A 50,482-nucleotide genomic window follows, 5' to 3' on the forward strand; every position below is an offset into this window, starting at 1 on the left:
GCCTACACACGCGCGCACGCACACGCACCCCTACTATGACCATAATAATCGTTCAGTACACTAAAAAACAAAACAAAACAAAACAAAAATAACTCATTTTAGAGTATATGTGAATTAAATCGAACATTCACGTCTTTTTTGTTCTTTTCTTTTTTTATGATTCCTGCATGCACGGTGCAATTTTGCACCGCCCCCTTTCCCTTGTACGCGCTTTCCTTCGGTCTCGCTTTTATTCGTGCAGTAACTATCTCGCTCCTTATTTCGTCATTGCACCTCCACGCACACAATAAAAAAAGCGGGCTCCTCTCCCGATTGTGGTTTTACTCAGGATGCCTCTTCTCAAGCTTCTGCTGTCGCTCAAGGACGACTTCATCCTCTTCGCGACTCCGCTCCTTCTGCTGCCTTTGCCGCTCGTTATCGGCACGTCGGTAAGTTTTTAGAAATGATTATCATTCATTATTGTTTATTCCCTTAATGGATGTTAAAATGTCGCAAAAGTGCGCAATTTTTCTATTTGACTCCACTCGAGTTTGACTTGCACCTGTTGCGCATGCATACACCAAATATACGAGAACGTGACTTGGTGTGTGGTTTTAACATGAGTGGGGGTCTTTTAGCGTGGGAATCCCTCCATGTCTCCGATGTGACAACGGTGACACACGTGATAAGACTTTTGTAATCACTTGTGCGCTTATGAACAAAGTGTGCTGCCATAACAGATAACAGATAACTGATATAGCTCATCATCAACAAAAATAAGTCAACCAAGGTCCTGATAAACACTCATCAGCACCCTTTGAACAGTCATATCTTCTGTGATGTAAGAGCCATTATTAATGTTGAGATGTGATTTTTACAGGAAGCAGCATGTGCCTATGTGATCATCCTCATGGCGGTGTACTGGTGCACCGAGGTTCTCCCGCTGGCGGTGACCGCCCTACTCCCGGTGCTCCTCTTCCCGCTCTTTGGCATTATGGAGTCCAAGAGTGTGAGTGAAAAGTGTTTGGTTTTCACACTTGGGCGTACGAGATGAGTCGGGAAAGTTCGGACTGTGTCACAAAAGTTATATTTCAAACCTAAACGACGAGTTTCCCCTCCAGTGATGGCCGGACGATAAGCATGAATCCAAAGAGATACTGAGGTATTAGCTTTGTGTAGTGTGTGAGAAGAGGCAAGAGTTGTGGCTCACAACGCTCTGAGCATCTGACAGTTCCTGGCCGAGCTTGCTCCAGTCTATTGTCTGTCTTGCTGGAACAGCCCTTCTTACCATTAGTGGCTATGTGTAATTTGTTTGTTTCTTTTAACCGCTTTCCCATGCGCAAGAGGGTCAACAAAGGAACCAGTTTTAAAACGAGGTTGGTTGCGATGCACGACCCGCATGCAAAGAATCCTACAGAGAGTGCATAAAACATGGCAGAAATGGATGGGAATGTGAGACTCCAAACTACTTTGAAGGGAAAAGCTTGTAGTTTGTTGTTTGAATTTCAAATATATCAAGGAGATGCAGACCAGAAAGAAAATGGAGCACTGCAGCAAAGTGGAATATGGTGTACAAGGTGTGTGAATCAAATCACATGACTTGAACTTAAGTCGATAAAGTCACTGATTTTATTATTTGTGCCTTGGTTGGTAACATGTAGCAAGACTTTGACTTGAACTCCGTGACTTGACAAGTCATTCTGTTACATGTGAACACCTTTTTTTTTAAAGTGAGCCTTTCGTTTTTTGTGTTGTGGTGGTCACTGTAGTATGCCACTGACAAGGCGGCTCTTTGAGCTAAAAGATGAAAACAACGATTCAACGATGATTGTTTTGATGAAAGCCGACAGCATCACGCAAGGTTTGAAATTCGAAGAAATTAAGACATTGATGACATTTACTTTTGTCAGTCAGTCCTTGAATGTGAAGCTAAGCTAGCTATGTTAGCACGTAGCTTGACCCTCATGGCCATATATTAACTAAACTTGATGTCTGTTAATGTATTTAATTGACAATTAATAGTGATAGATAGACACCATGGAGAGTGTACTCTTGAAACCATACCATTATTAAAACTTGTTATTTATACACACTTTGTACTTTTCTGGTTTTAATGGGTCCGCCATACTTGATGTGGCAGAGCCCCCATAAACAAATGGATGTCAACTTGACTGAACTTCATAAAGTCTCAACTGAAGTATAATGCTTCTAAGTCACCCATTTACACACACTAATAAACTTGTGAAATATGTAGTTTTTAAATATGAGGATGCATGTTTACTCCCACATTCAGCATATTTCAATATTTGATCACAGTAACAGCGTGACAGAGCATGACACTCATACAAATAATAGTTTAAAAAAATAACATTCTTATTACAAAAAAGGTAAGTGTATACATTTGTAAATATATACATTATAGTTTTACAGATTTTTGTGTTATCTTATGACTTGACTTACGACTTGCTTTGAACCAAATAATGACATGAATTGTTTGACATTTTTGTTATTTACTCCCATCTCTTAGAAGCACATTAATACTACAAGCCATTTTAACAATATATATTTTTTTCTTTTGTGAAATAAAGTCACAATTATTTTTTTGTAACTTTACAAGAGTAAAGCTATTTTCTCATGAAAGGTTTTCAGTTTTTTTTCGGAGGGGGGGGGGGGGGGTCATGTTTTGGAGATAGAATATTTTTTTATAAACAAAAATATGCTTTAATTTCATGAGAAGAAATGATACATGCAGCATTTGTTTTTACAAGTCATATTTTTTCATTTTAGGGAAAAAAAAAGTCTTTAAAAATTGATTTTTTTAAAGAAAAGTTTGATCCTTTTCACGAAAAATACTAATATATATATATATATATATATATATATATATATATATATATATATTAGCAGTCAGATTTTTATCAACAAAGTTTGATTCTTTCAAGACATTTCATATTATTTTTTGAGGAAAAGGTTTGTTTAAAACAAAAGAAGTGTCAAAGAAAAATAAAGAGACAAATCAGCAGTATATTATCAATTTGAAAAAATATTATTAAAAAAAAGCGTTTTTTTTTTAAAAAAAATGTAGTTTTCAGCATTAAAATGTTAACTTAAAAAAAAAAAAAGTAATCGTAATCTTATTGATCTATGGCCTTTTTTTTCTTCTTTTTTTTTTAATTCGAATGTCTTCTGTTGTGTTGGGCAGCTCTAAAACTGCAAGATTGATTCAATTTCATTCATTATGATACATTTCGCACACGCATGTGGCCATGGATTTTCTTTGGACTGTAAATTATTTCTACATCATGACTGGCATTGATGATAACATCAATACTGTGGTGCTTCTCTTTCAGGTGTGCATGCAGTACCTGAAGGACACCAACATGTTGTTTGTGGGCGGCCTGATGGTGGCTGTGGCCGTGGAGCACTGGAACCTCCACAAGCGCATCGCCCTGAGGGTGCTCCTGCTTTTCGGCGTGCATCCGGCACTGTGAGTTGCATTGGGCCAATGAGCTTTTTTGATTCCTGCTTGATGGTTTATTCATGAAGTTTTCTTCTCCCAACTACCTTTCTGGAAAAATCATAATTTTTCCTCTTTTTTTCTCTTATTTTTTTTACCTGTTCATACAATATTATGAAACTACAGTATGAATTGTTGCTCCTGTGTTCAACTGTTCGTTATTGCATGAAATAAATGAAATGATGATGATGATGATTCATGAAGAGTCCTCAAAAATGGGGGTCGTGGGTCACGTGGGTCAAGGGAGAAATTTTTCCGCCATAATCCTAACAGCAACTAGATCCAACCACCATGTGTCATGCATGCCATAAGAATGAAAAAGTAAAAAAGGTTGAAAAAAATGTTCTCTAATTGTTGTAAAATTATATACAAAAAAAATTGTCATGTTTTTCCAGTCGTAATATTGTGAATTTGTGTGAAAATTAATGTTTATTAGGTGAAGAAAGTCATAGTTTAATAAATGTTTCCCCCAAAATAATTCAAAATACAGCCATTAGCTAAACCCATGCAACAAAAGTGAGTACACCTCTAAGTGAAAATGTTCACATTGGGCACAGTTTGTGATTCCCCACTCCCCAGTGTCATGTGACTCGTTAGTGTTTCAAGGTCTCAGTTGTGAATAGGTGTTTTTGTTCCTTTTTGACAACTGCATACACAAAAGAGAATTGTTGAACCAACTTAAGTCTAAAAACAGAATTGTTGACCAACTTAATTGAATTGTTTCAAGTGGTAATGCACAATTGAATTAAGTTCATCCAAATTTGATATATTAATGAACTCAAGTGAGCGACCCTCAATTAGCAAAAACAAGGTAACATCTGTACTCGACCCTTGTTTAACAACAACTGCTCTAAACATCCAGTTGATATTTTGACCTTTGTCGGCAGGCTGATGCTGGGTTTCATGGGCGTGACGGCTTTCTTGTCGATGTGGATCAGCAACACGGCCACCGCAGCCATGATGGTGCCCATCGTCCAAGCCGTCCTGGAGGAGCTCAACAACAGCAATACACAGACGACCGCCATTCCGAGCTTGGACGAGGACCAGGGGTCAGAGGGGGACAGCAAGCAGGAGAAACAAACAGAGGTGACAGGTGAGAGGATGCTGGACTCTTCGGGACCCTGTTTTTCGCTTGCTCCGCTCAGACTCTGGTCTCCTGTTTAAAGGCCCCGTGGTTGTGACTTTCCTGGACACCACCGATGAGGCAGCCCGACAAAAGGAGGCAGCGGAAAGACAGAAGATGTGCAAAGGGATGACCCTTTGCGTCTGCTACTCTGCCAGCATCGGCGGCACCGCCACGCTGACCGGGACCGGTCCAAACCTGGTGCTGAACGGACAAATGAGCCAGTGGGTTTTGGGTTTGATGGGTGGATGGCAGTGGCGGGCTGTGCATTTTGTACCAGGGCCTTCAGTGGACCTTAACCCTCCTAATACCACTACTATCATTAAACCTAACGTTGTTGTCCTTCAGACTGTTCCCTGAAAATGGCGACGTGATCAATTTTGCCTCCTGGTTCGGATTCGCCTTCCCCAACATGATCCTCATGCTGGTGCTGGCGTGGCTGTGGCTACAGTTTGTCTTCATTGGATTCAAGTGAGTGAATGGACGCAGAGAAAGTACACATCGGGGGACGGGGACTGAACGTTGAGGTGCTGTCGTTTCCAGCTTCAAGAAGACGTGGGGCTGCGGCACTAAAAAGACGGAGAAAGATGTGGCTGCCTATGAAGTGATCAAAGGGCAGTATCGCCGGCTGGGGCCCATATCCTTTGGCGAATTCAGCGTCCTGGGTCTCTTCATCCTGCTTGTGGTCCTCTGGTTCTCCAGGGACCCTGGATTTATGCACGGCTGGGCCACGAACGTCTTCAACTCCAAAGCAGAGTATAAAACTTTTCCTCCCCTAATTACACTTTTTGGGCTCCATTTCCATTGATAGCTCACCTGCGCTGTGGCACAAATGCCGGCGGATCTTGATTTCTGTGTCAAGTCAAGTCAAGTCAAGTCAAGTCCACTCATCTTTGCACAAGCCTTTGTATGGAGTACCAAAACTGTCAAATAAAAAATAAATTAGTTACAAAATAAAATAAAAATAAATAGATTAATAAAACAAAAACAAAAATAAAATAAATAAATACAAGTGAAAATAAAAACAGATATAAAAATATAATTCAAAAATGAAATACAACAAATAAGTAAAAATGGAAATAAAAACTATCTATCTATCTATCTATCTATCTATCTATCTATCTATCTATCTATCTATCTATCTATCTATCTATCTATCTATCTATCTATCTATCTATCTATCTATCTATCTATCTATCTATCTATCTATCTATCTATCTATCTATCGATCTATCACTATGCGGCACAGCCTTCTCTCTCGCAGATCTGCTGGCCTTCAGCCATCTGTGAAATTACATACATGGGGTTGAACCCTCCTCTGTGTAGTTACGCCACGTGCTTGGTAGGATTTACACCCCTCGTGAAAATCCACAACACCAAACACAAATTGAGCAAAAAGTATTTATACTAAGGTTGATGCATAGGTCCATTGTACCTTCTGCCATCTTACCAATCACAGCTCACCTGTTTTCTGAATCTGAGCTGTGATTGGTTGCTACCTGAGACCTGAACAACTGTGATGTCATTTTCACTTGACAGCAAGTGACAACATGGCCACCTTCTGATATCGATAAAAACGGCTGGATTTTGTTGCTTAACTTATATTCCACTAGTGCAATATTAAGAGAACTAATAGATATAAAATTGTCTTGGGGTTGACTTCCCCTTTAACTGAAATTGGACAAATTTACCTTGGCCAGACTGGCGTTGTGCTTACAAACCATTGGCCTAGTGAGCATAGCACATCCTTCTGCTCATTCTGTCTTGAAGTCCACCTCATAAAGCAAAATCAACTTCCACTTAGGTACGTCACAGACGCCACCGTGGCTATCTTCATCGCCATCCTCCTCTTTGTCCTGCCGTCCAAACCTCCACGTTTGTGCTCATGCAGGACGCAAAGTTTTGACACAGGTTGGTCCATCAAAAAGTTGTCGCTGTGTAATGACACAACACTGACACTTCATTCACTCTGTAGCACCCCACCAGACATCCAGCTCAACTCCACGTCTGCTCACCTGGAAGGTGGCCCAGAAGAAGTTACCGTGGGGAATCGTGCTGCTCCTTGGAGGAGGCTTTGCTCTGGCCAAAGGGAGTGAGGTAGGCGGGGGGGATAGGATGACACGCAATTACAAGCACCTCAGAAAAGTCTGAAGAGCGGCATTAGCATTAGCATGGTTGCTAATGCTAACATTTGTAGACTAGCAATCAGTCAGTCCATCAGTAGGCCTCTCCGTCTGCCTACCCATCTATCTACTATCTGTCTGTCGCTGTTTATTGATTGCACAGCCATTGGCCTGTCTGTCCATCTATCTACCAAGCATCCTCTCTCTCAGTTGGTTACTCTGCCCATCTGTATATCTATAGCGTATATGGTTAATTGGTTGCTATGTCTGATCAGCAACCATTTTCATTTCCACCTCTCTGTTAGCACAGTGTGTGGTATACATGTCACATATTGGTTTTCTGTGATGTTATAATCTTTCAAAGGTTTATTGAAATATTGGGACTATTTTTATTTATTTATTTATTAACCCAAAATGTGCAAAATACTTCGCCTTTCTGATTAATATTGCATTTGTGGAATATTAGTTATGCAGCAAAATCCAGCCGTTTTTATCCATTTCAAGGGCGCGGCCATTTTGCCACTTGCTGTCGACTGAAGATGACATCACAGCTTAGGGCTCAGGCAACGGCCAATCACAGTGTAACTGTTTTCTGACGCTGAGCTGTGATTGGTTGTTACCTGAAACCTGAGCAAATGTGATGTCATTTTCACTCGACAGCAACTGGCAAAATGGCCGCCTTATGATATTGCTAAAAACTGATGGATTTTGCTACTTAACTCATATTCCACTCACGCAATTTTAACCAAATACTGTATTAGACTAGTGGGCCTGCATAGAACAGAATTTGGGGGGTGGCTTGACACTCTAAAGACAATGCATGATATGTTTACCTCCAAATGGAAAAAATATCACATTTTCTCATGTTAACTGTGGTTTAGTTGAGTCCAGTACAAAAGTAGTAAAAGAAAAACATTGAAATAGTGACTATCCAAAATGTATGTATGGTCATAGAGTATTTACATTTCCTACAATGTTTGACACCATGAATCTAGAATTCAGTGGCGACCTCAGTTTAACCCCCCAAATGTGTATCTTCTTTTCAGGTTTCGGGACTGTCCAGGTGGATGGGAAATCAAATGAGCCCCTTGCAAAGCATCCCACCCTGGGCAATCGCCATTATTTTGTGTCTCCTGATTGCAACCTTTACAGAGTGCACCAGCAATGTGGCGACTGCGACACTCTTCCTGCCCGTCTTAGCATCGATGGTAAGCAATAGGAAAAAAAAAAAGACTTGTTAAAAGACAACTGCAAGGTGAAGTGCTTCTTTTCTAGCTGATTTACCCCCAATGCGAGTCGAGCATTCAAACCCCTCCTAGTGGCAGTCTGCTCATTCTCCGCCTGTTTTGTTACCCATCGAGTTGCTCATTCAAGCTGAATGTGTTTAGTCCCATTCCGCAGGGGCCCCTCCTCCCATTCGTAGCCTGCCAACACTCCAATTCAGTTCCTGGGCCTTCAATGCGGCTCACCCCGCCACGGGCTGAAGAATGGCATTACTGTGCGCCTTGCTTGAGAACTGCGAGTTAGCGCCAGTGAGCCGGGTTGCGAAAGATGGTACCAGGCAAGGGTGCTTACATAGATTTTTATTCAGTCTGAAGACAAGTAAAAGAAAAGACAATCTCCTCAGTTACATGCGTCTGAAAGTAAATGGTGGGAGGGAAAGTTATCGCTTGTGACTCCCTCTTACGAGAACAGTTTGCACAGGCTTTAAAAAGTATAAATTGACAAGGATTCTCACGAGATGGAGGACTCAATGCAAATATACAGCGTTTGAATAAGCTAGACATCTCAATCTTATGAGTCAAGGTGTGATTATTACACATGACATTTGATCAACTTGTGGAGCTTACAGTTTCATATTTTATGGTGAGCAATCAAACTTCACCCGCATGCTTCTCCCAATTCCAGTGGGGAAACTCTTTTTTTTTCAATTTTGCAGTGACCATCTGTGTAATACACAAATTTGGTATCAATCTAGTCATCATAGAAACATCTACCATATTTCCTGTTGCTATCTTAAATTGGCTTCGGGGGCAGAATAACACAAAATTAGGGCTGTTAACTCTGGAGATTAATTCTTCTTAACTCGTTTGGTGGCTTATAAACTACTCACGTGTACAGCCAAACTTGGAGGAGTCACTGGTAGGAAGATGGATAAATATGGACTTGCTTGAAGCTGGTGGAAAATTCTAAAGTAGCTAATATGCACACTTTGCAAAGTCAAATTAAAGTAGCACATTAGTTGTGTGTCTTTGGCCTATCATCTGAGAGCAAAATCCCCTGCTTAAGTTACCGTCACGGGGCCTCATAAACAAGTGTTGCTGGAGTGTGTTGCTCATGGGCAGAACTAAACCTGGAAGCAAGAAGTTTGGAGAATTGTTCCTATGAGAAGGATTTAAAGTAAGATACCTGATTTTGTTTAGTTCATTTTAATCAACAGTTGTATTTTACATGCAGGAAAGGTGTTTTAATCAAGGATAAAAAAAAAAAAAAGTCAGACAGTCTATAAACCTAAATATACTTTCTATTTGATCATTTTACATTTACATATTTACATTTTACATACATACATTTTACATTTTTCATATTTACATATTTACATTTTACATTTACATGCTCAAGTAAATATCTGCTACAAGCCTTGTAAGAAATAGTATGAAAAATGTGATGAATTGAGATTAATTATGGAATATATGACTACAATTCAAAATATGCGGGTCAAATTTAATCACAAGGAAAAAAATTCTCAGGCAAGCTAGGCTTTAAGGACCCAAAATTGCAGACTTTCTGTGTTCTTTTAGGCGTATCTTTTTGAGACAGTTTTGTGCGTATACCAGATTTTATGCAGGCAACAAACTGGCGTACAGAGCTGAATTAAAAAAAAATAAAAACAAACTCAAAGTGATTATTTATTTGGCTCAAGAATACAAAGTAATTATGAAACAAAAAAATTTTAGAGGGCCCTGAGACATGTACTGTAATAATGTCAAGGACCTAATTTTGTCCAGTGTGTCCATTTGGTTTAATAGCCTTTGGACAGGCTCCACCTATTTTACATTGCATATATTCACATTGTTTCAATAGCTTTTGCAATGTCAGTCTTAAATTCCTCTGATGAGGTTCTTAACCATTAAAATTCAGCAACATTCCTTGTTTTTAGTGGTTTTAGAACAACCCCTTCATTGTTGAATTTTCTTTATGTAGGTCAATCATTTCAAATAAAGACCAAGTCATCCCACATGTAATGAGAACTGCTCTTGAATGGTTGCTGGCCACAACCTATGAATCAGTATGACCACAATTCCAATGAAGGCCTGTTAACCTATTCCATGTATTTTCAGAAGCAGAAATTACTGTGCCCTTCTGAGGTGCCATGTTTGCGGAATCATATTTGCAGGCTGCTATTATTGCTAGAAAATGTTCCAATTATCTATTTCAGATGCCGTGAGTCAGCCCTGAGTTTGCAGGAATACGTCTAAATTATGCCCATCTGAGAGTTTTCTGTCCAGCGGTTACAAAGTGACGTGGAATGGAGGATTGAAGTTGATCCCTGTTTGATTCCACAGTCGCAGTCCATCGGAATGAACCCGCTGTACGTCATGGTGCCTTGTACCCTGAGCGCCTCCTTCGCCTTCATGTTGCCTGTGGCCACGCCGCCAAACGCCATCGTCTTCTCCTACGGATACCTCAAGGTTTCGGACATGGTGAGTGTGTCCTTGTAACATATGTGGAATAATATCAGTGAGTATTTGAGATCCCATCTCTTTGTAGATCCATTCATTTGTTGATTTTGACATCTACTGACTTGACTGCCTACTTAAAATATGCTTGTCTGTTTTTAAGCCTGCCTAGCTACTTACCAAGATATTTGGCTGGTAGTCCTTCACTCTATGTAGTTATCTACCGGCCTGTCTACCTTCTCATCCTTCAGGCCAGGACTGGATTAGTCATGAACATCATTGGCATACTGTGCATCACGCTGGCCATCAACACGTGGGGCCGGGCGATGTTTCACCTGGACACCTTTCCTACCTGGGCCAACGCAACTGGGCCGTGACAGCGCCCGGGTTCCCCACCGTATCAATCTCCTGCTGTCTGGTCTGAGCCACATCAAGGTCTGACATGGCCTGCACTGCTGAGACACAACGTCTCCCACCATCTTTATTTTCCAGTCCACGCTCAAGCCTAGTGGATGTTGAATCAGAAGTAGAGGGAAACACCTTTCTATTAAAAACACTAGGGAAAGATTTGAAAAAGAGATTTGCCTGTTATTAAAATGCTGACAAGATTTTTATATGACCTAACCTGAGCACTGTTAACAAAAACATGTCATTAGAAACAACAACTGAGCATGAGAAGGTGGGTTATTACTAAAAGAAACATTTAAAACAAACGTTGACCAGGTGTAAGAATGCTGCTGCTTAACCATTCACACTTTTAAGTTATAACAATCCACTTACAAATTGTTTACATGATGTATTTCTTTCTGCTACAAATTGATCATTTTAAATCTCAGCTGCTAAAAGATGAAAAGGTATGCACAAAATGGTCTAATCATTGTGTACAATATACAGCAAATAGACATGAACTTTTAATAATGCTGGAGCATTATTTGAGCTTTGAATTATATCTTGTAATTGTAAATAACAGCAAGACTTGCACAAAAATTTCTTTTACGATTCAAATCACTGCTGTAATTTTGCAATGATTATGTAAGTATGCAATAATGAGTTCTGCCTGAACTGCTGTGTTTTTCTACATTGTACGTATTTTTTTCTCAAAACGTGTTTTGTATGTAAAATTGATCAAAATCAGTTTTATTTCCCAACAAGATAAATGACGCTCCAATTAGGTATTTGATTTCAATTTTATATTTGATACAGAACAGAAATTAAAGTGCATAAATAATCTTGTAATCCTTCTAGTGCCCTTTCTTGACATGTCCTGAATGTTAATGTTGATCTGACTTCGTGTCTATTTACTGGGCAGTTACCACTGAGCCCTGTAAACTCTGCTCAGCAACACAATGGGTATGAAAATGGGACTTGACCAGTAGAACTCATTCTGCTGTCAGCTCGAGTTCCATTTTTATTTTGTTTTGAAACTTTCTAATGAATCACAAATTCCGTACAGTTTAAAGAGGAAGTGGGTTTTTTTTTTTTTAAATTACAGATAGCACAAGTGCTGCAATTTTCCAGGTAGGCCAATAGCATGATGTTTTTTTTTTTTTGTTTTTTCATTAAAAAACAATGTATTTTTGTTGCGTTTTCAATTGATCTGTTAGATCGACCAATACTCAGTCAGAATAATAAGAAAAGTCCACAAAACTTCCAAAGAGATCAGGAGCACAAATCTACCTGTGGGGCTGTAATTGCAACTCAGCCCTATGAATGTTTCCCAGCAGTAAAGTATGATTTCAACAGATTTTTTTATTTTTTATTTATTTATTATTTTTGAGCAATTAGATTAATCATCTTGCTCAAGTTACATTTCTGGTAAGTTATGGAGTTTTGGAATGAATCAGATATGAATCATATCAAATTATATTCCATTCCATTGTCTGTGCATTCTAATCATTAATACATGACATGTAGCCTATCTGGCCTGGTCAGTGTTCGCTGACAAAACAAAACAAAACATCTCTCCCAATTTTGCTGGCATTATTTCATTCAAATGCAAAACATACCCATTGGCGTTTTCCAGACAGATCAGTTGGTTTGACCAATACCCAAAACAATGAGACAAGTCCAAAGAAATTACAGCCCACGAAAAAAACAATTCAAGTATTGGCACAAACACACCTCAAGGAAGTGACTGAGCCCTTTGAACTCTCCCCGGCAACAAGGGCCCATCCACACGTATGACCAGGAAAAATAATGATGTACTCAATTAAGTTACATTTTTATTTTGGTTGTGAAAGTTTGCAAGGACATGTAATTTATTTATCTAGTCAGTGCAAATTAAAGAGAATTTGGAATTCGGAGGGGAAAAAAACACTCAGATTGTAAAGCATACAGTATTCCTGATCATTGCTGTCATGTTGCTCAAGTTTTTGATGAGATTTTTTTTGTTTTGTTTTTGAAACATCCATCCATCCATCCATCCATTTTCTTGACCGCTTATTCCTCACAAGGGTCACGGGGGGTGCTGGAGCCTATCTCAGCTAGCTTTGGGCAGTAGGCGGGGTACACCCTGGACTGGTTGTCAGCCAATCGCAGGTTTTTGAAACACAAGAAAAAAAAATCTTTTTCACTAGATCTTTACAAATGTGCACCTAATCCATGTGATCGGTATCAGCTGGTCTTGCTCATTCATAAATGATTGTATCAAAACCGGCAGCATAAAACCCTGATTGGAACACCCTTACTCAGAACAGTGTTAAAAGTCTGGATGGGGCCTTTCTCAACTTCATGGGAACACATGTTTGAGTCTTAATTTAGGACTTCTTCTTGGTTTCCGTGTGGGTCTGTAATCCTGTAAATACAGAGTGACTGAAGTACAGTAATGCTCTGATGGGAAGACACTCCTATTGTTACGTGTGCCTTCTATGTTTTTCTTTTTGTTTTTTTAAGATGTTGCGCAAAATGGCCTTTGTTATGCTTGTATGTGAGCTACGTACAGACTAGAGTAGCATAACTTAGTTATTCATGGAGTAATCCAAGTGCCACTGTTGAAGTCAGATGTGGGTAATTAAAAAGGAGCTACAAAACTTCATTACTATTCATAAGCAACATCATGTATATGTACTTGACTTGAGTATTTTTCTGATTATTTTTTTTAACCTTTCTCCTTCATTTGAAAACGAGTATCTGTACTGTACTTTCCACTCCTTGTCGAAATAGGCTTGTTATTTTTCTTCAACCACCGCAAATGATGACACATCAAGAAGACACAAGTATCTGTACTTCTACTTAGGTGTGAGTAGTTATTACTTCTGATGAAGGTCCACCTATTTTTTACCTTAGTGGAGGTCTCCATGCTACTACTTATTAACCAATTGTTACCCATCCAGTGGGAAGGCACACCTAATGAGTGACCAATAGAGATCTAAAATCACATTCCAAGTATCCCGTGTATCAATTGCACAGACAGGTGGACAATGTGCCTCCTGTGTGATAGCACCATGTTAACACAAAAAGGTTTGTGTGTAGCGTCCTGATTGCTTACACTCAGCTGCTAGAAGAATGACAGAGGCTCTTTCTTTGTACTCAGTGAGCTGAAATATATTTGATTTCATCGAAATACGTGTTAAATTTCAAGTGGTACTTCAACCTGACATGTTGCCATAGTGGTGGACCTGCAACATTTTTCCTGGCTTCATTCCCAATGGAAGGGTCCCCATGTTTGGTACCCTTTGACAAAAGTAAAACACACATAATAGAAGTCCGATAAACTGTGTCCTCTGCTATCACGCAAACATTTAAGACAACAGCAAAACCGAAAATGTGATTTCCCTGTATTGTTTGTTTGTTTCTTTCAAATTTTTGGTCATTTAATGTTAATATTTTATACAGACACGTTGCAAATGTGTATACAACATATATATATATATATATATATATATATATATATATATATATATATATATATATATATATATATATTTATTTATTTATTTTAATATTAAGATATTTTATTAACTTAAGTTAATATTTGAACGTTGGCACCCAGGCCAGCCCCCAAAGCCAGTGTGACCACATACACAACTTTACAGAATGTCAATATTTTTATTAGACCAGTCTGGGGGGAACAAGTTGACAAGTGACAGGCAGCAGACAGCCACCTGCTCCACGCAACACACATCAGCGTTCGCCAATCCTCCCGGGTGCAATGAAGCATCTCGTCCCGCACGACTCGGGCCCGGGGCCCCATTTTCCTGTCAAATGCCAGGCACCGTGGTGTGCAAACCAAAAACAAACACTAACGGAATGCTTGCAAATATCTAAATACTGGTACAATTAAATTAATAATTAACACATCAGTAGGCTATGTATCCAATTTTTGGGTATGTATCCAATTTTTGGGACGCTAAGCACAATTTTGGATGGAGAGTATGCCACCTAGTGGTGACTATGGCACACGACATATTTTCTTTCAAAGTGTAAATATTTTTGTGATTTTATTTTTCTTACATGGTAGCCCCGTTTCTTCAGATTTCTTATTATGGGAGCAAAATATCTCTAACATCATCTGTGACTTTAAATCGTAACTCGAGATGGAAGAGGAATTATTTTCAGAGGACTTTTCCCCTTGGTGGAGAGGAAACATTTTGTCTTGACGTGACAAACATGACAAGGGAAAGGAAGGTTCCCTTTTGCCTAATTTAATGTTTGTAAGAGATTCAGAGAATGAAATTGACCTTTTGAAAGTGTTCACATGAACACGAATCCTCTGCAGTTTCACTGGCGGGTACCAGGATCAAAAATGGCTGGTCAAACTTTGTGTCTTTATCATTAAAAAGGATACAATGTCTCCATCTCCTGGCAAAATGCAGACAGTAAGAAGTGACTCGGAAGTTAGTTGTAGGATCGTTGGCATTCTATATGCAAAACAGGTGTTTTTAGCAAAGATTCCACACACTCGGGCACCTGTCATCGATAAATGAATGAATGAATGAATGAATGAATGAATGAATGAATGAATGAATGAACTGAATTAAAATGGACGGATGGATGAATGAACAAAAAAGTACAGCCAAACGTATCAAGAAACAGTCTTAGTGAACAGTATCAAACGTTGACATTAAAATTTGCCTCACATTACTATCCATTGAAAAAAAAAAAATAACTAAAGCAAAAAAATTTGTGGAATGCAAAAACGTGTGAGGATTTTCAGTGAGTTGAAAAATGACAGAAAAAAAGCAAGCAAGCAAGAGAATTAGTGTCATCTGTCACAAAACTACAGATTTGTGCGAAAACAGAAAGGGCACAAAGTTCGTGGATTTAATGGCCCTTATTCCCAATAATCAAAATGATTTTCGATCAGTACATCAACATGTGTATATGCTATTTAGAGAATAATAAAATAAGCGGTGAACCAAACCAAGCAATTAATATCCAACGCAAAACATTCATTTAGCAGCGATAGTCCTCAAACCACACTTACGTCACCAATACTCGCCGTCGCACAATGACGTCAGTAAGAATAAGCACAGTCGAGTTGGAAAAAGCAATATGCTTTCTTATGTTTCAAAGGAAGCGCCTTGTCATCTTTCTTTGAGAGATGACGTCATCCGCAAAGGAAAAGAAGGAATTAGGAGATATGACTTTTCGAACAGTTCAGCAGGTCACCCTGACCTGTGAGTTTGACCATCATATTTGATCGTTTCAGCACTTTATTCCTTCATTTAGTTTTAAACATGGATAGTTAGTGCATGGACTAACTTCTCACGTGGTGCCGTGTCGACGGCTCACATATCTTTTTGTTTTTCCCATCTCTGTGGTTTGGTATCACAGACCGATAACTCTTTTTCTGGAGAAAAAGTAAAATATCTTTATTTTTGTGAAAATAAGGATAGAAAGCTCTTCCTCGTCCTCCTCCCCACGGAGTGGAGCTTCTTTTCGCCGGAGAATGTGTCCGGTACGGCGTCCGGTCGGCTTCAAGGCTGAACTAAAGAAATTGGCAGTGTTGGCTGTTCCTGCGGTAAGTCACCACAAACGTTCTTACAAACTATGACAATAATTTATAGTGAAGCACAATGTAACGTAGCTACCCGCAAAGACGAATGCAGCCGCGAAACCCAATTTGAAACCCCCAGTGCAGGTTTAAAAACCTTAACCCAGGTTTGAAAGCCTAATTTGAAACCTGAATCAAATGAAGACCCAAAATCTGTCTGGAAAAATGTATTTGAAACCCATGTTTAAAGGGTTAACACCTTAATCCTTGCTTGAAAGCCAAACCGGGGTTTTTAAGCCTAACAACTTTCATCCATTACAGAGTCTGACACAATTCATGGTGGTTTCTGTGGGTTTTGTCAGCACCGCATTTTGTGGTCATTTGGGAAAGGTGCAACTGGATGCAGTAGCTCTGGCCACAGCTGTGAGTTTCATGTTAGACCACCGTTGGCCTGACACATGCACATCATGAATGAGCATGTTCTCATTTCATCCACAGGTTGTGAATGTCACAGGCATATCCATAGGTGCAGGGCTGGCATCAGCATGTGATACTTTGATTTCTCAGGTATGAAAACTCTACTACTTCTACATGCATGAGTCTTGATTCCAAAGTTGTGTGCCGTCACATTCGTCACTACAGAAGACGCTAGTGTGTAATCCCAAAAAGTTACATCTACAGTCTGTCCCACCTGATTTTTCTTTATTTACAGCACTTTGTGTACAGTGATGGTTGTTTTTAAAGTTATTTATAAATAAAGTTGAGTTGAATGAGAGGTAGGTGGTCGTGTGATGAAACTCTATTAAGTTGACGTGCATTACCGTACAGGGGCCCTAGCTGCCACATCAAATATGGCAGATGCTCAACAATGAAAAAAGTACCTCACATGTAAATCACACCTGCCATTTCTAATGGCATAGTTTCAAGATTATACTCGTGTCCACCATGTTAAATATTTCCCTCTATTGTCTCCTCAAATTAATGCACATATGACATGAAGTTAAGTTTATATTTGATCAGCTATTGGTGAGCTAAACTGTCACGCTAGCCTAGCTAGCGAGTTTCACAGTTCATGCAGTTGTCTTTAGATGTCATGCCGCTTAAACCTTGTATGTTGCTATTGTCTTTTTCCGTATTTCAATGAAAAGATAATCCTTGAACCACCATCTACTCATCTTTGGACATTTCTATGCTAGTTGCTCAGCAAGTAGTGTAGCGTACTGTTTGCCAGGTTACCTAGTTTATGGCGAGACAAAAAAAAACAAACTTTCAAAACAAGGCACACTATATTAAAAAAAATATATATATATGTGATTTTTAAATGTACCCAGAATGACTCAAGTCGACTCTTTCGAATTGCTGTCCACTGTAGTGACTGGTGCGCAATCATAACATTGAGACTTGTGGTCAAAGTAGAAAACAGTATTTGAATAGTTATCCACTGTTACAATTTCTAAAAATCGACTCCTGTGTCAGACATATGGTGCTCGCAATCTTCTGAGAGTCGGGGTGATCCTGCAGAGGGCAATCCTCATCCTCATCCTGACGTGTTTCCCATGCTGGGCCTTGCTCATCAACACCGAGTCCATTCTGCTGGTTTTGGGACAAGAACCAGAGGTTGCCAGGTCAGCAGGCTACAGTGTTTCTTCTTCTATGTTCAGCTTTTTGAAAAATGTCACTTTGGTGGTGATTGTCTCCACAGGTTGTCTCAGTTGTACGTGAAGATCTTCATGCCGTCACTTCCCGTGAGTATTCAAGGAGTTAACAGAAACGATGACCTCAACCCTGAATAATGATAATCCTGGTAAAGAAATTCAGGATACCGCCACCAGTCTTTTCAGGAACACTCGCGTACAGGTCTCAGAAAATTAGAATATTGTGATAAAGTCCTTTATTTTCTGTAATGCAATTAAAAAAAACAAAAACGTCATACATTCTGGATTCAATACAAGTCAACTGAAATATTGCAAGCCTTTTATTATTTTAATATTGCTGATTATGGCTTACCGCTTAAACAAAACTCAAATATCCTATCTCAAAATATTAGAATATCATGAAAAAAGTATACTCGTAGGCTATTCAATTAATCACTTGAATCGTCTAATTAACTCGAAACACCTGCAAGTGTTTCCAAGTGAATCCAGAATGTATGACATTTTTGTTTATTTCTGTATATTCAGAAGCTTCTGAAGACGTTGGTGGTGGTGTGTTGAGATTATCGGAGCACTTCACACACAACATGATCAACTCTGTTTAATGCCCCCTTAATTAAAAGTGTGGGGTCTTGCTGTGGCACATGTTGCAAACCTGTGCAGTATCCCTAGTTGTTATTTTGTGGCATTATAAGTGACTTATGAAATTGTCACATTCAATAAAATGTAGATATGTTTATTTACAGGCTGCATTTATGTATGATCTGCAATCGAGATACTTGCAAAACCAGGTAACTTACACTGAGTCTGAACTGACACACAATATAAACCTATCAAACCATCTTGATCATCTTTTTCAGGGGATCGTCTGGCCACAAGTGGTCACAGGCTTTGTGGTCAATCTCATCAACGCCCTCCTAAACTACATCTTTCTCTTTGTATTAAACTTGGAAGTAGTGTGAGTATCAGGCATTGAAATTGTTCACTTCTCCGTTGTTGAACTTGTTACTAATCAATTGTAGATTAGATTTTTGTTTTTCATACCGGAAAAACTGGTTGGTCATGAGTGTGATCAAAATTTGCCTTGTTAGTGCCCCGCAGTGTTTTTTTTCTTTCTCCAAGGCCAGCCAACAAAGCCAGTTTCACTATTTATCAATATGAAATTTGGTAATCATGTCGATCACAAGTAGACAAAAAACAGAGACCAAAAAAAAATAAAAAATAATCTCAACAAGTAATTAGGGATGTAACAATAAGGGCAATATCGTGATATTAAAACTGCCACTATATCGTCGTCGTCATGTTCACAATATTTAAAGGGAACACATCTGTTAAAAAAGTCAGGTTGATTCCCATTTGCACAGTTCGAGCACCCTCTGGTGGCTATTTTTGGAGTGCAATTTAATTTTCATTAGGGATGTTTTGGCCCTTCGATGTTTAAAATTTACACTAATTGTCAGATGAAGGGAAATGTAATATGCTTGTGAAGCGAGCCAATATGTGGAGAAACTCAATGTGTGCGTGCCTTAACAAGAAAGCACCTCAATATTGTTAGAGATTGTAAGTGGTTTATATGCATTGCTGTCATGTACAAAAGCACAATATTGTGCTTTTTTTTCTTTGGCATGTGCTCTTTTTTTTTTTTTTTTTTTTTTTCCCCCCCCACAATATTGTGATAATTCTCGTATCGTGTCCTTCATATCGTAATAATATCGTATCGTGATGTTTGGATATTGTTACATCCCTACAAGTAATACTAAACAGATTACAAGAAGTCTTCCACTTTGGTTTGAAATCACATTTTTGCAATCATGCTGTCAATGTCCAGAGATCCTTTAAAAACAAACTTTGACAGATTTTGTCCATCACTACATTTGAAAACATACACAACAGAGTACTAGATAGATGTGAGGCTAAATTGTAAAAGATTGTAGTTTTGGTCATAGCGTGTGAGCAAAGCATGTTGCCAATGAGACAAATCTTGCCCAACTGTCTTGTATGTGATGAAATTCCTAAGCAAAGTTGACATTGTTCTTTCTTTCTTTCTTTCTTTCTTTCTTTCTTTCTTTCTTAATGTTTACACCTAAATCATTTCTGCACCCCCACATTCAAATATCCTTGGCAGAGGTTCTGCTCTTGCCCACGTTGTGTCACGGTTTTCCATGGCTGGCATTCTCTTCGCTTACATCTTGTGGAAAGGTCTTCACAAGGCCACCTGGGGAGGTGAGTGAAATGTAATGTGGCGGAAATTTATAGTAATTGATGTCATCAAAGGTTCTGTGGGGAGGGTCCTTTTTATGACTTAAATCAAGACTTCTTCAAGATTAATAAATGTAATGTTAAGTCACCTGACAAGAAAAAACAAGGAGCTAAATATACATACACAAAAAAACAAACAAAAAAACGCTTGAGCTTAATTGGGTTACTTTTGGGTTGGGCTAATTATTTTTAGCCAAGCACAGGGGTCAGCAACCTGCGGCTTTGGAGCCATATGTGGATCTTTTGTACCTCCTATTTTGGCTCCATGTGGATCTCTTAAAAAAAACAAAAACATATATATATATATATATATATATATATATATATAATTTATTTTTTTTTAAACATTTTTATTGGATAAAATATTCTTTAAATGAATATATTTTTCTGTTATGGTGCAGCTCTAATTAGCTCTTGGACTTTCAGTACATTAGACTAACACTAACACACTGTTTTCTTCATCACAATATGTTCAAATGTTTTGCAGCTTCAGTGAGACTTTTTGTTATTTATTTGCCCTAAAATGGCTCTTTTGACAGGGAAGGTTCAATATAATATAGCATTCTTAGAAAATATTGGTGGTGACTTGACTTGACTGTAGTAGTGCGGATGGGGTTCAAATCTCGGTCAGGGTGAAAAGTGACATCCGTTGGGGTCCCTTGGCAAGACCGTTTAAGCCATACGTTGCTTCCCAGCCGCTGCTGGTCCCAAGCTTGGATAAAAATGTCTGTTTTGCATCAGGACGGGCATCAAAAACTGTGTTAAATGTATCATGTTGGTTATAGAATTTTGAAAACAAGACCAGTGTAGTGTAATTAAATCTTGCATTTAAATACAAATCAAGCTCTTCAGGTACTCGGACTGTCTTTGCAGGTTGGTCCAAAGATTGCCTGCAGGACTGGGGCTCATTCATACGCTTGGCAATCCCCAGCATGGTCATGATGTGTGTGGAGTGGTGGACCTTTGAGATCGCCATCGTTCTAGCAGGTATTCGCAATCTCAACTAACACATTTTTTTTATGAGCCGAGTTCAAAATAAAATCAAATTTCCTCCCCCCCTCTGGCCAGGTCTCATAAGTGAGGTGGAACTTGGAGCTCAGTCAGTCATCTATGAACTCTCCAACGCTGCATACATGGTGATTTGGACTCAATCTTTGATCAGGTATCGACAATGGGTGACGAATGTTGTACTTTGCTGTCAGGTTCCTTTAGGTGCCGCTGTGGCGGGCTCTGTCAGGGTGGGAAACGCTCTGGGAGCTGGAGATACACAGCTGGCCAAGTTGTCTGCAAAACTGGCCATGTTCAGTGCGGGTTAGTCCGACTGCAAAACACTTGTTCTGTGTCTGAATTGCTTGCGCCAACCAGGCTACTTGCCAGAAGTACTACATTACTCTCTTCACTTCACTCTTGCCGATTTTCGTGCGTCCTGTCAGGATGAACGTGTGCTGGATTTCATATCAATGGGATGCACTGGTGGCGGGTATGGATTTTTTCATCATATGCGATACTAATGCAAAAACTACATTCTCAGAATTCAGTATCTCAAAGCAAGGCCAAAATATGCTTGTTCTTTGTCTGATAAGATAGTTTTTCTTACTAGGCAATTTTTGCATGACAACACAAACAGAAATAAATGAGTTTCGGTCAATGCGCAACCAACAAGCAGCATTGACAATCCATTTATATGTAAATCATATGGCGCGACTTGACAACACGCACGGTCTCAGAAATGGAGTGAGTGTAGTCCGTGCGTGCTGTCGAGTCGCGTCGAGAGTTTGCGTCATGCTACCGGCAAATAGAGGGAGTGTTTTTTTTTTAATTTTTATTATTTTTATTTTGTTGACAGTCCCCACCAGGGGTCACCGATCGTGTCTTGACACCCACCAATATGGCCAGCCGCGTGGGATTGTGGGATATGTTGCTAAAGCACAACCTGTGACGCTACTTGCGGTCACGGGCTGAGCAACCGTGGGGAATCGTGTGATAGGATATCAACTAGTCAGGCTGGACAGATTAGGGGCAGGGCTTTAAAAAATGTTTTATAAATGTTCTCTTTTATTGAATGCCGTTGTATGTCTGCATCAGTAAATATTCCCTTTTATTGAATGTCTTTATGTATCTGCATTTGTAAATGTTCTCTTTTATTGATGGATGTTCTCTTTATTTATTGTTTGTATTTCCTATTAATTTTGGCACTCCTGTGACTCCATATAGCTAGGACTTGTATGTACAATTAGTATTCAGAAAATTGATTGACCTTGCCGCCTTTCTCCTCAGCATCAGTCGCTCTATGCTTGGCGGTTATTTTTGGGAGCCTGAGGCATCACATTAGTTATATCTTCACATATGACGAGTGAGTATATCATTGATGACACATTTTAATGAACATGAAAACACATTGTGCACTCTTGCAGCCTGCACTGCAATATGTTGACCATGGCTGATTTATTCTTGTAAATATTAACTTTTTAGTGCTCTTGGCAGCTGTGCTTGGTTCACTAACATCCACGGATAGTGAAATTCAGACACACCCAGTCAAGCATGTGATGTGTTAGCGCTTGAATTGCAAAATGAATGTGTAAAAAAAAAACAAAAAAACAAAAAAAAAAGTCATCCCAAACTGCCCCAAGCTCATAAAAAAAAAATAAAAATCGAGTCGAGCTTGAATTGCTAAGTTATTGTATCTCATAAAAAGTAAAGTCTCAAGGAGAAACTCAGCTCCAACTGAGACAAGAAGTCTGCCATTTTGGACAAGCCACATAACGAAACACATGAGAAAAAATGGCTGGTGGGCAGGAAAAGATCAAATAGTATTTAGCATTTATGCTGATGGTTAAAGCCACAACAGGTTGTTCCAAGTTATCCAGGATGTTGTCATCGGGAACAACATGTATTATAGTCTCATTTGTGCCTGTTTTTTTTTTTTTTTTTTAACTCGCTCCTTCATCTTCTCTTTTTCACTAATTTTCTCCTTCTCAATTATGTTTTCGCTTACCCGCTTCCTGTTCCCTGGCGGCATTCCCTGCCTGTGCCTCTTTAGACGCCCCCAGCACCAACTAATAAATACAAATAAAATACTAACTAATAACTACAAATAAAATCAAAATATAAAATCTTATGAGTGAAAATGTGTTGTAATCCGATAAAATCAAGGTTAATTGGTCATAGTTCCAATCACAGCCAAGGTTATTGTGGTTAACAAAAAGTACTGAAACAAATGAAAGTAAAATTGCAAAAAACATTTTTGTTAACGAAATTATATCAACTAGAGCACTAAGATACAATTCCTAAACTATGTTTTATGTTTATAAAACTAATTATAATTGTAGTGATTGTCTTTGTCAATTAATTTCATACATGAGTTTTCAAAGCTTATTTAAAAGTGTTTGTTTCAGTATTATTGTATGACCATACAGAAGAAAGAAGGGTGAAGAGGTGTATGGGAATAGCAGTTTACTTTATTACACAATACAGTACTTAGTAGTGTTTTTTCCCCCACAAATATGCTATTTATATGATAAAACTAAAACTAACAAAAACTAAAAAGCTATAAATATTGTTTGTGATGCTGAAAATGTCCTTGTGTTTCTAACAGACAAATACAACTAAAGGTCGCTGAGATTATCATGTTCTACGCTCCCTTCATCATGTTGGATGCAACTGCAGTAAGCGTGTTAAGCATGTTTAAATATTGAATTATGACTGCAGTATTGTTGAGGGTGTTTTTCGCAGGCGACCGCGGGAGGGATCATCAGAGGAATGGGCAAGCAGAAAGTCGGAGCGCTGTGCACCATTCTGGGTTATTATGGGGTGTGTCTACCTCTTGGGGTGCCGCTGATGTTTGCAGCCAAATTAGGAATCAAGGGTTTGTCCTTTTCGTATGATTTAGATCATTTTGACACCCGTCACTGTCGTTAATAACTTGTTGTTTGCAGGTCTGTGGATTGGTTTCTGTTCCTCTATGTCTCTGCAAACCTGCTTCCTGGTTGTCTACTTGGCAAGGGCGAACTGGGAGAAAGTTACACATGAGGTAATGCTTTAAAGGGGAAGTCAGCCTTAAACATTTCTTGACAATAATATGTTACCAACATGACATTCTGATTACGGTATTAATATTACATTTATGGAATAGGAGTTATGAGGCAAAATTCTGCCGTTTTGGTCCATCTCGGGTGATTTCACAGCTTTAGAAATGTAGGGGTTTTTTTGGTAAAAAAAAAAAAATAGCACTCTAATATTGTTACACTAAAACATATGGTAACAGCATAATTAAACAGAATGTTAAGAATTAATCAGCTGCTCCTACTACTGTCCATTAGTTCTGATCCATTATCTGTTGCTTAATGGTTTATAACACCAAGTCACCAGTGCTATTCGTTCGCTCGTCTTTGGTGTTTTACCTTGTTAGCATAAAGCTAAATTGACTATTAATGCAAAGTTATGTGGTTGTTTTAAATGCACAATGTATAATTATTATTGTTTGATTTGATTCTCAAATTCGGGGTACTCGTATCTCAAGGCACGGCCACGTTCTTCTTCTGCTTATTTCTCTTCTTATCATTCATTTATTTCTTGTTTCCCAGGCGCAGATTAGAGCTGGTGTTAGCAGGAGTTCAGGTAAGATGTAAATGATGGTTTTAATATTTATCAATAAAACATTAAGCATGTGAAACACAAGCGTAAGGGGATAAAAAAAACATCCCCCAAACAAAAAAAATCTACTAAAAAATAAAGCAATCATAACACATCCTTTTAGACTTACTTATCGCTCCCCCCATGACAGCAGACCCGCAGCATCAAAGCGATGCGCTTGAGCTGTTGCTCGCTGAGGAGAAAGATGAAGAGGAGGAAGAGGAGTTGGCAGAGACGCTGAGCGCTGCAGACCAAAGAAACTTAATCCTGCGTCGAGGTCTACTTGTGGTCCTCATGCTGGTCATTCTGGTTGTCGGGATTGTGGTGAACCTGCTGTTGACCAACCACCTGGTCACATGATGATTTGAAGTACAATAGGATTAGTCAGAATTTTATTGATGTATTTTTTCATGTTTTTGGTGTATTTTACTGCATAGTTTTAAATTTATATAACGTGTCAGTATAAAAAATATACAGCAATTGGAATTCAAATTTGGTTTAAATGTGTAGGTTGAAAAGTAATCTCAAAATTGAAATATTTAAATATCACTAACACTAGCACTTTTTGATGATTCCATCGATTACTTGAGTAGTCCACCGGTTTACTTTTTTTTTCCCCCTGGAATTTTTTTTATAGTGATAAGCATGATTCTATAAATAACACTTAACTTTGCCAAGGCTGATACATATTCACATTATTTTCACTTCTCCAATCACCCCCATGCTATGAGTGGAGTGGAGTTTGGATCATACATGGAATCACAATCGGGGGTGGAAGTGGAGATCTTGCAGTCCCTTTTAAATGTACTTTACACACAACAATCTGCATCTACATGCCATGTAGGGCACGCAGCTCTCTCTGCACTGTAAGGGAATGAGGGGAGCCACATCAATTGGCCGGGAGTTGGCTGCATTCCCTTGCACAACAGCAAAAACGCCCACTCCTTCCTATGCTTGTCTCATCACTACTGAGTCAAGTTCTGCTTACTGATGGAACAAGCTATGCTAAGTTAGCTGGAGAAGCTTTAATTTGCACTGCAACCAATTTAGTTGGGTCGTAATGTGACAAGACCAAAGCTTGTTAAGTGCTAGTTTTTGTAAAAAAAAAAAAAAAAAAAAAACGCCAAACTGTGAGACCTTGGACATGTTCACGGATTACTATTAATATATTACTGTATAGCCCTGCGATTGGTTGGCAACCAGTCCAGGGTGTCCCCCGCCTACTGCCCAGAGCCAGCTGAGATAGGCGCCAGCAGCCCCCGCGACCCTTGTGAGGAATAAGCGGTCAAGAAAATGGATGGATGGATATTAGTCTAGGGGTGTGAATTGCCTAGTACCTGACGATTCGATTCGTATCACGATTCACAGGTCACGATTCGATTCGATTAATCCCGATACGAATGGTCACGATTCGATACCGATTAATCCCGATACGAATTTATAAGTCGATTGTTGCGATTTTTTTCCATTCATATTTAGAAAATACTAATCAGTAAGCTTGTAGAGTGTAAGATTTATATGAAAATGTATTATTTATTTATCTGAAATTTCAGTCTTATAGAGGTTGTAATCTGTTTCGTGTTTGAACAGCATTAAAATAAAAATATTAAGGCTTAATGTGCCGTTCATATAACATTCTTCCATGCTCAAGGTGTGAATCCTAAAAAAAAAAAAAAAAAAAAAAAAATCGATTCTGCCGATTATTGAATCGATTCGAGAATCGCGTGATGTAGTATCGCGATATATCGCCGAATCGATTTTTTTTAACACCCCTAGATATTACTGTATATAGAGAGGTGGCCTAACACCAGGCATTACAAATATGGTTTTAAAATGACAATTTTTTGTCGATTGATTTTGTATTCAAACAATAGCAGACAGCAACAATGGATTGTCATTTCTGCTATGTATGAATTTGTATATGGCATACTGTACAGTATAAAGATAGGAGTAATGTGTTTAATTATTAGCTAGGATCATTTGTACACACTCGTGTCTGCAGAGTTTGAAGGGCAACACATGGAAATTGTGCAACTCACATTATTTGTATGAAGCTGTTTACAGTATGTATTTGCCGTTCTGCACTTTTGTCTTTGCTGTTTCGCAAGAGCTGTATTTGTGTGGGCCTGTTTGCATTGTTGACCCAAGTGCAGGGAACCGGGAGATGCAAGGCAGGAGTGGAGGACGATCTTTAAAAAACAAAAAGAAAACAACAAAAAACAAGGCTCAGGGGGGAAATCTAATACAGTGGCCCCAGTCTAACAAGGCAATCCACAAAACAAAAAAAACAAAAACAAAAAAAAGACTACACGTCAACATACATAGGACACATGAGAGCACTTCAACTTTGTAGTTTGCATAGCTACATTTCATAATTACTTTGTCAGTTATTCAAAGGATAATGCGATAAAATTTTACAGCAATTGGGTAAGGCTTGCCTTTTAGTTCACTGTTATTTTTATTATTGAATAAAGTTTTTCTACAAAGAGGTACTGTTCGATTTTTCCAATGAAAGTTGAAAAAAAATTGATTGCCATGAAATCAATGTATTTGTATCTTGGCTACACATTACCTTTGCTATTAATGCCTAAAATTTGAAATAAACTTTTTGAACACCCAAGTTCCGCTGTTTCACCATGGGAGACATTTACAACATAACACACATAAAACCAAGACGGCAAATTAAAAAAGCTAAATTGTCTTTCCTGTTATTAATGAAATTATATGAAAATGACCCATATACGTAGAATAGGTGAAATACTGCATGGAGTTTTCAAGCTGCCAGCAAAATTGTTGCCTCATTTCACTAGGGTTACATAGGGTAGTTTTGTTGCCACCTGACCAGTTTGTTGTGGTGGTGGGGTTACATTGACGTAAAAGAGATGACAGTGCCATCTGGTGGTTCACTAGCAGCAGTTGCCCTGAATATAAAATACACGTCACATAAATATGACAACTTAAAGCTCTCTGACTCCATGACCATATGATCAATAGCATGTGTTATTGCCCAAGTCTGTTGTAGTCAAATTACTTTTGGGGCACAGGGCCACCGGCAGGGGTACAAGGAAGTACACGCAGGTGCCTGTGGCCAGCAGGGCGAGGAGAGCCAACAATGTGAGGCCCCGTCTCAGCAGCAGTTGGCTCAGAGAGAGCCGTTTGGCGTTCTCCGGCTGCTGTGCGACTATCACGGTGTTGTCTTCACATACGTCAGCCTGGTACTGTTCCTGCACAGCGGCCAAGCGCGTGCTCTTCTGGGCGCGCATCACAGCCTGGGAAAACAAAAATCACAACAATACAAGCAACTTGAGCAATTGCTGTAGTTTATCAGACTGAAGAGCTGTTGAATGGTTCCAATCCGTTGACTCGGTTGCGTTTACCTGTTCTGTTATTTTGTCCCAGTCTATTTTGAAGATAACAATGAAGTAAATGATGGACTGCAAGACAAAGGAAATCATGATCCCCAGCCAGAAACCTTTGCACAAAAATGACAAAAGAATCAATCAGTAAGTAGTTTATTCAATCTCTTATGTCATCTGTATGCACAGTTAATCCCACCTTCATTGCAGAAGTTACGTGATATACACATATTTAAAGCACATATAATGTATTGAGAGAGCAAGAACAATGATAACAAAATATATATTTTTAAACAGTGGAACCATGTAGCAATCTCTCTATGTTTACAGTAAACAAATATAATTGTGTTCAAACTATCAAACTTAATCTATCGTCTCACAATATACATCAATAATCATTCCCAAAGATGTACAGTACAATATGAAATGATCATACGGCCGTCTCTTTCGGTAAGAGTAAAAATCAGGATTACAGATGATATTCAATAATCTCAACAAAAACTAGGCTGCGCTGAAATACTTCCTGTTCTTCAAATGTACACCATTTCAAACTAAAATAAAGTGCCATGGACATAGGACCAGTGGAATGCAAGTATAAACAAGAATTTGATTAAAATAAAAATAATAATAATATAAAATAATCTGCAAAACAGCAGGACCACAAATATGGAACCTGTGATGGAGGCGGTACTGTAGTTGTATTTTGTACACAACATCGATGATGCCCTGGGGCAAAACAAGGACAAATAAAGAAAACACAAAGCAGCAATGTTGGACAACAACAACTGTTTGAACCTGTTTGGGGAACCTGCAGATAAATCAGGGAAGAGCGCCAAAAGCAACAACTGTTCAAACCTGGTTGGGAAACCTTCAGATGAACGAAATCTAAAAGCAACAACAGCAAGACATCTCATGACAGAACTTACCTAAAAGTCCGAGCTTTGCCGCAAACATGAGCGTAATGCCGAGCGGAAGTCCGATGCCATTGAAACAGATGAAGTTAGTCACAGCGGGAATCTTTTGCTTTCCTGTTCCCAGAAAGATGCCCATGCACACAGCCTAGCCAAATGAAATAAATAAAACAAATATTGACTAGTTATTATCACCACAGCCGATAAATAACACACAAATGATGATAAATGAATGATACACTCACCACGAGGCCATCAAAGAACTGAAGGACGCAGCAAACGATCATCACAGTAGACACCAGATTGTTAATCTTCCTGTTTGTTGTTTTTTTTTTAAACATACAAAAATCCATACACAAAATGAACAAAATGAAACATTTTAAAGATTGCTTTTAGTTGCTCCTGACTCCAATGGATGACTGTATAAGATCTCAGTAAAAAGTGGTGAAATTTTATTTTTAAAATAAATACAATAAAAATCACAATATCAATATAATGAAGTAGAAGAAAATAAGTTTTGTTTTGTTTTTTACACACAAAAAAAAAAAATCAAAATTTTGCTATATCAAAGTATTTCTATGAGACAGGTTGTCATTTTACTACATTAAATTTTATTTGTGGGGCATTAAAATTATAATTATAATTTTAGATAGATTTTTTTTCCTTAGAAACAAATATTTTGGTTGTCAAAAATTAACATTATTCTTACAATGTTTTATGATACTAAATTATGTTATTTTAATGAAAAAAATAAACAATTTGCAGGGGATGAAAACAAGAAAATCAGTATTTTATTCAAGCTTTATTTTTTAAAAGAATCTTTAAGTTCAAACCTTTAAGCTAATAATATTTAAATATCACAACTAAAATATATGTAAAGTAAAATAAATGTTTTATTATGGCCACATTTTGACCCCAAAAGGGATTTCTACTTTATTATCTTCTACGGGGATTTATTTTCCCATTCGTCGTGTTCACTCACTGATTGGAGGTGAAGATGAAGCCGATCACTGATTTAGTGGAGCCAAGCACGATACCTTCGACAACTGTAAATGCACCTGAAGACAACACAAACGGTCACTCTGATCTACCGAAGAACATTGGTAGCCTGTGATAAAAAACAAAAAACAAAAACAAAAAATAAAAAAAATAAAAAACCTGTGGAAAATATTTTTTTTTTTTTTCAAGGGAAAAAAAATATATGGAGGAAAATGTCTATTTTTAGTATTAAGAAAGGTATACTTTTTATGTGGAAAAAAAAGATAACTTTTTTTTTATATATATATTAGACATTAAGTCAATTTGTAGGATTCTACAGACATAATTGTGTTGATGAAGAAAAAGGAAAAGCTCCAAATTACCAGCGAGGCTGAGCGCCACCTTGCAGGTGAGGATGGCCCTGCCTGTGTCTCCGGCCCCGAGGGCGTTGCCTACCCGAGCACATACCGACACCTGGATGGCGAAAGGCAACTTAAAAAAAGAAAAAAGAAAAAAGCTTATGAATTCAAGTAGCCAAAACAAATGTGCTAGTTTAACAAACTCTTTATTTAATTATTATTTTACCATGTAGACAAGTGCATACACCATCATCACTGCATGCTGGGCGGACAGCTCATCTTTGCCCAACATCCCTGAACGGCAAAATGACATAATGATAAAACTGCATGATCACAAATGTGCTAAGTAGCTACCTAGCTAGCCACTTATCTAGGTAGTTAGCTATGTAACTATGGCTTCCTAAGGTCTATGTAACTAGGTTGCTAGGGTTGATAGTTGGAGATAGGGAAGTATAGCAAGGTAGGTAGGTAGGTAGATAGGTCGGTAGGTAGGAAGGAAGGAAGGAAGGAAGGAAGGAAGGAAGGCAGGCAGGCAGGCAGGTAAATATGTTGCTAGGTACTAGGAAGGTAGATATGCAGCTAGTTAAGTAGGTTAATTGCTAGCTAGCTAGCTCGTTAGCGAAGTAAGGTAGCTTCGTGGTAAACATGTCTACATCAACGAAAATCTCACCAAACAAAATGCTGACATTGCCAAAAAGGCGCGACAAATGAGAAAGAATGGACTTATCGAAAGCACATGGACAAAAGACTGCTGAATTTTTATTCAAACTAAAGATAACTCTGGTCAACAAAGAACACGAATCGTGAAAAGAGCTGAAGAATTGGCGGCGCTTGAGAGACAACAATAATCACAACACAACATCACAACAACATCATCACTTATTACCCAAAGCTGGAGTTGTATATGATTACTTGCTGACGTTGCCAAGGCTAACTCTTGTTTATACACCTGCATTGATAACATGTATTGCTGTTCCCGTTTGAATCTAAATGTTGTCTGGCTCTAATTCCGTTTGGACATTTGTTGTAACAGTCAAGGCTACATGATGAGGCTGTATTGTGGCTACAATGAAACTGCTGTCAATACGCAAAATGGGGTTGGTGGTCTGGTTCCTGGAATGCGGCTGGTGTGGGCCGCTCTGCTGGGTGAACTAGGCTGGGTAGCGCTCAGGAGTCATCAAGTACTACAAAGTGCTAGCAACAGTGGTGTGCTGAGCTGAGTGAGAATCGAGGCAAAAATTGCTTGAAAGCAAAGGGCAGAATGCAAGCCGATCTACTCTTCTGGAAGCCACAACATGCGTGAAAGCTGATCCGAGGTCAGCGAAGACCCTACTGGTGAAAGAGAAGAATTGCGCTTGCCTTGGCTGCTCGCCTGGCGGGGTGGGCTTGCTGGTGGCGTCTGGGGACCGACTCACCAATACCAAATGACTGGGACTAGCCACAATCTACACACGGACATTCAAGATGAACTGAGCGAACAGTGTCTGGGATAGTATGGGATGGATAACGATAAAAATTAATGACTATTCTAAATAATGTATATGACTGATGCATTGTAGTAATGGGTCGATGGGGACGGGTCTCGAATAAGCCCTTCTTTCGGATGTCAATGTTGCAAATGATTGATGATTGAAGTGATTGATGTAAGCTGAAATGTGTCCGAAAGGAAAAAATGAATAAACCAAACCAAACCAAGGTAAATATGTAGCTAGGGTTGGTAGTTGGGTAGGTGCAAATAGGTGGTAACTGTAGTTACCAAAAGTAGGTATGTCCTGTAGCTGGAGTAGGCATAGTTGGGTAGGTACGTATGTATGGACAGTAGATAAGCCGCAGTTTACCTGCAAAGAATCCACCCAACTCTAAGAGCCACCACTTGAAACAATTCATGAACATGCTTGGAACAGCCAGCCTCATGTAGGACCCCCATTCCTGCAGAGAGTCCATTGACCAGCCTGGAGGAGAAAGGCTGAAAATTATAAAACATTCTGTAAATGTGAGCAAACAACCAAAAGAAGCTAGACGTGGCCATTCCGTTGCGTCAGTAATGCGTCCGACGAGCCCAACTCTGGACTTACCCCCCCATGTTAATACGTGCAGCTTCCTCCAGCGAATGTAAGCAAACAACAGAACACAGTAGCTCATCTTAGCGAGAGCGTTGGCAGCTGCAGATCCACTAGGGGGCGTGGGGGCGGAGGGAGAAGAGAGAGAGAGAGAGAGAGAGAGAGAGAGAGAGAGACAGACAGACAGAAAGACAGACAGACAGACAATTAGTGTATGCAATTTTATGGCTTGACATCAACTAAAATCGACTTACTTCACTCCGAGATCAAGCCAGTATAAGAACAAATAGTTCATCACTAGGTTTAAAACATTTGCCATGGCTGCAGTGTACATCTGTGGAAGTATGATACCCTAGAGTACACACAAACAAATACACAAGCCATTTAGGTACTGACCATTGGGGCCACAATGAAATGACAAAAATAAAATAACGAGATATGAGAATGAAGTTGAATTTTTATTTTATTTTTTGAAGGAAAAGGGTGAAAAAAATCTATTTACGTAGAATTTGTTCAAGATTTTTTTTTTTTTCCAGAAATAAAGTTTTTATAAAGTATTTTTTTTTAATTCATGAAAAAAAGTCACGTCCTAATTTTTACAGGAATAAAGATGTATTTTATTAGATAAAAAGGCCTACTGGTATCCATCCATCCATCCATCCATTTTCTTGACCGCTTATTTCTCACAAGGGTCACGGGGGGTGCTGGCGACTATCTCAGCTGGCTGTGGGCAGTAGGCAGGGGACACCCTGGACTGGTTGCCAGCCAATCGCAGGGCCTTACCGGTATTTTTGTTGTTGTTTTAAAGTCTGATTCTTTCAGGTTTTGTTTTTTTATTGCAAAAGAAAAGAACATCATCTTGACCTCAAGAATGATTCAGTTCCAAGCTATGGTAAATCCTTAAATAAATACATATGGCGCATGAGCTCACCTGGTTCTGCAAGTAAGATGCTTGAAGATTGTGCAGAAACATTGTCTAACAGACAATGATAGAATACCACTGTATCATAATGTCAACATGCTCATTTTGCACAGTAACGTTGCAACTTACTGGCACAGTCGGCAAGGATGTTATGATGTACAGATGCGCAATTCTGAAATGAGGAGCATGGCTTACGCATTCAAATACACAATTACTCTTAACAGGTGTGTGGTGGGTGGGTTGTTATTCAGTTGGTTTGTTACCGGGTGACCACGGGGTCCTGGCCCATGAGCAGCAGGAGGCTCCGGGCGTTGATGAGCAGGGCCCAACAAGGCAGACAGAACAGCAGCAGGATGAGGATGCCTCGCTGCAGGATCACGCCTACGCACAGCAAGTTCTTACCGCCGAACGTCTGTTGTGGACACAGTTGTGTGCATATTTATGAAAATACTGCAACGATTACGGTATAGGATAACACGAAGGATTTTCAAACCTGGGAAATCAACGTATCACAAGCTAGAACAAGACCGAATCCCGTTGCCGCTGCAGTGATGTTGATGGTCTGAAATGAAGCGCAAATGTATGGAGATTTTAAAGGGGGGTTTGGTATCAGACTTGCACATTTATGTAGTGTTTTCGCTTCATTTCTTTACAAATTAGACAAAAAGGTAAATGTATTCCCAGTTAAAGAGGGGGTGGTTGCGCCAACTAATGTGATAGAAGAGAAAAGCACTTACGGCAGATGCTAATCCATATCCAGCTATCACATTATTGCCCAAACGTCCGCAGAACATAGTAACCACGAAGGGAATCAGATAACTGAGGAGCCGAAAAAGCAACTAGTGACAAATAATGACACACAGACAAAACATTAGGCACAGTCCAACAAGATAATCATGTCTCCAAATAAGGTAGTGTTTATATTATTATTATTATTATTATTATTATTATTATTATTATTATTATTATTATCATTTTTCCCCGATCATTATAATGTTTTACATTGAATTTTCCTTCATTTTTAATTTTGCAGTTAATTTTCTATTTAGGTGTAATGTCCCTCAAGACTCTATCCTACCTCACATTTTAGTTCAACTGTGGCATTTTTAGATAAAATAGTCATTTCAATTATGATATTTGAATAGAATTGAAATGTTTTGTTTACTGTTTATGTATTAAATGCAGTGGTTGTACAAAGAGGTTCGAAACTTGTGTCCACTGTATGCTCTGTATTTGTATTACATGTATTATTATTAATCATGATATTGTACAAATATTTTCCATCAAATCAATTTGTTTTTTGCCTCGTGTTCATTATTTAATTTCATTATTTAAACGTTAACGTTTTTGTTCTTTCAACATTAGTATTTTTTGCTTTATGTTGATTTCATCGCTTCATGTTGATTTTTTCTTGACCGCTTATTCCTCACAAGGGTCGCAGGGGATGCTGGAGCCTATCTCAGCTGGCTTAGGGCAGTAGGCGGGGTACACCCTGGACCGGTCGCCAGCCAATCGCAGGGCACACAGAGACGAACAACCATCCACACTCACAAGCGCACCTAGGCACAATTCGGAGCGCCCGATTAACCTGCCACGCATGTTTTTGGAATGTGGGAGGAGACCGGAGTACCCGGAGAAGACCCACGCGGGCACGGGGAGAACATGCAAACTCCACCCAGGAAGGCCGGAGCCTTGACTCGAGCCCGAGTCCTCAGTACTGGGAGGCGGACGTGCTAACCAGTCCCCACCAGCCGCCCATGTTGATTTCATGATTTATTAAATGAATTAGTCATGTTTGTGCTTTGTTTCTAAATATTTTATATTCAATTATACATAGCCCATTTATGTATCATATTTGTATATTATTATTATTATTATTATTATTATTATTATTATTATTATTATGTTCATAATTTTTATTTTCTTTCTATTTAGTTACAAATTTTGATCCTTTTAGAGCTTGGTTTTCTTTGGTGTTAGAGAAAATGTGGACACAGCATGGTGGTCATGTGAGACCCAATTAGGAGTTCTGAATACATAATTATAAATTGCACAATAACACAATAACAAACATATTTCTCTATAAATACTGTAGCTCTTATCAATGTGTGCATGGAGAATAAATCATGAATAAACAAGTGTGCCACCTTACCAGAGGCCCAGCCATCCTGAAGATGTGGCGCACTTCTTCTCTGTGGCTCAGGGGCATCTTGGGACAGCTCCTACTGCAGAAGAACATCTTACCACTCGGACCTTCCACCATGTTTTCTTCTACACCACGCACTCCAGTGCATGAACACTTCTCTTCGACTTTTTTCTCGTTTGTTGTCACTTCAAAAGCCACTTCCAGGATGTCACAGTGGCTGGAGCGCTTGCTTGTTTCCTTTGGAGCCCCGCTAAGTGCAGCTGAAAGAGCGAATGGCGCAACCTAAAACAAGAGCTCATAAAAGTTCATTTTGAGCGCAAGTTTATTTTTTTTAAGTGTTAGTAGATTGCCTTATTGTTTATCAAATTACATAAAACTGATACAATTGTAAAAACAAAACAAAAAACAAACCGTTCGTAACAGTAAGTGGTTCTGAAAATGGATAGATGGACATTTGACTTTGATGTAGTTACTGCTAGATCAGTATAGCACCACGTTGATTTCATACATCATATGACGTGACATAGAGCTTTGTTATGACAGATTTGGTACTATGGTTTTGAAGTGATTGCTCTTTTTTTGCCTCATAAGGACTAAAGGGCTCCTCAGTTGTTCCCTTCATGGCTATTTTTACAGAGTTAGGGCTCGCACTAGCCTACCAATTAATCTTGGCTCTAAGACCTTTGAATAAAAACTTCAGGAAATGATGTTATAAAGTCATTTGTTTTTGTGAAGTATTAAAGGCTTTTTGTATGACCCGTGAGCACAAACTCTGATTTGTCCCACAAAGTATTCTACTAATGTTATCAATGACACTGTAATAAATTAGCTTTTTAAGTGTATTCAATATGCAATTGAACCAATTTTTTTGGGTGGTATTTTGCTGAAGTTAGTGTGTGACTCTATATGATCGCAATAGAAGTGAAATAAGAGTTTTGAGTAGTATGATATACTGTAGTGACATTCCTTGCAGCGGTGCTACATGACTAACTGGTTTCACCAACTGACGACTGCAACTAATTTCAATTTAAACAGGCATCTGTTTGGATACTATAATTAGCTTCTATCTATGTCATCAAGTTCAAATAGACCATCCATCCACGTTTGTAAAATGGATGGATGGATTTTGAAAAAGATATTTTCATAGTTTTACATTTGTTGTACCACCTGTAACGGAAATTTAGGTACCCACCTGCTTATAATTTGAAAGTAGTTATTGTTATCACTCTTTGACAATGATCTCCAAACCTTTTGGCTTAGTCCCACGGGCCACTTGTAGGCCTGTAGCTGTGATGCAACATCCTGTATAAAGCTATCATCTCTTCACTTCAAAATAAAAGTCCAATGTAGATAGTTGTACCACCTTGACATTTAGGAAATGCAAATTGCTGGACAAAAGTTTTGTATTGTAATTATTCTAACAGCTTTTAAAGTATTGATACTCAGCACACTCAGCCTGGAATCTTCTGCAGAATGACTTAATGCTAAAGGAACTGGTGTCCTTAAATGTTTTTAATTCTAAATTGAAAGACATGGGAACAGCTTCCATACCTTGTCGATGTTTTTAGCTTGGCTGTTTGAATAATTTTATTGATCATTTAATACAAAATGTTGTCATTTGTACATTTTTAATTTGTCTCATTGTTGGTGTTGCCTGTCTTGGCCAGTTCTCTCTTACAAAAGAGGGTTTTTATGTCAACGGGACCAACCTGGTTAAATGAAATGGAAAAAATTATATTGGGGAAAAATATTATTCAAAAGACTTCACACATAAACTAATGCCAAAGTTTTTTACTTTGACTAACATTATCAAAATAATTTTCAATAGTTTTCTTAGTTAGATCACTTGGAATTTTGCTCCACCTGGCATCTCATGTGTGAGGGGCCAAAACATACAATAATTTAATTATTTGAATTTACTGAAAAAATTATCAAAATTAATCTAATTAAGCCGTTCACACTTAGGTTTTTGTGCTTTTTCTTTACAAGTGCACACTGTAAAAAAAATAAAAAAAAATAAAATAAAAAGTTCCTTCTAACATACTGCACGTCAATTACTGGTGTATACATACGAAATATAAGATTTAATAAGATGGAATAAAATATGAAAAGGAAAAAAAACTAAAATATATTCACTTTTTGTGACTTTTTATACTGTTGGCTTTTTTTCAGCTTTTCTTCTTCTTCTTATTATTATTATTATTATTATTATTATTATTATTATTATTATTAATATTATTGCATTTTTCCCTCTTTTATTTCGGGATAGGCTAAAGTTTACATCACTGACAGGAAATTGTCGTGATATTGACTATTGTACTCACATTTCCCAATTGTGACAGGAAATTGTTTTTATTTGTTTCATGAAGTAGAAAAGACTTTCAGTCTCATTAGTTTTTATTTTTTTTATTTTTTTTTTTATTTTTTTTTAGCTCAATACAAGCATAGCCTACTTCAAAAAAAAAAGGAAAGGAAACAAACTAAAATCAAAGAAGTTAAAAATGTTCTTAAAGTGACCTTGTTGCTACATACAACACAGCGATGAGAATAAAACTGATCCAAATTTAGAGTCTTATCTTCTGTATGACCTTGACAAGAAAGGATGCGGATTGGTGGTTTCATCCTCGTTCACCAGTCCAGCATCGTAACAGTTTGCGGGGGACTGTGTGTGGCATTCATGCTCGTCAGGTTGGCGTGGAGCAAAAGCGTGCTCTCGGGCGGCGGGACCAGGAAGTGCACACAGGTACCCACTGCCAAGAGGCCCAGTGCCGTAACCATGGTGATGCCTCGGCGGAGAACCAGCTGGGAAACGGAGAGATGACCGGTGTCCTCCCTGTCGCCAGGCGGAGTCTTCGAGCCGCCGTCGGAACATTCGCCGTTCACGTGTATGAAGCCCTCCATTGATTTTATTGTTTTTGAGTAGAGGCGCAAGACAGTTGGGGTCAATTAGTAAGTTAATTAGATAATTAGCTAGTCAGCAAGTTAGTCAATAACTGAGTCACTCAGTTCATTCTTTAGTTTGCTAGTTAGTCAGCTAGTCAGTAATCAGCCACTCATGTTGGCTACTTAGGCAGCAAGATCATCAATAATCAATAAGTGTGTCAGTCAGTTATTCGTGAGTTAGTTAGTTGATTATTCAGTCACTAAGTCAGTTGGTTAATTAGTTAGCTAGTTGGTGGCTCAGTTTGATCAGTCAATGTGTTTAACTTACCTTGTGCTGGAGTTGTGTCTGTTCTCCATTTTGGTTATTAGCTGCAGCACTTATGTTGAGTAACGGCACATTTGACTTCGCCTGCGCTCGTTTCAGCGCCTGCAAAACAACAGCCACACAACTAACACTTAAAAAAAAAAGAAAAAAAAAAGTCTTTATTATTCGGACTTCGAAGGTGCTCCACCTCATGTGTGATGTTCTTCCAGTTGAGTTTGAAGATGACCAAGAGGGAGAAGGCGGATTGTAGGATCACAGAAATGAGGAGCCCCAGCCAGAAACCTGAGGAAGAAAAACAACCAAAACACTGAGGGATGACCCCCGTCTTGTTTGTGTCAAAAAAAAGTCATCAGGTAAATACCTAAAATGTTGAGTTTGGCCACGAACATCAGCACAATACCGATGGGGAGGCCAATGCAGTAGTAGCCGAAGAAGTTAGCCACTGCGGCTATCTTTTGCTTTCCCGTTCCCATAAAGATGCCCGCGGACACGCCCTAAAGCAGGGCAAGCAAAAAAAAAAAAAGTATTTTGTATCTTGGTGGACTTTTGAAAATACATTTGTGTATGGATTCAAAGTTTTTCTTACACACCACAATGCCATCAAACAACTGTAGGAAGCAATAAACGACCATCAAGCGAGACAGCAGATTGATGATGTTTCTGAAAGGAGGTCATGTTAGGAACATTTTCTGATACATTTCCTCATCTAGTACTGATTTTATTCTCTAGATTTTTACTGTTCTTGTGAAATAATGTAGATTTTTTTTCCGGGGGGAAAAAGGTGATTTTTGTTGTTATTGTTATAAAAAATATAGCAAAAAAGGCAAACACAAAATTTATCATGGAATATTTCAATTGTCACTGGAATCAGTTTAATAATATTAGATTATTTTCCTCATAATACCATAACTTTTTTGAATAAAATTAAAATATTCCTTGATAATTATGAGCTTCTGAAAATATTACCATATTTTCTTTGAAAATGTATTGTCACGTCAATTCAGATTTTTTTTTTTTCAGTTCTCAAAACATTTGAGTAAAATTACAACTTTTTCCCCGCAGAATTCCACATTTGACTTTGAAGCATTACTGTAAACCATTTTTTTTGGTAATAAATAACTAATTTATTCATGTAATCACAACTTTAAAAAAAATGATTTATTGAGAAATCAAAACTTGTATTGTCCTAATATTTAAAACTCTCTCAGACGGTGTGAAACTCATTTTTGTCACGGGTCACATGACCAGGCCGTTATGACCATGAAGCTGAATAAATTTATGATCAGCTCATATTACATATACACAACAAATTGATAAATAACTACTTCTGCAGTCAACGACCAGCTCAATTATTATGACATTAATTTTAAAAGGAGAATTGGTAACAAAATGTTTGAAATAAACATTTTTAAAAGTCGAGACAATCTGCGAGTATGGTAGAACATCAAGAAACAAGAAGTCGATGCATAAATTTTGCTTGGCAGGCCACATAAAATGATGTGGTGGGCCGTATCTGGCCCCCGGGCCTTGAGTTTGACACCAACCCCCCAATATCATATTTTTTTTTTCTTGTAATAATTACGATGTGAGATTAATGAAGAGCCTCACAGATCAGAGGTGAAGAGGAAGCCGATGATGGATTTGGTCGCTCCGAGCACGGTTGCTTGAACAATGGCTAAGCCGACTGCAACAAAAACAAGGAAGGCATTGCGAGGCGCCAAATTGCGAACGACGAGTAGCAAAGCAGCGCGTCTGACCTGAAAGCGCCAGCGCCACCTTGCAGGTGAGGAGCGCTCCTGCAGTGTCCCCGGCGCCGAGGGCGTTGCCCACGCGGGCGCATGCAGCCGCCTGGATGCCGAGAGTCACCTGCAAATTGTGTGTGGAATGAAATGAAATGAAATGCACACAGCGACGTTGACTGTATGAGGACACAAAACGGCCACCAGTACAAGATTTGCTCACTATACCATGTAATTTAAGTTTCCCACTGTTATCAAGGCATGTTGGACTGCCAGTTCATTTTTACCCAGCATCCCTGCCACACACGAGACACAAAATCAGCAATATTTAGAAGTTAAATTGGAAATCGTAAAATAAATTGGAGAGCAGAAAATAAAAAAAAGAAAAGGAAAAGAAAAAAAGGAAAACAAAGTATAAAAAAAAAAATACAAATACATTTATGAATGACATATTTACCTGCAAAGAAGCCTCCAAAGTCATAAATCCACCATTCAAAACACGTCATGAGTGTGCTGGGGATGGCCAGTTTCATGAAGGAGCCCCACTCCTGCAGCGACTCCACAGACCAGCCTGCAGGGGGCGCGAGACAAAAACTTATTGAAGACATGCCAGACACAACAAAAGCGAGGCCCACTCGCTGAAACATCAGTTATATTATTGTCTTGTCTTATCAAGCTTTGTTTATGGCATTCACATGCGTTTCCTGAAGGAATATTTAAATGAGCTTTATTTGCCATTGCAAATATCTGGACTGGACTTTTGTATATGGAGGATACAAATGATGTATGTCACCTCCCCATGTCGTTTTATGCAGCTTCTTCCACCAGATATAAGCAAACAGGAAGGCACAGATGTAGATTTCTGATAGGGTGCTCGCTGCTGCAGATCCACTGGGGCAAGAAAATATCAGAAATGTGTATAACACAACACACCACACATCAAGGCTCAAAGTAACTTTTTTTTGAGACGCCAGTTGTGACCGCAGGGAACTAACTTTTTTTTTTTTTTTGCTGTAGAATCAAGTGTCATTGCACATCCACTACAGTAGGTGGCAGTGGCACTCTCATTGTCAAAGAGTGCGGAAGGAGTATTAGCTCATCAAAGTGTACTTACAACAACTTTACTGACAAATATTTTCTTCTTATTTTGGGGAGCATTGCAAAAAAGTTTGTGAAGCACTGCTCTATTAACTCATTCACTGCCATTGACGGAAAAATACGTCAAATCCGAATGTGTTAAATCAGACACATAACATTACTGATACTATTTTACTGCGGAGTGTAGTTAAAAAAAAAAAGTTTTCTATGTTGCTGTTCAATGTTGGACACTTGCCGCTTTAATGTAAATCCAGCCATATTTCTGTGAAACGTGTACTCACGTAGGCACTTACACGTTTACACGACGTGAATCTTAGGTCAGCTTAGCAAGTAGAATTGCTTCTCAGTAAATAAAGATGACTCGACTTGGCTCAGTCTTTCCTCGTCATCCCTGAGTGACATTCTTTTTTAAAAGTGTAGCTTATTTGTCACCGACTGACTTAATAGCGATTCCACACGTGTTTAGTCACACTTGCTAGCCAGCGAAAGCTCGTTGCTAGCTAGCTGACGTAGCGTAAGTAGCACCAAACTTGCATCGACCTCGACTATAGTCACACGTAAGTGAAGCTTTTTGGGACCGTTTTGGCAGTCCAATTATTGGGAAGCAAAAATCTGTGATCTCAGTTTTGCTCTTCAATGTATTTTGATGAAGTGTAAAATGCCAATTTTGACTCTGAAATTATGATGTGAGCCTTGCATACAGTACGTGCGTGTGTGTGCGCGTGTGTGTGTGTTGGACTTACTACACTCCGAGATCGAGCACAATAATGAAGATATAGTTTGTGAGCAAGTTTGCCACGTTTGCCAGGGCGGCAGCGTACATCTGTGGTAGTATTATCCCCTTAAACGACGACAAGACAGTACAATGAATGAGAATGGATGCTTTCTAATGCACTGGTGCCTTGAGATATCAGCAACCCGACTTCAGAGTTTTTCACGATATGAGACCTTGTTGGGACAATTTTTTTCTTCTCTTTGACTGGCATGCAAAACTTTCAGATAGCCTCCGAATGCTGTGTGATGGGAGTGAATACAACTTACTTCACATCAAGCAGCAGTTTGGCAGATAGTGAACAATTCTTCAAAAAAGACGCTTCGAGCTCTTTATTGTGATTCCCAGTTGATGTTTACTGTCACACTAAACATAAAACAAAAATTACACGTGTGCTTAAAATGGCCACATTATTTTTGCTTTGGATAACTGAGGAAGGATGTAAAATAATATAACAAGACTCACAGGAAGAATTTTTTTTTTCAACAAATATTGCTGAGTTGTTTTTTTTGTAAACATCCATCCATCCATTAGCTCTATGTATTTCAGTATATCTTTATTATACTGACCCCTGGTGGCCAAGGTGTGCACACCAGAAGGAGCAGAAGAATGTCCACTGAATTAAATCAAAAAAAAATGTTTCATTCTTTTCACTGTATTTAATGTAGTCATTTTGTTTTAAAGTACTGGGCAAATAAGTGCTGTTGTTGATTTTGTTTTGTAATGCTTCATTTCAATGAGGCAGGATGATTTATACAATTGTTTTGAGTTACGTCCAAGGTCACGGAACAAATTAAACTGCAACTCATATCCCAAGGCACCACTGTATACATTTTACAGTATATATACCACAGAGCAGCAAGTTAATTTATGTACACTATCAATAAACTATCAATAAAGTTAGGTTTGTGCTCCCATGAACACTGCCTAGCAAACAAAAGTTATACAAATATGTAACCCAACAAGGCAATCTTTGGCCTTGGAGACTTGTGTTATGACAGTTTTATGTTTGATAGCAAGTCATGAAACTTTGCACCACACTCAACCCACTTTCACTGACAAAAAACAATGTTCCACAATTTAGCGTCATCCATCTGTCTCGTTAGTATATATTGTATATGATTCAATATGTGGTAGCATATGTTGGCAGCAATCAGATAAGGAGTACACTTGTGCGCACCCATGGAAAATGGATAACTTCCTGTGTCTGTTCAAGCATTGCATCTATAGGCTTTTTTTTGTGGCTCTACTTGTGATTTGACCCCCTACAAAATTTCATGTTGCTTGGGGAAACTGGCTTTGGTGGCAGAATTTTCAAAACTGCCAAGACTCATCAAAGTCCTCGCAATTTGTTCATAAGTCTAGTTAGTAGATGGGCTTCAAATTTGGCATCAGCCAAAGACTTCAATATCTGAAGGAACACTAGAAATGGATAAGATGAACCTAAAATGGTGTCATCAAACCAAACTGGCAGACCTCTTGTGCCTTTTCAGGGATGGCTTCATGAGACTTTTTTTTTTTGTAGGTCTACTCATGACAGACACGCCCACTAAATTTCATCAAAGTCAAACAAGCTTCGGGGGCTGGATTTTCAAAATGCACAGCGTTTGAACAAGCCCTCAAAATGTCATCTGACTTGAAGTAACAACAATGAAGGAACTAATATGTATGTGCATGTGTGTTTCTGCACCTGATTCTGAAGGTAGGACACCTGCAGATGATGCAGAAACATTGCCTAAAGGCCAGACAGACATTGATGAGTCACATCAGAATACAGCAAAAGACTGAAACGGACAAATTTGCATCCAAAACAACCAGTGGTAGGCCGTGCATTTGCTACCTTGCTCTCCACCACGTCCACAATCATAGAAACCGGCCCACCACTGAAAACAACTTACAGGTATTGCCGGCAGGTATGCCGTAATGTACAACTGCGCAATTCTGAAATCACAAAGAACAACATATAAACACACTTGGATGATCGTGACGGCGATGTGGTCACGTTAGTTACCGGGTGACCCCGGGCTCCTGGCCCATGAGCAGCAGGAGGCTCTGTGCGTTGAGGAGCAGACCCCAGCAGGGCAGACAGAACAGCAGCAGGATGACGACGCCTCGCTGCAGGATCACGCCCACGCGCAGCAGGTTCTTGCCGCCGAAAGTCTGCCACACGTTGGCTTTATTTAGTGTTCAAGTCGAGTACGAGAGGTGACAATGCGCGAGTTTTCCCAGACCTGAGCAACCAAAGTATCAAGCGCGAACCCCAAACCCAGGCCTGTTGATGCAGTGGTCACATTGATGGTCTAAAGAAGAAAGATAACAAATGAGTTGATTAAGTGTGATGAGTCACACTGCAAACTTGTTTCATGATGGTCACGGCAATCACATATTGATTACATCACAATTGTATCCAAAAGAAAGCATGCGTCGCCGATGAAAAGCATTTTTTTTTCAGTTTTAAAAGAAAAAAAAGGAAAACATGTTTCTTTCTCCCAAAGAAAAGCTTCTATTTGATGAAATCTGTCCAAAAACAGTTGTCTATATTGTTATTGTTAAAACAAAAGGAAGCATCTCCAAATATGACCACAAAACAGAAAACATTTTTAAATTTTTTTAATTTTTTTTCTTTTGTCTATTTTTTTTTTTTTGAGTATGGGTGGAAAGTGCTTGTTCACTATCTCAGAATAAAAAGGATGTATGGCCAAGTTATTTTAACTTTTCTTCTTTTTTTTTAAGTAATACGCTTTTGGATACTTCCAATAATTACCATTGATTTAAAAAACATAAGAAAATTTTTGTTGCTGTAAAGCAACAAAAAGCATGTAAGCATGTATCTTGAAATATAGCCACAAAAATATTTGTTGTTGTTGTATTTATACAAAGAAAGAAAATAGGGATGTTAATTTTTTCCAGACTGATACGAGTACTGAACTCTTGAGTAGTCACTGATACCGATACCAAGTACTGATATCTCTAGTAATTTTATGCATAACAAATTCCCCCCAAAAAACAATGACCGTTAATTTTAAAGAAAGACCTATAATATTCTTGTATAGCATTTTTACTTACAATTTCATGAAATTATACGGCAATTTTCTATTCTTCTAATTTCTGCCACAAGATGGCAGCTGATACTGGTATTGAACGACGTCGTCACGAGTGCCGATACCTTTAATTAAGGCTTGGCATCAGCCCGACAGGATATCTGGTATCGGTACTCGCCCATCCCTGGAAAAAGCAATGTTGTCCAATGGAAAGCTTGCATCCCCAACTAAATCCATGCCTCTCCAAATATATGCAGTATATCTCAAATATATATATATGTATATATTTTTGATAAAGAAAGTGTTGTCCAATGAAAAGCATGTATCTCCAAATGAAAAGCATTTACTATACACCCGAGTAATTTTTGTTGGTTTGATTTGAGATAAAAAGGAGTAAAAAATATGCCAACAGTCCGCATGTCCAAGTTATTTTTGGGATAAAAAGAAAGAACAATCTCCATTGAAAAGCATGCAAATCCAAGTTATCTTTGTATCGTAATTGAAAAATACCAATAGAATAATCCCCATTGGGGAAAAAAAAAAAACAGTGAAAGCAACCCAGCGGGAAAAGACGCCATGGATGTAACCGTCATGCACAGTCACTGGGGACGACTACTTACAGCGGACGCTAATCCGTAGCCGGCCATCACCTCGTTGGTCAGGCGTCCGCAGAACATCGTCACCACGAACGGAAGCAGATAGCCGAGAATCCGAGCCAGCAACTGGGAAGGGGTGCGGATGAGCGATCCCGATACTTTGCGAAGTAAAGCAGGCGTACTTACCAGGGGCCCCATCATCCTCAAGAGGTGGTAGACCTCCTCCCTGAGGGCCCAGGGGAGCTTGCGGCGCATCCAGCTGCAGCAGAAAATCTTGTCGCTGGTGGCCTTCTCCATGTTTGTGTAGAGAGCGCGTGTCACTCTCTTAAGTGTCACCCGTTTGTCACTCTGTCACCTTGATCAGCTCTTGTTATGCAAACCTTAAAGGTTACTAATTAATCCCCCGCAGGCAAACGGTCAGACAATCTTGATCTTGACACACTTCAGTGGTCATTGTATTCCGCTGCTGTTGGCAATACCATTTAAAATTCTAATTGAATATTATGAAATAGTTCTATAGGCAACTCAATTTCAACCTACGGCAAAACGGCACACTTCAATTCATCTGAGGGACTGTATACTGTATGTGCGAGGTGCTGCTGTTTTGGTTACCAACAAAATTCATGGGATTAACATAGAGCAGTAAATGTCACGAAAGACGGCATCTGCGCCTAATTCAAGATTTTTAATACTGCACACGGAATGCTTTACATGACCCCACACTTTAATTAATCATATGTGCTCCAGTGCTGCTGTTTTGTTTAGCAACAGAACTCAAATGGTTCAAAATTTAGCGTTTTAGTGTCAAAATTGTCTATGAATTGCTGCCATTTTTTTCTAATAGCAAAAATTAGGCCTTTATCTAACGCAAATGTTTACAGTATTTGAGAAGTGGATGTTAGCCCGACATCTATTTGAGTAGAAGCACAGTACTGTACTTAAAAGAGAGAAAAAAAATCATCCATTCAAGCAGAGAACGCCATTTAAGGAAATACACTAACCAATAATAAACTAAGAACCTAACTAACCTAATACTACGATGCCATACAGTTAAATCATATAAACTTGGGTGCTGTTGTTTTTGTTAGCAACAGAGCTCAAATGGACTCGGTTTATTAATGCCGATAGCATTTTATGAATAACCTGTATTTTTTTTTCTCTCTCTCCAAGAGTGAAAATGACTTGAGGGAGAACATTTTTATCTAAAGTCGATTCGGTGAGTATTTGGAGCCTGGCGTTTATAGTTTGGAGGAAACATGTTAAACAGATATAAACAGCTTGGCTCTATTCAGCTCATACACATCCTTTACTAATCATGTTGTGGCTTCCCTTTTTCTTGCACTCTAAAGTGAATCCTGTTTGCAGAGGGATAAATAAATGCACAGCGGCAAAAGTGAAGCAGTCACCACCGAGTGACAGCGACCCATCATCGCCCGCCTGCTCTCAGATAGTGAAACATCATTTCCACGTCTGGTGTATTGATGATGATGCACTCCACTTCCCGTCGATTGGCGTCTAGCTGGATTTGCCGCCGCATATGCAATCTCACGGCGACTACGGCTTTGGGGAGTATTATTTCCCTCACAGGTGGCTGTGAAATGCACAAAATGATTTCCATGCGTGACCGAGTGCCGTCTCCTGTCTCGTCTGATTGGTTCTTGTTGAGATGCGCTCCAAAGGGCCTTGAAGCCCTCCTCCAGAGAAATCTCATTTTCACTGGATGGGCACAAATGTGTAGCGTTGCGTGATGGAGGACGTCATTTCAGCCGTCAGCACAAAATCAGGTAAATAACAAGTAAAGGGTCCAAAAATGGAGCTTCGCTGTCTCCATGGCAACAGAAACACTGTAAGGGAGGAGACTGTAATGTGTGATGGAAACACCCTAAAAAAAAAAAAAAAAAAAAAGTTTTACATCAAGATGATGGTTCAGGTTCACACATGAGCTGCACCAGTTTGTAATTGTCCATAGATGATGCAAGGAAGTAATGTGATCAATTAACGTCTAAAGACCAAAACTTGATGGCATCACTATGTGACTATGGGTCTCTTCTTTTTATTGGGAATATACTAGTTACATAATTTGGTTGCTTGCTCTAAAGAGGAGTGCAGCAAAAAACAGCAGCAGCAACCTCCAAGTATCAACAGTTTATTCGCAAAGTGTTTTAGCTGCTATCTTGAGATAAGGCACAATTCCTGTCCTGCAGCTACAGGAGCATCCCGTGAAGCTTTGCTCTCGTCACAGACAACTCCATCTTACATGATTCAAAACAAGGTCATACCGCTGAATAAATGCTTTACATAAATGCTGTGCACTTCTATAAGAGCTTATATGGGATAACTTAATTACATTATTAGAACAGACATCCATTTGAGTGGGAGCGACTATTTGAGGAAGTAGGCATAGCATTGAATAATTATGCTAGCTAACTAGTCAGTTACTTTGCTAGCTAACTAGCTAACTAACTAAAAGGGATTTATGGAACGTACATCACTTATTTGGACTGGGCAACACTATGGGTAACAAATGCCATAGCGTTTGATTAACTATGCTAGCTAGCTTGTTAGCTAGCTAGCTAACTACAGAGGGGGAAACAAAAATGTTATTAGGGGTAACACATGGTGGTATTTGATGTCACAATAGAAGCTTTAACAACCACTTACAAACAAATACATTAACTATCTCTTTAAGAGGCACCTGTGGGAGGCGTGGCACTTAATTTAAGTGGCAACACTTCGGACAACAAATCAGGGAATGACACTCATTTATGTTTACATTTATTTACTTGACTACCAGCTATTATTGTTATTATTATTATTATTATTATTAAGGTGACACGAGTCAGACACATGGTCATAGCTAGCTAGCAGCTAGTGACACCATAAGGTGGCTATGTAAAGGTGTGGTACTTAATTCAGTTAGGGCATGGTATCCACAAGTAAATGAGCAAGGACCACTAATTGAGAAAATACAATAATTAACTGTAATATTAAATGCCATTCACATCTTAGGTAACAAGCACAATGCTGAGAGCCCTTAAAATAGCAATAGTAATAACAAAAACAAGAACTGTGACACACAATCAGAGTAAAGTGAGTGATGCTGAGTGGAAGTGACACCTTTGCTCAGCACAAAATGACGACACGTCCACTGGCGGCATTTTGTCTTTGACAAGGCAGAGTGTGACAAGCCCCAAGAGCTCCTGGCTTTAAATCAATTAATAAATGCCACACGGCTGTCATGTGCACTGAGCAGCTCCGCCCATTTGGAACTGTCACTTGTCATTTGCTAGCATGCGCCGTGTCTCGTCTTTATCAGGCAGAAAGGTGGATCGTTTAAAGGGATACTTGACTGACGTTTAACTATTTTCAGCAGTAAAAAGGTAATATTTTGTTGAGAATGAATTTGATAACATAATTTTTCATGTACAATTGATATTTTAAAAACACATTTTTCCACTTGCATCTGACTGAAAATAACATCCTAGATGCTCAGGAAACAGGTAACAACCAATTACGGCTCACCTCTTTTCTGGGTTTGGTCATGTGACATTTGCGAACTGTGCCATGATTGGTCGTTACCTGTTTCCTGAGCATGCGTTATGTCGTCTTCAGGCGACAGCAAGTGACCAAATGTGTTTTTACTTTTTAACCTTACATATTTTACATGAAACAAAATGAACTTATCACATTAATTATAAACAAACTATTGTCTTTTTACTGCTGAAAATAGCTAAATGAGAAGTATCCCTTTAACCCATAAAAGGCAATTCGCACCATTCTGCCTACATTACATACAAAAACAATGGCCAGATTTACAGTAACATCAATGAATTCTATTTACGTTAACATTTTAAATTGGCTTTCAAATGTCATGTGTCCACCAGAGGGCGCTACTTTTCCCCATTCAAAGCATGCAGAAAACCACCGCACGAAGTGTAAGTCTTGCATGTTGTATTATTTATTATCTTGATTTCATTTTTCTGCGATTGGCTGGCAACCAGCCCAGGGTGTCCCCTGCCTACTGCCCAGAGCCAGCTGAGATAGGCGCCAGCAGCCCCCGCGACCCTTGTCAAGAATAAGCGGTCAAGAAAATGGATGGATGGATGGATGGATTTCATTTTTATCATGTATTTTATGGCGTAATCATGTATAGGTGGCCCTAATTTACTTTACCCTATTTACTAAATAACGTGACTTTGGTTTTCTTTAAACTAAAATACTATTTTTGACATTTCCTCCCATTTTTATCATCGTTTCTCTCGGTTGAATGTTTTTGGCACGACCAAATTGTGTTTTATGATCTTGGTATAATGCTAGTGCAAGGTCCATGGTGAACATTTACGAGTTCTAATATAATTTCATATGTATCATAAAGATAATTTCAGGAAACCAATCC

At 38.8% G+C, this 50,482-nt stretch overlaps 4 protein-coding genes across 10 annotated transcripts; 2 read left to right on the forward strand and 2 right to left on the reverse strand.

Annotated features, from left to right (window-relative positions):
• The first annotated feature begins 230 nt into the window (after positions 1–230).
• On the forward strand, positions 231–11,580 carry LOC144033141 (Na(+)/citrate cotransporter-like). The gene is made up of 12 exons (XM_077541013.1): positions 231–428; positions 860–988; positions 3,330–3,466; positions 4,384–4,589; positions 4,663–4,843; positions 4,968–5,090; positions 5,163–5,375; positions 6,424–6,530; positions 6,595–6,716; positions 7,789–7,950; positions 10,309–10,446; positions 10,674–11,580. Exons 1-12 carry the CDS (start codon positions 330–332, stop codon positions 10,797–10,799), a joined length of 1,743 nt encoding a protein of 580 aa, XP_077397139.1. The 5' UTR covers positions 231–329; the 3' UTR covers positions 10,800–11,580.
• A 4,283-nt stretch (positions 11,581–15,863) lies between these two features.
• On the forward strand, positions 15,864–27,218 carry LOC144033104 (multidrug and toxin extrusion protein 1-like). 3 transcript variants are annotated; one of them, XM_077540936.1, is made up of 18 exons: positions 15,864–16,040; positions 16,255–16,384; positions 16,679–16,780; positions 16,856–16,924; positions 17,834–17,982; positions 18,060–18,102; positions 18,756–18,800; positions 18,870–18,967; positions 20,135–20,232; positions 21,142–21,255; positions 21,337–21,404; positions 21,471–21,579; positions 22,546–22,621; positions 23,864–23,933; positions 24,001–24,133; positions 24,204–24,298; positions 24,852–24,885; positions 25,055–27,218. In XM_077540936.1, the coding sequence occupies exons 1-18, from the start codon at positions 15,916–15,918 to the stop codon at positions 25,258–25,260; spliced, it is 1,764 nt and encodes a 587-aa protein (XP_077397062.1). In that variant the 5' UTR covers positions 15,864–15,915; the 3' UTR covers positions 25,261–27,218. The 3 variants fall into 3 exon arrangements, with proteins under 3 accessions (XP_077397062.1, XP_077397061.1, XP_077397063.1); XM_077540935.1 differs by having other exon boundaries at positions 15,866–16,040; positions 25,052–27,218; XM_077540937.1 differs by lacking the exon at positions 16,679–16,780 and having other exon boundaries at positions 15,866–16,040; positions 25,052–27,218.
• A 664-nt stretch (positions 27,219–27,882) lies between these two features.
• LOC144033103 (multidrug and toxin extrusion protein 1-like) lies at positions 27,883–36,936 on the reverse strand. 5 transcript variants are annotated; one of them, XM_077540934.1, is made up of 17 exons: positions 36,825–36,936; positions 35,639–35,914; positions 34,224–34,305; positions 33,980–34,048; positions 33,750–33,898; positions 33,616–33,658; positions 33,496–33,540; positions 32,819–32,916; positions 32,580–32,677; positions 32,343–32,456; positions 30,731–30,798; positions 30,529–30,637; positions 30,150–30,225; positions 29,413–29,482; positions 29,183–29,315; positions 28,278–28,372; positions 27,883–28,169 (listed from the first exon to the last, which is right to left on the reverse strand). In XM_077540934.1, the coding sequence occupies exons 3-17, from the start codon at positions 34,278–34,280 to the stop codon at positions 27,888–27,890; spliced, it is 1,506 nt and encodes a 501-aa protein (XP_077397060.1). In that variant the 5' UTR covers positions 34,281–34,305; positions 35,639–35,914; positions 36,825–36,936; the 3' UTR covers positions 27,883–27,887. The 5 variants fall into 5 exon arrangements, with proteins under 5 accessions (XP_077397060.1, XP_077397058.1, XP_077397059.1 ...); XM_077540932.1 differs by having other exon boundaries at positions 34,224–34,325; XM_077540933.1 differs by having other exon boundaries at positions 34,224–34,325; positions 35,639–35,892; positions 36,825–36,931.
• Positions 36,937–38,260: 1,324 nt separating this feature from the next.
• On the reverse strand, positions 38,261–46,383 carry LOC144033556 (multidrug and toxin extrusion protein 1-like). Its single transcript, XM_077541740.1, has 17 exons — positions 46,273–46,383; positions 46,111–46,212; positions 44,681–44,749; positions 44,461–44,609; positions 44,348–44,390; positions 44,140–44,184; positions 42,421–42,518; positions 41,373–41,470; positions 41,037–41,150; positions 40,808–40,875; positions 40,598–40,706; positions 40,449–40,524; positions 39,431–39,500; positions 39,202–39,334; positions 39,028–39,122; positions 38,847–38,942; positions 38,261–38,539 (listed from the first exon to the last, which is right to left on the reverse strand). Exons 1-17 carry the CDS (start codon positions 46,381–46,383, stop codon positions 38,261–38,263), a joined length of 1,755 nt encoding a protein of 584 aa, XP_077397866.1.
• Positions 46,384–50,482: the final 4,099 nt, after the last annotated feature.

This window comes from Festucalex cinctus, chromosome 13 (genome assembly GCF_051991245.1).
Source record: "Festucalex cinctus isolate MCC-2025b chromosome 13, RoL_Fcin_1.0, whole genome shotgun sequence".
NCBI lineage: Eukaryota > Metazoa > Chordata > Actinopteri > Syngnathiformes > Syngnathidae > Festucalex > Festucalex cinctus.

Bases quoted from the DNA above. Each gene is read 5' to 3' on its own strand.
- LOC144033141 (XM_077541013.1), top strand. From the start codon at position 330: ATGCCTCTTCTCAAGCTTCTGCTGTCGCTCAAGGACGACTTCATCCTC. The intron at 4,590-4,662 runs GTGAGAGGATGC...TCCTGTTTAAAG, and splicing joins GAAACAAACAGAGGTGACAG to GCCCCGTGGTTGTGACTTTC. The intron at 6,531-6,594 runs GTTGGTCCATCA...TTCACTCTGTAG, and splicing joins GACGCAAAGTTTTGACACAG to CACCCCACCAGACATCCAGC.
- LOC144033556 (XM_077541740.1), bottom strand. From the start codon at position 46,383: ATGGAGAAGGCCACCAGCGACAAGATTTTCTGCTGCAGCTGGATGCGC. The intron at 40,876-41,036 runs GTAAATATGTCA...CGTGTGTGGCAG, and splicing joins CTTTGGAGGCTTCTTTGCAG to GGATGCTGGGTAAAAATGAA. The intron at 39,335-39,430 runs GTGTGTAAGAAA...GCCCTGCTTTAG, and splicing joins AGTTGTTTGATGGCATTGTG to GGCGTGTCCGCGGGCATCTT.
- LOC144033103 (XM_077540929.1), bottom strand. From the start codon at position 36,086: ATGTCCATCTATCCATTTTCAGAACCACTTACTGTTACGAACG. The intron at 30,799-32,342 runs GTAAACTGCGGC...TTTGCCGTTCAG, and splicing joins GTTGGGTGGATTCTTTGCAG to GGATGTTGGGCAAAGATGAG. The intron at 28,373-29,182 runs GTAAGTTCTGTC...TTTTGTGCAAAG, and splicing joins GGCAAAGCTCGGACTTTTAG to GTTTCTGGCTGGGGATCATG.
- LOC144033104 (XM_077540935.1), top strand. From the start codon at position 15,916: ATGCTTTCTTATGTTTCAAAGGAAGCGCCTTGTCATCTTTCTTTGAGA. The intron at 16,041-16,254 runs GTGAGTTTGACC...TGTGAAAATAAG, and splicing joins TCAGCAGGTCACCCTGACCT to GATAGAAAGCTCTTCCTCGT. The intron at 21,256-21,336 runs GTATTCGCAATC...CCCTCTGGCCAG, and splicing joins GATCGCCATCGTTCTAGCAG to GTCTCATAAGTGAGGTGGAA.